Source organism: Theropithecus gelada, chromosome 20 (assembly GCF_003255815.1).
Source record: "Theropithecus gelada isolate Dixy chromosome 20, Tgel_1.0, whole genome shotgun sequence".
NCBI lineage: Eukaryota > Metazoa > Chordata > Mammalia > Primates > Cercopithecidae > Theropithecus > Theropithecus gelada.
The window spans coordinates 15277249-15344962 of NC_037688.1; the positions used below are offsets into that span (position 1 = coordinate 15277249).

General features: G+C 50.9%; 3 protein-coding genes across 5 annotated transcripts; all 3 read left to right on the top strand.

The window, feature by feature from the left end:
- Positions 1-8592: 8592 nt before the first annotated feature.
- On the top strand, positions 8593-16653 carry CCL22 (C-C motif chemokine ligand 22). The gene is made up of 3 exons (XM_025370877.1): positions 8593-8704; positions 10642-10765; positions 13958-16653. The coding sequence occupies exons 1-3, from the start codon at positions 8632-8634 to the stop codon at positions 14040-14042; spliced, it is 282 nt and encodes a 93-aa protein (XP_025226662.1). The 5' UTR covers positions 8593-8631; the 3' UTR covers positions 14043-16653.
- A 5017-nt stretch (positions 16654-21670) lies between these two features.
- CX3CL1 (C-X3-C motif chemokine ligand 1) lies at positions 21671-34370 on the top strand. 3 transcript variants are annotated; one of them, XM_025371128.1, is made up of 3 exons: positions 21671-21858; positions 28931-29051; positions 31350-34370. In XM_025371128.1, exons 1-3 carry the CDS (start codon positions 21789-21791, stop codon positions 32365-32367), a joined length of 1209 nt encoding a protein of 402 aa, XP_025226913.1. In that variant the 5' UTR covers positions 21671-21788; the 3' UTR covers positions 32368-34370. The 3 variants fall into 3 exon arrangements, with proteins under 3 accessions (XP_025226913.1, XP_025226914.1, XP_025226912.1); XM_025371127.1 differs by having other exon boundaries at positions 21720-21858; positions 28913-29051; XM_025371129.1 differs by lacking the exon at positions 28931-29051.
- A 14927-nt stretch (positions 34371-49297) lies between these two features.
- CCL17 (C-C motif chemokine ligand 17) lies at positions 49298-60336 on the top strand. The gene is made up of 4 exons (XM_025370762.1): positions 49298-49365; positions 58171-58299; positions 59334-59451; positions 60039-60336. The coding sequence occupies exons 1-4, from the start codon at positions 49341-49343 to the stop codon at positions 60133-60135; spliced, it is 369 nt and encodes a 122-aa protein (XP_025226547.1). The 5' UTR covers positions 49298-49340; the 3' UTR covers positions 60136-60336.
- Positions 60337-67714: the final 7378 nt, after the last annotated feature.

Below are 67714 nucleotides of genomic sequence, written 5' to 3' on the forward strand. Positions count from 1 at the left end.
GGTCTTGATCTCCTGACCTCGCGATCCGCCCATCTCGGCCTCCCAAAGTGCTGGGATTACAGGCTTGAGCCACCGCGCCCGGCCCCCTCCTTTCTTTCTTCCTTCCTTCTCTCGCTCTTCCATCCTTCCCTCCCTCCTTCCTTCCCTCTTTCCCTCCCTCCCTTCCTTTCTTCCTTCCTTTTTACCCTCCTGCATCCTTCCTTCCTTCCATCCCTTCCTGCCTCTCTTCCTCCTCACTTTCCATCTTCCTTCCTTTACATAGAAGCTTGCATATGCCTAGCCTATTTCTGAAGGACAAACAAGAAATCATTAAGCCTGTTTGCTTCTGAGGAAAGGAAATTAAACCTGGCATGGGGGTGAGGGGCATCTCAGAGGTGGGAAAACTGCTTTTCACTCTACCCCTTTTGGAATGCATGAGTTTAAAATTTTATCTTTTTGCATAGGTCAGTCATGCACATGGAAAAATGTTCAAACATACGAAAGGGTATTTGGTGGAAAGCAAGTCCACCCCTCTGAGCACCTGCCCCACCCACTACCCTGAGTCCATGCAGGCAACTAATAGAGATTATTTGTGTATCTTTCCACATATAAACTATACACTTGTGCAAATACACATTTATATGTTATTGTGTATTTTTATTGTGTTAAAATATACATAATATAAAATTTACCATCTTAACCATTTTAAGTATACAGTTCTGTGGTATTAAGTACATTCACATGGTTGTGTAACCATCACCACGTTCCACTTCCAGAATGTTTCATCTTCCCAAAATGAAATTCCACCTCCATTAAACAACAACTCCCCATTCCCCACCTCCCAGACCCACCCTAGCAGCCACCATTCTACTTTCTGTCTCTGTGAGTTTGACTGTTCTGGGTACCTTATATTAGTGAAATCATACCCTGTTGTCTTTTTGTGACTGGTTCTAGAATTTCTTTTCTTTTTAAAGTTGAATAATTTTCTTTCTTTTCTTTTCTTTTTCTTTTTTTTTTTTTTTTTTTTTGAGACAGGGTCTCACTCTGTCACCCAGGCTGGAGTGTAGTGGTGCCATCTCGGCTCACTGCAGCCTCCATCTCCTGGGTTCAAGCAATTCTCATGCCTCAGCCTCCCAAGTGGCTGGGATTACAGGTGTGCACCGTCATGCCTGGCTCAGTTTTTTGTAGTTTTAGTAGAGACAGGGTTTCACCACGTTGGCCAGACTGGTCTCGAACTCTGGACCTCAAGTGATCTGCCCACCTTGGCCTCCCAAAGTGCTGGGTAAGGCTGAATAATTTTCTATTGCATATATGTACCACATATATTTTATGTTTTAAATTGAGATTTCATAGTTGTATATATTTTGGGGGTGCATGTGATATTTTGATAACTGTATACAATATATAATGATCAAATCAAGGTAATTAGGATATCCATCACCTCAAACATTTATCATTTCTTTATGTTGGGACCATTATAAATCTTTTCCAGACCGGATGTGGTGGCTCATGCCTGTAATCCCAGCACTTTAGGAGGCCGAGGCGGGCCAATCACGAGGTCAGGAGATCGAGATCATCCTACACGGTGAAACTCCATCTCTACTATAATACAAAAAAAAAAAAAAAAAAGTAGCCTGGCGTGGTGGCAGGCGTCTGTAGTCCCAGTTACTCGGGAGGCTGAGGCAGGAGAATGGCATGAGCCTGGGAGGTGTTCATGCCATATATATTTTTTCCAGCTATTTTGAAATATATGATAAATTACTTTTAACTATAATCTCCCCACTGTACTATCAAATACTAGAACTTACTCCTTCTATCCAACTGTATTTTTTACTTCTTAGCCAATTACTGTTTATTCCCCCCATACCTCTCCCTTGCCTCTGGTAACCCACCATTGTACTCTCTAACTCCATGGGATCAACTTTTTAGCTCCCATATATGTGAGAATATATGATATTTGTCTTTCTGTGCCTGGTTTATTCCACTTTACATAAGGACCTCCAGTTCCATCCATGTTGCTACAAATGAGGGGATTTCATTCTTTTTTATGGCTAAATAATATTCCATTGTGTATCTATACCACATTCTTGTTATCCATTCCTCCACTGGTGGACACTTTGGTCGATTCCATGTCTTGGCTATTGTGAACAGTGCTGCAATAAACATGGGTGTAGGGACACTTCTGATATATGGATTTCCTTCCTTTTGGACAAATACCCTGCAGTGGGATTCCTGGATCATACATATATGACATTTTCTGTATCCACTCATCAGTTGATGGACATTTGGGTTGTTTCTCCCTTAATGTATTTTTAATAAACACATTAATTTAAACAAAAGAAGAAGGAAGGTTGAGGAAAAGAGGGTTAGATCTGGGAGCTTTCCACACGTCGCAGTGTGGACAGAAGGATAACAGCAGCATAAAACACCTGCCAGGAGGAGAGAAAGCACCCCCAGCAGCAACAGCTGCCCTCTGTGTCCCTGGTGATTCCCCACCTGCAGCCCCAAGAGGAACTCCCCTTTCCTTTCTTTGAAAGCTGGTTCCCCGTGTCCTGTTTGGCCATGGCATTGAATGCCACGCCTGCCTCTTCTCCAGCTCCCAGAAGGTCAAAGGCACTGGGGGTGCAAAGGCTGCTGGCCCCCAGGTGTGACTTACCTTCCTCGTAAGTCCAGGGAGAGGGGCGATGGGGAGGGTGGCTGCTGCAAAGGCTGAGCCAGCAGCAAGGACTTGGAGCCCTGCTGAGTCCCTGGGGACTCAGGGGCTCTCCAGGGGGGAGCCCCTGAGCCTACCTATGGAGGGGCCTCGGTCCTGGAGTGCCCCCTGTAAGAAAACCCCAGGTTCGGATGAAGAGCCACCAGGCCAATTCTCTGTCACTCACTTTCAGTCCTCCAACAGCCGCTCATAGGCCACAGGATGACTTCCACATTTAAAGAAGATTTCTTCTCCTCCGCCACCCCAAGTTTTATTATGACACATTTTATTCTTATTTATTTTGTTCTTTCTTCCCCCCCCCACCGAATACCTTCAGCTGCCTTTATATGATACATTTTAAATATTCAGGAAAGTCCTTAGAGTAGTTCAATGATCACCAGTATCTCCACTGCCAAGCTGCAACATTGTTGACGCTCAGTTTACCGCATATACTTAGTCTCTCCTTTCTCTCTCTGGGAGATATGCACACACACACACATATACACATACATCTACATGCACACATGCATATATATAAACACATACATACTACATATACATCCATATATACACACATATGCAGACACATATTACATAAATATTCATATATATACACATACATCTAGATATGATAGGCACATACATCTATAGTTATACATGCACATATATATACACAAACTACATACATATCCATATATACACTCATATATAGATAGGTACATCTGCAGCTATACATACATATGCACATATATTACATACATATTCATATATACACACATATGTAGATGTGCACATACATCTATAGTTATGCATACACATATGTATACACACATATTGCATACATATCCATATATGTATACACACATTTTTTTTTCTCCTGAACTCTTTGGGAGTGAGGTGATCACGACCTTTATCCCTAAATACTTCAGTGTTTTATGACCTTTATCCCTAAATACTTCATCTTCTAGGAATGAGGACATTTTCCTACATTACACTGAAGAAAATCAACAATAAAGCACTAATAATCTACTATACTATCCAGCCCATAGTCACATTTCCACATTTCCACACTGTCCCCAAAAGATCTTTTTAGAGCTGTTTTTTCTTTTCTTTTTTTCTTTTTTTTGAGATGGAATCTTGCACTGTTGCTCAGACTGGAGTGCAGTGGTGCCATCTTGGCTCACTGCAACTTCCACCTCTTGAGTTCAAGCAATTACTCTATCTCAGCTTCCTGAGTAGCTGGGATTACAGGTGCGCACCACCACACCAGGCTAATTTTTGTATTTTTAGTAGAGATTGGGTTTCACCATTTTGGCAGGCTGGTTTTGAACTCCAGACCTTGGGTGATCCACCTGCCTCGGCCTCCCAAAGTGCTGCGATTACAGGCGTGAGCTACTGCGCCTGGCCCCCTGTTTTTCCTTTTTCTTTTCTGAGATAGGGTCTTGCTCTGTCACCCAGGCTGGAGTGCAGTGGCGTGATCTTGGCTCACTGTAACCTCCACCTCCTGTGCTCAAGTGATCCTCCCATCTCAGCTTCCCAAGTAGCTGGAACTACAGGCACATGCCACTACACTCGGTTAATTTTTTTGTATTTTTTGTAGAGAGGGGTTTTCACCATATTGCCCAGACTGGTATAGATTTCTGGCCTCAAGTGAGCCTCAGACCCACAAACTGCTGGGATTACAGGCATGAGCTACTATGCCCTGACTGTTTTTGCAAAGCTAGGATTCAATCAAGGTCCATGAATTGCATTTGGCTGTTATGTCTCTTAAGCCTCTTTTAATCATAAATGTTCTATTCACTTTATTATTTTTCTAAAACAACATTAACTTTTTTTTAAATTTTGGAGACAGAGTCTCACTTTGTTGCCCAGGCTGGAGTGCAGTGACACAATCTTGGCTCACTGCAACCTCCTCTTCCCAGGTTCAGGTGATTCTCAAGCCTCTGCCATCCAAGTAGCTGGGACTACAGGCATGCACCACCACATCCAGCTAAATTTTTGTATTTTTAGTAGAGATGGGGTTTCACCACGTAGGCCAGGCTGGTCTCAAACTCCTGACCTCAAGTGGTCTGCCCACCAGGGCCTCCCAAAGTGCTCACAGGCTTGAGCCACCACACCAGACCGACATTAACTTCTTGATGATCTGAGTACAGTTATCCTGAAGAGCATCTGGAAGGTTCCACCTTCTGGCATTGTCTGATCGCTTCCTCATGGGGCCATTTATCTTCTTCCTCTAGCCCCTGTATTTCTTGTCAACTGGTAATTAATACTAGGGACTTGATTTGATTCTAGGGAAGCACCTTTTAAAAGAATGGTAAAAATATGAATAACATACATTTACCATTGTAGCCATTTTTAAATGTACAGTTCAGTGGAATTCAGTACATTTACACTGTTGTGCAACCATCACTACCATCCACCTCCAGAACTTTCATCTTGCAAAACGGAGACTGTGTCCCCTTGAAACTCTAACGCCCATTCCCCCACCTCCAGCCCCTGGCAACCACCATTCTGCCTTCTGTCTCTGTGAATGTGACTATTCCAGGTTCCCCAAAGCAGCAGAATCATACAGTATTTGTTCTTTTGTGACTGGTCCTGGGTCAGGGCTTTTGACAAGAGGTCCTCTGAGGTGATGCCGTGCACTTCAGTTTGCATCCTAGCAGGAGCTCACGGGAGCCCTGTGGTCCCTGCCTGCCAGCCTCTCCACTCAGCTGCGCTCTGCATCTCTACCCATTCTGTCTCTACCCACTCTGTCTCAGCTGTTCAGCCCTCTCAGTCTGTCTGGGCCTTTGCATCTGCTGTGTCTCTCCCTGGCAGGCTCCTTCCTATCTTTTTTTTTTTTTTTTTTTTTCGAGATGGAGTCTCGCTTTGCCACCCAGGCTGGAGTACAGTGGTGCAATCTTGGCTTACCCCAACCTCTGCCTGCCTCCTGGCTTCAAGCGATTCTCCTACCTCAGCCTCCCAAGTAGCTGGGATTACAGGTGTGCACCACCGCATATGGCTAATTTTTGTATTTTTGGTAGAGATGGGGTTTCACCATGTTGGCCAGGCTGGTCTTGAACTCCTGACCTCAAATGTTCTGCCTGCCTCAGCCTCCCAAAGTGCTGGGATTATAAGCATGAGCCACTGTGACTTGCCTCCCTTCTATCTTTGAATTTCAGCTGAAATGTCACCCCCTTCTAGAGGCCTTTCCCGACTGCCTATCCCAAAGCTGCTTCTCTGTTTCATTCGCTTCCTGGTGTTCCTCCCAGCCTGACATTACGTTGTTTGCCATGTTTGTCTGTTGTGGAAGACAAACTCCATCAGAGCAGGGGCCCCTGCTCTCCTGTTCAGGCTGCCTTCCCAGGCTCTGGCAGTGCACTTGGCACATAGTAGGTGCTTGTATGAGCTTCTTCTGGCTGCTGTAACAAATGACCATGAACTTGGTGGCTTAAAACATCACAAATTTATTATCCAATAGCCTGAGATGTCAGAAGTCCTAAATCAGTCTCAGTGGACTAAACTCAAGGTGTAGAGAGAGATAAGTTCTTTCTGGAGGCTCTAGGGGAGAATCTATTTCCCTACCTCTTCCAGCTTCTCCAACCTGCCTGCATCCCTGGGTTCAGAGTTCCACGTCCTTGGGACCTCTGCTCTGTCATCCATCATCTCTTCTGACTCTGACCCACTGCCTCCCTTTTGAAATAACCCTGTGATTGCCTTCGGCCTGTCCAGATAATCCAAGAAATCTCCCCCTTTAAAGATTCTAGGTCAGGTATGGTGGCTCACACCCATAATCCTAGCACTTCAAAAGGCCGAGGTAGGAGGATTGCTTGAGGCCAGGAGTTCGAGACCAGCCCTGCAACATAGTGAGACCCCCATCTCTAGAAGAAATAAAAATTAGCAGGGCATGGTGGCACATACCTGTATTCCCAGCTACTTAAGCGGCTGAGGCAGTAGGATCGCTTGAGCCCAGGAAGTCAAGGCTGCAGTGAGCTGTGATTGCACCACTGCACTCCAGCCTATGTGACAGAGTGAGATCCTGCCTCTAAAACAACAACAACAACAAAAATCCTAAACCCTAAACAGTCACATCTGCAAGGTCCTTTTTACCACATAAGGTAACATATTCATAGGTTTTGGGGATTAGAATGTGGACATTTAGGGGGGCCGTTATTCTGTCTATGACAGGGTTCAACAAATATTTGCTGAATGAAGGAACTGGATGAAGGGATGGCTCCCTTTATAACTGGAGTCCCAAGTTCTGAGTTCCAGGCCTGGCGTAGCCTCTGTGTGGCTGTGTGAGCTGGGCAAGTCCTCTTTTTCTCTGAACCTCAGTTTCCTCTTTCATTAGATGTGTTGTTTTTGTTTGTTTGTTTGAGATGGAGTCTCATTCTCTCACTCAGGCTAGAGCGCAGTGGTGCAATCTTGGCTCACTGCAACCTCTGCTTCTCACCGGATTCAAGCGATTCTCCTGTCTCAGCCGCCCGAGTAGCTGGGATAACAGGCGCATGCCATCATGTTCAGCCAATTTTTGTATTTTTGGTAGAGATGGGGTTTCTCCATGTTGGCCAGGCTGGTCTTGAACTCCTGACCTCAGGTGATCCACCTGCCTGGGCCTCCCAAAGTGCTGGGGTTACAGGATTACAGGAATGAGCCACCGTGCCCAGCCCATGTGTTCCAAGCACCTACCATGTACCTGATCCTCAGAAGGCCCTGGGAATGCCAGGAAAAATGAAGGGAGACCCCAGCCTCCTAGAACTTGGAGTCTGGCTTCTAGGGAGGGGCTTGAGAAAGAGAAAACCTGACACAGTCTGCCCAGGGCCACATTCCAGGTCCCCTAGAAGGCTTTGAAGTCCTGAGAGGGTGTGCTTACCAAGGACGTGACATTTCAAACAGCTTTGACGCATAAGTAGGAGTTTATGCGGTAGAGATGTGGAAAGTGACATTAAAGGCCAGGGACAGGCCGCAGTCCCTTTTGAGGAACTGTGAGGAGTGTGGTGTGATCCCTCAGGGGAGGGAGACCAGTGGGGAAAGGCCTGTCCGGAAACGGGGCCTTGAGGGCCACAGACAGGAGCCCAGGTCCTGCCCTTAGGTGAATGGGGAGCCACAGCAGGGTTTTGAAGCAGGAGAGAGAGTGTGTAGCTCGGGACCACCCACTCTAGCTGCTGCAGGGTAAGGATGGCATTGAGGGGGCCAGCATCCCAGCCTGAGGTGGAGGTGGCCCGGACTGGGCAAGGACAGTGGGGTTGGAGAGAAGAAGCAGATCTGAGAGAGATTTAGGAAGCAGAATCAACAGGACATGGACATGGTGAGGGACTGAGACGGGAGTAGGGGAGGGAGGGCCTGGCAGCCACTGGGAAGGAAAATCAGGCAGGATAGAAGTGTGGGTGCACGCTTTTCATAAACCGTTGAGAAATCTATGACCTGGCCCAAATGTGGACTTCGCGAGAAGCGCCAGAAGAGGCTGGTGATGGGTCAATGGGTCCATAGGCCTCTCCCATTGCAGAGAGATCAGTGATGCTGTCATTAAGGATACAAGACAGGCCTCAATTCCAGGTGAGGGTTGGTCCACATTCTCACTTGATTTACAACCAGTGAAGTCAACAGGGCTGTGAAACCATCTCCCTTACTTCCAGATGGGGAAACCAAGTCCCAGAGACAGCTAGACAAGGCCACACAGCGTGGAGACCCTGGGGAGCACGAGCCTCTAAGAGGGGGATTTTACAAGTCTCTCTGAAACCAGAGGAGAGGACAGATTTGGGGGTGGTCCCCTCTGAGTGGTTCCCCGCCAAAGAGAATTTCTCCACTTTGGAGGAAGTGGGAGGTAGTTCTCCTTTTGAGATGTGAATGTCAAGTGACTCCGGGCACCCCGGTGACTAAGAGGTAAGTAAGTGAGGCTTGTGGGTGGAGCCAGCATCTTAAATAGCAGGTCTTCCTATGTCCCTTTGCAGACACCTGGGCTGAGACATACAGGACAGAGCATGGCTCGCCTACAGACTGTGTTCCTGGGTGTCCTCATCCTCCTTGCTGTGGCGCTTCAAGCAACTGAGGCAGGTGAGGCTGGGGAGCAGGAAGGCCCCCTACAGAGGCCAGGGCGGACGCTGGGGTGTCTTCCTCATGTCTTGGACAAGCACTGGACTGAGAACAGAAGACCTCAGTCTGCGGTTGGCTCTTGCGGTCTTCGGCTAGTTACAGCGCTTCTCTGGGCCTCAGTTTACAAGTCTGTTGAATGGGTAGTCTTGAAGGCTTGGAGTCTAGGATCTGTCTCAGTTGGGTTGGGGGTTGTGGTGGGCATAGCCTCGGGATCTCCTGCTCCAGAAAACTCAAGCATAGGGCCGTAGGGGTGTGGGTGAGGAGCTTCTAAGGGGTCAGGTCTGAGTAGGGGAAGGCAGGTCTGGGGCAAGTGGTTCTCCCTTGGAAAGCTGGTGCTGCCCTCCTACCATCCATTTTTAAAAATTTTATTATTTTTTAAATTATTTTATTATATTATATTTTATTTTTTGAGACAGAGTTTTGCTCTTGTTGCCCAGGCTGGAGTATGGTGAAGCAATCTTGCCCCACTGCAAACTCCACCTCTCAGGTTCAAGCAATTCTCCTGCCTCAGCCTCCTGAGTAGCTGGGATTACAGGCATGTACCACCATGCCTGGCTAATTTTTGTATTTTTAGTGGAGACAGGGTTTCACCATGTTGGCCAGGCTGGTCTCAAACTCCTGACCTCAGATGATCCATCCACCTCCGCCTCCCAAAGAGCTGGGATTACAGGCGTGAGCCACTGCGCCTAGCCTAAATTTATTTTTTATTTCATTTTATTTATTTATTTTTTGAGATGGAGTCTCTGTCGCCCAGGTTGGAGTGCAGTGGCGCAATCTTGGCTCACTGCAACCTCCACCTCTGGGGTTAAAGTGATTCTCCTGCCTCAGCCTCGTGAGTAGTTGGGATTACAGGCACCCACCACCATGCCTGGCTAATTTTTGTATTTTTAGTAGAGATGGGGTTTCACCATGTTGACCAGGCTTGTCTGGAACTCCTGACTTTAAGTGATACTCCCATCTCAGCCTGCCTAAGTGCTAGGATTACAGGCGTGAGCCACTGCGCTGGGCTCCCTATCCATTTTTGTCCAGAACCTGTCTTCAGTATGGGTTCCTGACTCCTTCTCCACCCCACTCTATGCTTGTGCTGTGTTGGGTGGAGGAGTGAGCACTGGAGTGGGGTGGGGCAGCTATAAACAGGAATGGCTCCCAGCTGCTGGGCTTTCTGAGCGCTTTTCATGCATTAAACACCCTCTGAAGCTGGTACTGTTATTACCCCTTTGGTCAGATGAGGAAATTGGGCCTCAGAGGATTCAATGACTTGGTCAGGGTGGCCCAGTGAGTCAGGGAAAAGCGGGACTCGAACCCGGGTCTATGTGACTGTCCTCTGTTGAGCCTTCATCCTGACTCTGCTGCATCTTGCTGTGTGATCCTGGGCAAGTGCCTCTCCCTCTCTGGACCGCAGCCTTCCCACTGCACACATATGAGCAGAAGCTGACTTCTCAAGTGCCCATGTGCTGATGGATGACTGGGAGCTTGTCAGAAATGCTCAGCCCCCGGCGCCAGACCTGCTGAATCCGGTGTGCATTTTGACAAGCTCCCCAGGTGACGCTGATGCCATGGACCATGGACCTTACCTTGAACAGCAAGGATCTAAGGCACCTTGTGGCTCAGAGTCACTGAGTCCCATCTTGGGGTACAGCTGATGCTTAGTTGTTCTGAATCCCTGTTCCTAGAGCTGACTGTCCCAGAGTGTAGACATCAGACCGTAAGTGGCTTCTCAGAAGCTCCAAGGGTAGGATCTTGGAGGGCTCAGAATCCTCTGGTCACCATCCTTCCACATGAGAACAGAAAAACAGCATCTCTTTCCTGGAGCCTGGACAGGCCGAGATCAGGGGCTGGGGCCGAGGGTGACCTCTCTGGGCTCCAGCTTGTGCATTCACTGGGCACCCCTCCGCTAGGCCCCTACGGCGCCAACATGGAAGACAGCGTCTGCTGCCGTGATTACGTCCGTTACCGTATGCCCCTGCGTGTGGTGAAACACTTCTACTGGACCTCAGACTCCTGCCCGAGGCCTGGCGTGGTGTGAGTAGGAAGCTGGGGCCACAGGGTCTTGGTGGGTCTGACGGGTACAGCCTGGGATGGCCCAGGTGCTGCTGGATGGGACACACCCAGGGATGAGAGGGATGTGGCAGGGCTACCGGATGCCTGCCAGGATGGCTTGGCTGGAAGAGATGGCTCAGTTCAGGCTTGGGTGTACTACAAACAAAAATAATGTGATCATTTAGCAAATATCATCAGGTGCTTACTAGGCTCCAGGCAATGTGTCAGGTTCTGAGGATGCCGAGCTGAGTGAACAGGGTGCCGCCACAGTGTGGGCATGGCAGTGGGCCGTCAGTAGCTGTGGCATCTAGGGTATTTGGGTATAGCAGGTATAGGAGTATGCCTAGTGCCACTGAGTCAGCAAAGATGCTCCCAGGTTTTGGGCAAAAATGGATGGTGAACCAGGCGTGGTGGCTCATGCCTGTAATTCCAGCACTTTGGGAGGCCGAGGCAGGCAGATCACTTGAGGTCAGCCTAGTCAACATGGTGAAACCCCATCTCTACTAAAAATACAAAATTAGCTGAGTGTGGTGGTGCGTGCCTGTGGTCCCAGCTACTTGGGAGGCTGAGGCAGGAGAATCGTTTGAACCTGGAAGGTGGAGGTTGCAGTGAGCCGAGATCACTCCACCTCACTCCAGCCTGGGCAACAGAGCGAGACACTGTCTCAAAAAAAAAAAAAAAGCTCACACCAGAAGTGTCTTGGATCCTCTCCAGGCTTCCAGAAGTCCGAGGCAACCCATTTTGACTGGAAGAATATTAAGAGCTAAAATTTCCAAGGTGCCTCCCGAGTGCCAGGCACTGTTCTGATCATTACCTGTATTAATTGGTTTAATTCTCACAACAATCCTATGAGGAGGTTCAATGATTCCCATGGTAGGGACGGAGAAACAGGCTTAGCAAGGGACAGTGACCTGCTCAAGGCTGCGCAGGCTGGAGCCAGAACTCACTCCTGGTTCCTCGTTCAGGGCTTTCTCCTGAGTTTCTTGTTCTCCTTTGCTTCTTTCTCTGGCTTCTTTGCCTCCTTTTCCCTGGCCTGGAGCCTGCACCTGCACCTGCACCTGGCTGGGTGACAGGTCCTGCCCTCTCTGTGGCAGCCTCTCTGGCTGCTTCTTCAACTGCTCAGAGCCTGCTGTCCACCAAATCACACACTGGGGGAGGCTGGGTTTAGGGACTCATGACCTGCTTTGGGCCTCTATTATCTTCTTCTCGTCTTCCTCCTCCTTACTGCTGACACCATTTCTTAGAGGGATCTGCAGGTGAATAATAAAGAAGGCTGAAGCAGGAAGCCCCCCCAGAGTTCTTCTCTCTTTAACTCTGAGCCTCAGTTCCCCCAACAGTATAATGAAGTAATAACCTTTACTTATTTGACTTATTTGTATTTTCAAACACATAGAGAGTGCTTGCTAAGTGCTAGGCACTGTTGTAAGCACTTTATAAATATGAACTCATTTAATCCTTGAAACAATCCTACGCAGCAGGTGCCGTCATGATCCCCTTTTCACAGGTGAGGAAATGAGCACACAGAGGTTAGGGGGCCCCTTGAGCGTTTGTTACAGGGCACAGTAATGTAAGAGGAAGGTGAAGAGCTCAAAGTCTGGCGCATAATAGATGCTCAATTGCTGGACACGGTAGTGCCTCTCAGCTACTTGGGAGGCTGAGGCAGGAGGATTGCCTGAACCCTGGATTTTGAGGTCAACCTGGTAACTTAGTGAGACTCTGTCTTTTTTTTTTGAGACGGAGTCTCGCTCTGTCGCCCAGGCTGGAGTGCAGTGGCAAGATCTCAGCTCACTGCAAGCTCCGCCTCCCGGGTTTACGCCATTCTCCTGCCTCAGCCTCCCGAGTAGCTGGGACTACAGGCGCCGGCCACCTCACCCGGCTAGTTTTTTTGTATTTTTTAGTAGAGACGGGGTTTCACCGGGTTAGCCAGGATCGTCTCGATCTCCTGACTTCGTGATCCGCCCGTCTCGGCCTCCCAAAGTGCTGGGATTACAGGCTTGAGCCACCGCTCCCAGCCTTTTTTTTTTTAAATAAAAAAAGCTGAGTGCAGTGGCTTACACCTGTAATCTCAGCACTTTGGGAGGCCAAATTGGGAGGATCACTTGAGACCAGGAGTTCAAGACAAGTCTGGGCAATAGAGTGAGACCCTGTCTCTAAAATCAATCAATCAATCAATCAAATCATATGTGATCATTGGATTTTCAGCCAGAAGGGACCCTAGAAAGAATGTGTCTTGAGGCTCAGAGTAGTTAAGCGTATTATAAGACTCTTGGGGATTCTGGCTTGGCGAGGTGGCTCACTCCTGTAATCCCAGCACTTTGGGACGCCGAGACAGGCAGATCATTTGAAGTCAGGAGTTCAAGACCAGCCTGGCCAACATGGTGAAAACCCATCTGTACTAAAAATACAAAAATTAGCTGGGCGTTGTGGTGGGCACCTGTAATCCTGGCTACCTGGGCGGCTGAGGCAGGGGGATCTCCTGAACCCGGGAGGTGGAGGTTGCAGTGAGCCAAAATCGTACCACTACACTTCAGCCTGGGTGACAGAGACTCCATCTAAAAAAAAAAAAAAAAACACCCAACTCTTGGGGATTCTATTTCATGGCCTCACCTGGAACTCAAGGCCGGGACTAAAGAGCTGAGGGTCCTGGAAGTCCTTGCTGCTCCTCTTCCTTTTTTTTTTCTTGACACATGGTCTCATTCTGTTGCCTAGGCTGGAGTACAGTGGAGCAGAGACCTGGGCTCACTGCAGCCTCGATGTCCTGAGCTCAAGCAATCCTCCCACCTCAGCCTCCCAAATAGCTGAGATCACAGGCGCATGCCACCATGCCTGGCTGACTTGTACATTTTTGTAGAGACAGGGTTTTGCCATGTTGCCCAGGATGGTCTCAAACCCCTAGGCTCAAACAATCCTCCTGCCTCGGCCTCCCAAAGTGCTGCGTTTACAGGCATGAGCTCCTGGCCTTCTCTTCCTCTTGAGAAATATTCTTTTCACACCACAGGTGACTCGTAAATTTTGAACCACTCTATTTAGCAGGTAATGTCACGTGCAGTAGGTGACTCATAAATGCTGAGCCCTGCATAAAGTAGGTGGCTCATAAATGCTAAGTTCCTGAGGGTGTGGCCTCCTTGCTGCATGCTAATGTTGCTGCATTGTCTCTGGGGTCTCCCCTTCCAGGTTGCTAACCTCCAGGGATAAGGAGATCTGTGCCGATCCCAGAGTGCCCTGGGTGAAGATGATTCTCAATAAGCTGAGCCAATGAAGAGCCTACTCTGATGACCATGGCCTCGGCTCCTCCAGGAAGGCTCAGGAACCCTACCTCCCTGCCATTACAGCTGCTCCGGCCGGAAGCCTGTGCCAACTCTCTGCATTCCCTGATCTCCATCCCTGTGGCTGTCACCCTTTGTCACCTCCGTGCTGTCACTCCCATATCCCCCTGACCCCTCTAACCCATCCTCTGCCTCCCTGCAGCCAGAGTGTCCTGTTCCCATCAGCGATTCCCCTGCTCAAACCCTTCCATGACTCCCCACTGCCCTAAGCTGAGGTCAGGGCTCCCAAGCCTGGCATGCAGCCTTCTGGATCTGGGTTCCATCTCTGTCTCCAGCCTGCCCACTTCCCTTCATGCATGTTGGGTTCTAGCTCCCTGTTCTCCAAACCCGTACTACACATCCCACTTCTGGGGTCTTTGCCTGGGATGTTGCCGACACCCAGAAAGTCCCACCACCTGCACAGGTGTAGCCCCACCAGCCCTCCAAGGCATTGCTCACCCAAGCAACTGGTAATTCCATTTCATGTATTAGACGTCCCCTGGCCCTCTGTCCTCTCTTAATAACCCTAGTCACAGTCTCCCCAGATTCTTGGGATTTGGGGGTTGTCTCCCCCACCTCCCCACTAGTTGGACCAAGGTTTATATCTAAGTTACTGTGGTCTCCCGGCCTCTAGCATAGAGCACTGCAGACAGGCCCCAGCTCAGAATCAGAGCCAGAAAGTGGCTGCAGACAAAATCAATAAAACTAATGACCCTCCCCTCTCCCTGCCAAAAGGCAGTTACCTATCAATACAGAGACTCAAGGTCACTAGAAAGGGGCCAGCTGGGTCCATGTGAAGCTCCAAATTTGCCCAGATTCACCTTTCTTCCCCCACTCTCCCCCTTTTTTTTTTTTTGAGATGAGATGGAGTTTCGTTCTTGTCACCCAGGTTGGAGTGCAATGGTGCGGTCTTGGCTCATTGAAGCCTCCGCCTCCTGGGCTCAAGTGATTCTCTTGCCTCAGTCTCCTGAGTAGCTGGGATTACAGGTTCCCACTACCACGCCCGGCTAATTTTTGTATTTTTAGTAGAGACGAGGCTTCACCTTGTTGGCCAGGCTGGTCTCGAACTCCTGTCCTCAGGTAATCTGCCCACCTCAGCCTCCCAAAGTGCTGGGATTATAGGCGTGAGCCACAGCGCCTGACCTTTTCCCTCACCACTTTTTTTTTTTTTTTTTTTTTTTTTTTATGACAGAGTCTCACTCTGTTGCCCGGGCTGGAATGCAATGGCGTGATCTCAGCTCACTACAACCTCGACCTCCTGGGTTCAAGCGATTCTCCTGCCCCAGCCTCCCAAATAGCTGGGATTACACGTGTGTGCCACTACGGCTGGATAATTTTTGTATTTTTAGTAGAGACAGGGTTTCACTATGTTGGCCAGGCTGGTCTTGAACTCATGACCTCAAGTGATCCACCTTCCTTGGGCTCCCAAAATGCTAAGATTACAGGCATGAGCTACCACACCTGGCCTCCCCCTTTTTTCCTAATAGGAGACTCCTGTAGCTTTCTTCCCCGTTTTAGCTATGTGTCGTGTCTGCTTACACTTCCTTCTCCCCTCAGGCTTTTTTTTTGGATGGTCCTCCAACCTCCAATACCCAGGCCTGGCCTCTTCAGAGTACCCCCCATTCCACTTTCCCTGCCTCCTTCCTTAAATAGCTGACAGTCAAATTCATGCTATGGTGTGAATGAGTACCCTTGGCTTGGTATTATAAGCTGGAGTTATATATGTATTTGAAAACAGAGTAAATACTTAAGAGGTCAAATGGATGAATGGAAGAATTTTAGGAACTGTGTGAGAGGGGGACAAGGTGAAGCTTTCCTGGCCCTGGGAGGAAGCTGGCTGTGGTAGGGTAGCGCGCTCTCTCTCTCTCTCTCTGTGGCAGGAGGCAAAGAGTGGGGTGTAATTGAGTGAAGGAATCCTGGGTAGAAACCATTCTCAGGTGGTTGAGACAGGCTAAAGACTGGGATTTGGGTCTATCTATGCCTTTCTGGCTGATTTTTGTAGAGACGGGGTTTTGCCATGTTACCAGGCTGGTCTCAAACTCCTGGGCTCAAGCGATCCTCCTGGCTCAGCCTCCCAAAGTGCTGGGATTACAGGCATGAGCCACCACGCCTGGCTTCCTCTTCCTCTTGAGAAATATTCTTTTCATACTGCAGGTATGGGACAGCAGTGTCCCAGGTAAAGGACATACATGTTACAAGTGCCTGGTCCTTTCTGAGGGAGCCTGGTGCCGCTCTGCCGGGTATTTGAAGCTGCGGAACTGGAGGAGGCCATTTCACTCCCTGAACTCAGCCTGACAAATCACAGTGAGAATGTCCATCTTATAGGCTTGCTGTGGGGCTCAGGTTGAAAGTGTGGGGAGTGACACTGCCTAGGCATACAGCTCAGTGTCATCGAGGGCCTGTGTCCCTCCCAAGCCCAGGGTTAACCTGCCTGCCGCAGGCACTAGGAGGACTAATCTGCCTACTGCCCGTGAACGGGACCCTCAAGTGTCCTGGGATTTCCTTTCCCCTCCTGTCCTGCCCTTGCCCCTCAGGATTTCTGGAAAATAAATCCTTTAAAATAGTGTCTGCTTTGGTTTCCTGGCATTTGCTGTCCCTGTGAGATGGGGCAAGGGACACCACTGATCCCCTCTATCCCACTGGGGAAGTCTTCACGTTGAAATAGGCGGTGACTTGCCCAAGGTCACCCAGTGAGTGGTGGGAGTCTAGGCTGGACACAAGGGCCTGGGAGGTGGCTGCACAGGTGCTGACAGGGAAGCCCAGACATTTGTCCCAGAGTTCCCAGCCCACCTCGGGACCCGCTGTCAGGAGGATTTTATAAACCATTAAAGCAGTCCCCACGTCTCGAGCCTTCAGCAGCATAATCACTCAACTACTCAGCCTTCACCTTCCCGCCGCATGGGCAGACACTGGAGAAAGGGAGGGAGTAGTCAGGAAAGTCTACGTCCTGCAACAAACACCTCCAAATCTCAGTGGCTCAACTCAACAGAAGCTATTTCTTCTCACACGAAGTCTAATCAGGCATTCTCAGTCTTAGGCAACCTTCCACATGGTCATTTCAGGGACCCAGGCCCCTTCCTTCTGGTACAGCCAACGTGGTCACAGGCAGAGGAAATGCTCAGCACCCATGGGCAACCCTCCTTGCTGGCCAGAAAAGATAAGCTGGGAGAACTGGGAGGGGCGGGGCCCCAGGGGCCCTGGAGGTGGCGGCAGGGGTGGTCCCCGGTCATGCCCATCCCTTCTCCAACCCTGGTCCTGCAGGAGTGCCCTGATCTCCCCATCCTCCTCTCCAGAGCTGTTTCTGTGCTACTTCCGGGGCTGGGGGAGTCCCTCGTGTCCCCAGAGAACAGCATAGGCTCCCTGCTCCCTGGGGCACAGGGTCTTGGCCACCTGAGGGCTTGTGGAAGGTGAGGACAAGGACACCCCCATTCTCACCACCCCCACCCCACCCCAGAGGAAACTTTCTGCATCCAGTGCTACCCTTTTATTTTTTTTTTCTCGTCGTTACTCTGGTTATCCCTCAGCCCAAGACCTTCCCAGCTCTCTCCAGCCTGTGAACAGCATTCTCATTCTTCACTCCCGCTTCACAGTTCTCTGCAGTTGGGCCCAGCTGCAGCCTCCATTGGAGCCAATGGCATTGGGCCATTCCCCACCCCTGAATACGTCCTGTCCCTTCCACCTTGGTGAGGCTTTCACCTCTGCCTGGAATGGTCTGTCAAAATCCTGCCTAGGTTCATGTGACAGGGTGCCAGCCCAGCATGCCACACTGACTTGCAAATCACAAGGGGACTAATTCTTCTACAATAAAGATGTCTAACAATCACCCGTCGATCCATCAATCCCATCCATCCAAGGAAAAGTGGAGCAACTGGTGCTTGTGAAGTGTACGGTATTACTCATAATAGATTCTTGCCAAGAGTATGTAGCCTGGGTCTAATCAAGCCTTTAGATCTAACTCTCAGTTTACAGGAAATAAATAGGATAGAGGAACAAATTAGGTGACATCACAAGGAAATAACTAAATTAAGAATGAGAACATTGTATAAGACAATGGACTTGACTTTGCTCTTTTTTTTCTTTTCTTTTTTTTTTTGAGACGGAGTCTCACTCTGCCACCCAGGCTGGAGGGCAGCAACCTCCACCTCCAGGGTTCAAGCAGTTCCCTAGCCTCAGCCTTCCAAGTAGCTGGGATTATAGGCACATGCCACCATGCCCAGCTAATTTTTGTATTTTTAGTAGAGACGGAGTTTCACCATGTTGGCTAGGCTAGTTTCGAACTCCTGACCTCAAGTGATCTGCTCACCTTGGCCTCCCAAAGTGCTAGGATTACAGGCGTGAGACACTGAACCCGGCTGACTTGACTCTTAAGAAAGTTGAAGTCATTAAAAAGTGGTCTATGCAAGTGGTCTATGTAGACGCAAAAGAAATACCCATATGCAGTGCATGAACCTAGATCGGATCCTGGTTAAAAAAATAAAAGAAAGGCGGGAATAAAGGAAAGAAAGAAGGAAGGGAGGGAGGGAGGGAGGCGCCAGGTGTGGTAGCTCATGCTTATAATTCCAGCACTTTGGGAGGCCAAGGTGGACGGATTGCTGGAGGCCAGGAGTTTGAGACCAGCTTGTGCAACATGGGAAAACCCTGTCTCTACAACAACAACAACAACAAAAACACAGTAACTAGCCAGGCATGGTGGCATGAGCCTGTGGTCCCAGCTACTTGGGAAGTTGAGCTGGGAGGATCTCTTGTGCCTGGGAGGTCGAGGCTGTAGTGAGCTGAGATTATACCACTGCACGCTCACCTGGGTGACAGAGAGGGACCCTGTCTCAAAAAAATAAATAAAATAAAAAGAAAGGGTGTGAGGGAGAGAAGAAAGGAGGCAGAAAGAAGGAAAGAAGGAGAGAGGAGAAACTACGAAATACATTTTGGGACAATTAGAGAAATTTGGATATGAACTGGGTGTTAGATGACATATAGGAATTATTGTTAATTTTGTTAGATGGGATAATGATATTATATTTATGTAAGACAATAGCTTTATTCAGAGGAGATGCATGCTGGAATATTTAGGGGCAAAGTGTCAAGCATCTATAATTTACTTTGCAATGGTTTGGCTAAAAAATAAAAATAGAAAAGATAAAACAATTATTTAAAAATACCAATCATTGGTTGTAGAGGTTTTGTCTGTTTGTTTGTTTGAGGCAGAGTTTCACTCTTGTTGCCCAGGCTGGAGTGCAGTGTTGCAATCTCGGCTCACTGCAACCTCCGCTTCCCGGATTCAAGCAATTCTCCTGCCTCAGCCTCCCAAGTAGCTGGGATTACAGGCATCTGCCACCACACTTGACTAATTTTTTGTGTTTTTAGTAGAGACAGGGTTTCACCATGTTGGCCGGGCTGGTCTCAAACTCCTGAGCTCAGGTGATCCACCTGCCTCGGCCTCCCAAACTGCTGGGATTATAGGCGTGAGCCACCGTGCCCAGCCCCAAAGCCCTTGCTTTCTAAATACTTATTTGGAGCATAGTGGGGGGCCAGGGAATAAGGGCCTCTACTCCCCAGTACTTGCCCCACCTGGCTCCTGTCCTTCATGAGGTGTAGCACTTCCCAGGGTGGCTGCCTTCTTCCTCTCCGCCTTCTCCCTCCTCCCCTCTCTTCCTTTCACCCCTTCCTCCCTGCTTCTCTCTCTTCCCTTTTTTCTCCTCTTTCCCCTTCTCCCTCTCTTTTTCCTCCCACCCCTGCCCCTTCTTCCTCTTCTGTTCTTTTTTTCTTTTTTTTTTTTAGACAGAGTCTCACTCTGTCACCCAGGCTGGAGTGCAGTAGCATGATCTTGGCTCACTGCAACCTCTGCCTCCCAGGTTCAAGTGATTCTCCTGCCTCAGCCTCCCAAGTAGCTGGGATTACAGGTGTGCACCACACCCAGCTAGTTTTTGTATTTTTAGTACAGACGAGGTTTCACCATGTTGGCCAGGCTGGTCTCGAACTCCTGACCTCAGGTGATCCACCCACCTTGGCCTCCCAAAGTGCTGGGATTACAGGTGTGAGCCACTGCACTTGGCCTCCTCCTTTGTTCTTACATAAACAGAGCAGAAAGAACACAACCTCAGTTTTTATCCCTCCTTGTCCCTCTCTGGGCCTCAGTTTCCTCAGTTATAAAAAGACGGATTGGACATTGGGAATGAGAAGGCTACTCGCTTCGCATGTGCACAGGCCAGGACAGATTCTCTGAGCACGAGTGGACCTTGGCCCCTGCCAAGGGTGCTCTGCTACTTCAAGAAGACTCTAGCCTCCTAACCCCTAACCCCATGCCCCAGGCAGCCCATTGGGTAGGGGGTGGTTGAGGAGAGAGAGGTCCCTGGCCTTGGGATCTGTAGCCCCTCTGCCCAACCCAACTGGCTCATAGTGCGGGATGCTGGCTCCACAACCGGTTTCCCTCAGATTGGCAGCCCGGAGATACCAGTACAGCTCAGTTCTGGCCCAAGGCGGAGCTGCTGACTCTTCTAGAGTCTCAGGAATTGTTGCCATTGCCTTTAGGGAAGGCTGCCATGAAGGGAGACTGTGTTTTAATGTGCTCCCAAGGCTGGCAAGCCTCTGCACCCTTCAGTGAGAGCCTGTTGGCTGGCCCTGTGTGGTCCTGTTGCCACCTCTCATGGAGAATGACCTTGGAGGGCCAGTGCTGGGAAGCCCCCTCCACAGTGCACTAGCCCGATGTTCTCCTTGGGCAGATAGAGAACTCAGGCCCCACGAGAGGCAAGGCTTATCCAGGGCACGGCTGCAGAGCTGAGGAGCCAAGAGCCACAGAGTTATCAGGGATGGGTTGGCAGCCACATTGTTCTTTGTGCTAGCAGGGGCCAGAGCAGAGGTGGGAGTGGGTGCACAGCAGGGAGCAGGAGGCCAGGAGGTGGAGGCAGGGAGGCCAGGGCTCTCTCCTGGGTCCTGAGCTTTCCACATTCTACTCATCATGGTGGTGGGAGGGGGGTTCTCCACTCTGATGCTGTGGATGACCTAGGGTGGCTCTGGGCCTCAGTTTCCCCATCTATCCATATGAAGCTGGACTCAGTCCTTCTTTCAGCAGACCCTGCAGCAAGCCCCTGCCGACTTCAGGCTCCCTGCCAGACTCTGGAGATGCATAGATCAACAAGGTCCCCCAGGAGCCTGGGATTCTGAGAGGGGAAATTTGGGGGTCCATCCTGATGTGGGCAAGGCATTCCCTGGATCAAAGAAGAGCTTGTCAGACCCAGAATGGAGGGGCCCTGAGTCCCTCCCGGCCCCTTGGCGCCCCGCTCTCTATTCCACAGCCTGCTGGCCTTTTGTGTGTTGCCCACTTAGGAGCGAGGGCCCCAGGCCACATCCTAGGGCATGTTCCCAGCTCGTGGCAGGAGAGGAGGCCTTTGTACCCAGGCAGGCCCGGTACAGCCTCCCGGGGAAGGTCCCAGTATGACGAGCCTAGGATGATGAGAAGCCCAGGGCCACAGAGCCGGCTTGGTTCCTTGGCAACATCCCGAGGAATCCAGCGGCTGCACACTGGCTCCCTTCCTCTCTCCTCCCACCCTCCTGCCTGCGGGGGCTGGAGGCGGAGGCAGCCAGCACCATTATAAAAAGCCACAGAGCTCTGGCGGCGGCGGTGGCGAAGGGACAGCACTAAGCTCTGCCGCCTGGCTCTAGCCGCCTGCCCTGGCCCCCGCCCGGACTCTCGCCCACCCTCAGCCATGGCTCCGATATCTCTCTCGTGGCTGCTCCACTTGGCCACCCTCTGCCATCTGACTGTCCTGCTGGCTGGTAAGTGGGGCCTGGACTTGGGCATGAACAGGGTGGGGAGCCCCCGGTGGGGAGCCCCCAGCCCCTTGTCTGTCCCTCAAGCCTGACATCAGGGGCCCCAGACCCTGTCTGGGTAAAGCTCAAGGCCGGTGGCAGCCCCTATCCAGGGATGTGCAGTAGGGGGCTGGGCACCTTCCTTTCCCCAGATGCAGCACTGGACAGATTTCCACTTGCCAGCGACTGATCTGCCTGACCCAGCGAGCAAAGTGGCTGTGCCTGGAAGCACAGAGAGGTGGTGTGGGTGGCATAAGGGAGCCAGGTGTGGGTGTGCCAGGAGGGTGGGGGTAGAGGGAGCCTGCAGAGGCTCCTGGTGGGCACTGGGGTGGGAGGACCTGGCTGACAGTGGCTGGCTCTTTCCAACCAGCATTAATGTGTAACCCGCAGCCCTGGCCCTGGGCCAGGCCACAGTTGGGACTTTCTCCTGCCCTGTTTTCAAAGCCCCCAGGATTAGGGGGCCCAGGACCAGTGAAGGTCAAGGTCACTGCAGCTCATGGTTGGGGCTTGCCGCTGCTGTGCTGGTCTGTAGCCCCAGTTGCTCTGCCTGTCTACCCATCATGCTGTCTTCCTCCTCCAAGCACAGTGTAGAAAACGCGTTTGCCTCTAGTCACTTGCTTACTGACGCCCAGGACCTGGTAGGGGTACATAATTGACCATCCTACCTGATATGGATAAGATGGAGGCCCAGAGAGGTTTAGAAACTGGCCTGAGGATGCACAGCCAGCAAGTAGGGCAGGAGAGGGTAAGACTCATGGGACTGAATGCAGAAGAGAGCACAGATGCACGCTCACCACCTCTGTGGGCCACACCACCTCCATGAACCGCTAGCCAGCCCCCTCCTCAGGGATTGCCCTCACCATCCGGCAGGGTGACATTCAGAGAAGGTGAGACTTTGCCTGTGGGCACACAGCAAGTCCAGGAAAATGAGAAGTAGTCCCCAGCTTCCAGATATTTCCATGGAGCAAACTCACCCTGGGGCAGGGAGCAGGTGCGTGGGTGGGTGGGCACGTGGGGATGGTGGAGGCGAATTCCTGCTGGCTGCCTGCTTTCTGGGATTGGGCCCTGAAGCCTGAGGTGTCTGGGGACAGTGAGAACTGGAAAGTGGGGAGTCAGATGGCAGCTGCTTTGCCACAGTCTTGCTGTGTGACCCTGAGCAGGGTCTTGCCTCCTCTGGTCCCAGCTGCTGCATCTTTAAATATAGCTATTACCTCTCTGGTGGAGTGGGGGAGGGTGATGAGGCTCCAGTGCCTATGGGGGTGTTTTGAAGAGGGTGTTGAAGGAGGATTACTTTTACTAAGCTTAGAGGGGAAAGGGTCCTAGGCTAGGATGGAAAGAGACCCTGGGGGACTCTGGGTGCTCTGACTAGCAGCCTGAGGCTTTAGAACCAGGCTTCTGCCCTCATCTTGGTCATTGGCTTTACTGGAAGATCCTGGGGATTACTGGAACCTTTCTCAGCCTCAGTTTCTCCTCCTGTAAAACTGGGCATTTGACCAGGCTCACCTTGGAATGTATGGCTGACATGTGTGGCTGACATGTATGGCTCCGAGAGGCCCTTGGGAGCCCCTTTAGGATGAGGGGGTGGTTTGGAAGCCAGAGAGACCCCGAGGGGAGGCTGGGGGGTTCGTAGCTGCTGCCCTGACTAGTGTGGGGCAGCTGCGTCAGTCCCCAAATGTGGGTTTGTGGGGCTGTGTCAGGCAGGAGGCTTCTGTGCTTTATATAACGAACCTGCAGCTACAGTCAGTGCAGAGCATTGCCCCCCCACTCCAAAAGCTGACGCATTCACTCCCACTCAAGTCCTGGCAAGAAAGAGAAAAAAAACGAATCTGTTTTAAGCTCCTATAGCCTACCCCGCTCATTAGCAGTGGGGGTGGATGGAGAGGGCATGGGAGGATAAATTCAAGAGTGTCAGATCCAGGCCCCTGTCAAATTTAAATAAAAATTCCTCCATTTTTCTGTTGGTTAAGGTATTATGTCACAAAGCGCTTGCTTGGGCATTTTGTCCATTCATTCAACAAATACTTATTGGACACCTACTGTGTGACAAGCCTGGTACTAGGTACTGGGGCAGCATCAATAAATTAAACAGCCAAGGACAGCCCTCGGGGTGCTGTAATTCAACTAAAGAGGACAGATAATACACAAAGTAAATCAGTAAACAATGTGATCTGTTGGAAGGAGAAAAGGCACTGTGATCAAAAAATAGAGAGGGGTGGCTGGGCGCAGGGGCTCATGCCTGTAATCCCAGCATATTGGGAGGCCAAGGTGGGCAGATCACCTGAGGTCAGGAGTTCAAGACCAGACTGGCCAACATCGTGAAACCCTGTCTCTACTAAAAATACAAAATCAGCCGGGTGTGGTGGTGAATGCCTGTAGTCCCAGCTACTTGGGAGGCTGAGGCAGGAGAATCACTTGAACCTGGGAGGCAGAGGTTGGAGTGAGCTGAGATTGTGCCACTGCACTCCAGCCTAGGTGACAGAGCGAGAAGGAAGGAAGGAAGGAAGGAAGGAAGGAAGGAAGGAAGGAAGGAAGGAAGGAAGGAAGGAAGGGAGGGAGGGAGGGAGGGAGGGAGGGAGGGAGGGAAAGAGAAAAGAAAAATGGAGAACAGGAAAGAGAGGTGCTGACATTTTAAATAGGGGGTTAGGGAAGCCCACTCAGTAGGTGGCTTTGCACAGTTTGGAGGAGGCTGAGGGAGGGAGCTGTGTGGATATCTCTGGATATCTCTAGAGTAGTGGTCCTCAGTGAGTAATTTTGCTCTCCCAGGGGCCATTTGGCAATTTCTAGGGACATTTTTACTTGTTACAAATGTCCCAATGTTTTTGGTTCAGTTGAGCTACTTGCCTCTAATGTGTAGAGGCCAGAGATGCTGCTAAACATCCTCCAGTGCCCGGGACAGCCCCCAAAACAAAAAACTGTCCGGTCCAAAATGTCAGTAGTGTCACTGTTGAGAAACCCTGCCCTAAGGGAAAAATGCTCCAGATGTTAAAAAATGTTTATTCTCACAACCACACTGTGAAGCAGGTATTGTCACGTCCATTTTACAAGTAAGGAAACTGGAGCTCAGAGAGTCTGAGTGACTTGCTTAGGACACACAGCTGAGCAATGAATGGCTCAAGCCCTCTTTTTATCACCTCACCCAGTGACCCAGGACATTTCCTGAGTCTCCTTCTAAGACCCTGGAAGACTCTTAGAAGTCCTTGAGGTCCAGCCTAAAGGAGACTTCCTCCAGGAAGTCTCCCCTGATCATTTGAAGTTGGAAGTGGTTTCTCCCTCATGTAAACCCCAGTATATTTGTGGTATGTTCTGGAACGCTGTGTTTCCGCCTGGCATCTAGGGTAGCCTAGAACAGTGGGTGTTCAGGGGCTGGGTAGAAAACTAGCTCTGCCACCATGCCGCTGTGTGGCATTGGGCACATTTAACCTCTCTTATTCCCAGCTTCTGCATCTGTGAAGTGGGGATAATAATACTCCCTTTGCAGGATAATAATTCCCTTTGATGTTGAGAATTAAAGAGAGCAGATGTGTACATGCTGGACACAGGGTCTGATACACAGTAGGTGCTCAATTAAAAAAAAAAAAAAAAAGCTCTGATACTTTGTGTGCCTGTTTTACCTGTCCATCAGGCTGGGAGCCTTCTGAGGCCAGAGGCATTCCTTGTTCATCTCACTGTACCTCACAGCACCCGGCACAGGGTCTGGCAAGAGGAACAGCATTTGTTGGTTGACTGAATAAGCAGAGTGATCTGATGGCATTTATTGGGATGGAAGCACTCTCTCCAAGCTCAGCACCCGTGCCTATGGGAGAAAGAGCTCAAGGTTAAGGATAAGAGGGCCTGAGATTTTTGTATATACTCAAAAGTAATTCCAGCCAGTGTTGGCTGAATCAGGAAGTGGATGGATGGATGGATGGATGGATGGATGGATGGATGGAAGAAGGGATGGGGAGGGGACAATGAGGGATGGATGAGTGGGTGAGATAAAAGGGGGTGGAAGATTGACAGGTGGTAGGTAGGGGAGAGGGAGTGGGTAGATGGATGAATGGAGATGAGTAGGGGGTGGGTAGGAGGTGGCAGGTGGGTGAGGAATGGGTAGAAGGTTGATAAGAGTGGGTGGAAGGATGGATGGATAGGTAGATAGATGCATTAAAGAGAGATAAGTAAATTGAGACTAATTTCATTCAATGGATATTGATTGAGTATCCACCTTGTGCTTGATGCTGGGAAACTGTGATACCAAGACAGACGAGGTCCCTGCCTTCCTGACACTCCTATGACAGATAATAGATGACTGGCTGGGTGAGGCATTGTCTCCATTTACAGAAAGGAAAACTTCAGCTCTGAGAAGGGACAGGCTCCCCAGGTTAGTTAAACAATCTTCCTGGCAGAACCAAGAACTTAGCTGGGCCAGGACCATTCAGGGACTGTGGCAGAGAGTGGGGACTTTGGAGACAGGATGACTCTGTGGCTCTTTAAAGCCCTGAAGGTGGGTAATGGCTTTCCCCATGTTGGATTTGAGGTGCACAGAATGGACCTTCTTTGTTATCCATTGGGCAGCCTCCCTTGCCTCCTCCTGTCTCTGGTCACTGAGGGGCACCGTATTTTCTGGGGCTTCCTAAAGAAGACACCTGCAGGCCAGTTTAGGGGACTGCCACCTGGCTCCACTCAACAGGGCCTGGGGAGGCTGCAGGTGCGTCATTCTGAGGTCCCATTGCAGAAGGAGGGTGGCCAGCCCACGCAGTGACTTTTATATCCTGGTTACTCAGAGAGAAAGGACAGCCCTGTGACCTGGGGAGCCTCTCCTGCACACAGCCCCCAACCCCCTGAAGCTACTAATGCTGCTCCTTGATGACTCAACCCAGACCTGCCAGCCCTAAACCACCTTCCCACAAAGCAGGGTGGGCCAAAGCTAAGGGGGAGCGATGGAGAGAGGAAGCAGCAGACTCTACAAAGTCTCTGTGTGTGTGCGCACGTGCATGCGCCTGTATTTGGGAAAGTGGAGTATGTTTGCATGGCCGTATATATGTAAGTATTTATGCATGAGCAATTCGTGTTCTGGTGGAGCCCAGGGATGGGCTGGGGGTTTCCCAGGCTCTGAAGTGCTAGATAAGATCGGCTTGCTCTCTTGACTGCCCTGGCCTCCAGATGTTTGCAAAACCCTCTGGGGTCTTGCTTTTGCTGCACATAACCTTGACCCAGATCTGAAACTCCAACTCTTCCTTGATTTTTACACTCATCCTCCTTGAGCTCACGCTAAGCAGAAAAAAAAAATTGCTGGCGATTTTAGGCAAAGAGAAAAGGTGGAAATGCAGTGTAAACAACTTCAAATGTTTATATTAAATAGTTGGGTTTATTTGTCCTGTCCTGTGGTTTCTCTCTGGCTCCACGTGACACTCAGCTACTGCCTGCCCCTTCTGCCCCACTCTGCCCCTACCCTATTCATACCTTCCATCTCCAACCCTTCCTTCTCCTTACTCTTCTTGCTCCAGGAATTTCAAATGCCTCTTCCCTCCTAGGCAGGATGACTCAGTACCTTTCAGCAACTACTCTCAGGCTCATTCTGGCTCTTAACAGCAGAACAAAGGATCATCTATTCATCAGACCCCACTTTCTTACAAAGCAGTTGTACTTATACACTTTTAAAAAGTTTATTGGTGGATATGGTGGCTTGCATCTGTAATCCCAGCTACTCCGGAGGTTGAAGTGGGAGGATCGCTTGAGGTCAGGGTTTCAAGACCAGCCTGGGCAACATAGCAAGACCCTGTCTCTTAAAAAAAAATTAGCCAGGCATGGTAGCATGCACCTGTAGTCCCAGCTACTTGGGAGGCTGAGGCAAGAGATCTCTCTTTTTTTTTTTTTTTGAGACGGAGTCTTGCTCTGTCACCCAGGCTGGAGTGCAGTGGTACGATCTTGGCTCACTGCAACCTCTGCCTCCCAGATTCAAGCAATTCTCCTGTCTCAGCTTCCCTAGCAGCTGGGACTAAAGGCGCCCACCATCATTCCAGGCTAATTTTTGTATTTTTAGTAGAGACAAGGTTTCACCATACTGATCAGGCTGGTCTCAAACTCCTGACCTCAGGTGATCCACCTGCCTTGGCCTCCCAAAGTGCTGGGATTACAGGTGTAAGCCACCACACCCAGCCAGGAGAATCTCTTGAGCCCAGGATTTTGAGGTTGCAGTGAGCTAGGATTATACCACTGCACTCTAGCCTGGGCAACAGAGCAAGACCCTATTTCTTAATTAAAAAAAAAAAAAGGCAGCAGGAAGAAACAAGGCAGAGGTGAGGGGATAGGCAAGGCCACAGGCCCGGTGGAGACTGCAGCCATCTTGGTAGGAGAACCTGTTCCATCACTTGCTGGCTGTGTGACCTTAGCAGATCCCTGTCACTCTCAGATTCATCTCCCCTGCTGCACAATGGACCAGTTAATTTTAAAAATTAACCCGGGCATGGTGGCTCATGCCTGTCATCCCAGCACTTTGGAAGGCCAAGGAGGGCAGATCACCTGAGGTCGGGAGTTTGAGACCAGCCTGACCAATAAGGAGAAACCCCGTCTCTACTAAAAATACAAAATTAGCCAGGTGTCGTGGCAAATGCCTGTAATCCTAGCTACTCGGGAGGCTGAGGCAGGAGAATCACTTGAACCTGGGAGGCGGAGGTTGCGGTGAGCCGAGGTCGTGCCATTGCACTCCAGTCTGGGCGACAACAACGAGACTCCATCTCAAAACAAACAAACAAACAAACAAACAAACTTTTAATATGTGCCAGTGCCAGGCAAAAAGAACTCTGTAAATAAGAATTCACATTTCTTATTCTTACAACAAGCCTATGAGGTAGATACTATCTTTGTTCCTATTTTACAGGTGGTGAAACTGAGGCATAGAGAAGTTTGGCGGGGGAGGGAGGCTGAGTCAAAGGCCTTGAAGGCCAGGGTGTACAGGTGATCAGCTTTGGCTTGGGTGGTGTGGCCAGGACAATCTGGCACAGGGTTGGGAAGCCAGATGCCCACAGACATCCCTGCTGACCAGGAACCTCTTTGGACTCAGGACAGCACCACGGCGTGACGAAATGCAACATTACGTGCAGCAAGATGACATCAAAGATACCTGTGGCTTTGCTCATCCACTATCAACAGAACCAGGAATCATGCGGCAAACGTGCAATCGTGTAGGTATTGCCCCCGAGGCCTCTGAAATCCCCTTCAGGCCCTTGAACTATTCCCAGACCTCTGAGAATCTATGTCCACACCTCCCCTCCCAGACCTGGTCTCCTAGGCGAAGGCCTCAGCACACGCTTCTCTTGCCCCTGGCCTGCAGGCCACTTCACTGACCTTAATTTCTGTGCCACATGGCTAAGGAGGAGAGTGGTTTCCTGAATGGCCCAGTGTGGCTGGGGGGGGGCAGCCGCCCTGGCTTGTGGCCTGGAGCAGCCATGAACAGTGGTAATTCCTCCTGGACTGAAGCACATGTTACCCCACACTCGAACCCACTATATTTCATGGGGTGGTATGGGTAGGCGTAAAGCATGAGGGTCTTACTTAAAATGCAGGTTCCAGACTCTAACAGACCTGGTGCAAATCCTGCCTTCCCCTCTTACTGGCTGGCTGGCCCTGCTTCCATTGTTTACTTTTTCACCTTGGTTTCCTTGTCTGTAAAATGTGTGGCTAGGACAGGATGTAACTAAAGTGCTTGGCAAGGGCCGGTGGCTAATGCCTGTAATACCAGCACTTTTGAAGGCCGAGGCTGGTGAATCACTTGAGGCCAGGAGTTCAAGACCAGGCTGGCCAACATGGTGAAACTCCATCTCTACTAAAAATACAAAAACTAGCTGGGCGTGGTGGTGGGTGCCTGTAATCCCAGCTACACGGGAGGTTGAGGCAGGAGAATTGCTTGAACCCAGGAGGTGGAGATTGCAGTGAGCCAAGATGGCACCACTGCACTCTGGCCTGGGCAATATTGTGAGACTCCATCTCAAAAAAAAATAAAAAGAAAAAAAAGAAAAGAAAAAAAAATTAAATTAAAAATAAATAAAGTGCTTGGCAGGGTCTGTCAGTAGGAGCTGCAGAGATCACTATCTCCATCTGACAGAAGAGGAAACAGGGTCATTTCGAGACTCTGGGGAGGGATTGAGTCATTGCCCTCCTGGCTGTTAAGGACCCTGGCCATCTTGGTCACTTCCTTCTCCTGGGGGTTCTCTTGGGTACTGCCTAACCAGCCAGCCCTGAGGCCTTTCCCCAGGACTGACTTTTGAGCCCTAAAGCAGCCTCAGCCAGACTTAGGGGTCAGGCAGCAGGAAATGGCCAATGGCCCTTTGCTTTCTAGGCTCAGTTAAAGGAAGTCTGGCACTTCCTCTCCTCAATTATGCAGTTTCTAAGGTGGGCAAGGTACTGAGCGTTCTCCTGCCTGGCTTCTTTGCTGATCGGTCAAGGCTTACTTCCCCAAGACACCCCCAAGTATTTTTTGTTTTCTAGATGAAAGGGAAAAAGGAAGTGGGGGAGGGGATCGCTGTGCCCAGGGGGCCTGCAGGGTCATACTTGCTTCCTGGACTCCTCAAGCTTCCCGGCATCCTGGAGCCAGGTGCCTTTACTTCACCTCTCTGAGCCTTGGTTTCCTCATCTGTAAAATGGGGATGACCCTGGTAGCCACCTTGTGGGATGGATGTAAGATTTGAACATGGGCAAATGCCAAGCACAGGCCGTGGCATGGAGCCAGGGCGTCTGTCAGCTCTGAGCTGTGGGCTTGGCGGTGAACCAGTCACACACGGCTTCAGAGGAAGTTCAAGATTTGGAGGGCACTCAGGGTCCCAATGAGGCTGCCACATATTTGGCTCTAACCCCTTCTGCCCGTGAACACACATCGGGAGGGGAGGAGAGGGGCCTGGAGCACAGCCTGTAGCTGTGAAACCGAAGGAGAAGAGCAACAAGACTCACGAAGTCTCATAAGGCCTGTTCCAGAGTGAGGAGGCCCCATACAGAGCTCACCTGAAGTCCTCTCCCCAGCAGGAGACTCAAAGCCCAGAGCCCCCTGCCTTAATGGTAACAATATTATCAACATTGTTATTATTTTCAGCTATTACTGATCGGCTCTGAGCCATAATTTGGCTTTTTTTTTTTACAGTAACACAGAAGTAGGGTGATCAACTCGTCCCTGTTTGCCTGGGGACTTTCCCGGTTTTAAAATGGGAAGTCCCTCATCCTGAGCACCCCCTGCATCCCATTTTTTCTGGGATGGGTGGTCACGCTACAGATGGGAGGCTTTCCTATCTCCATTTCTCGGGTGAGGACCTGGGAGCCTAGGAGGGCGGGTTTCCCCAGCTGGTCAGTGGCCTCACAGCTGCTAAGTGGGAGGGCAGGGTTTCCAGCCAGGTGTGTTCACCTGCAGAGCACTGGTGCTGTGCCCCCACACCACGCTGGCCCGGGTTTCTGGCATCTGGACATCACTGGATCCCTGTCTTTCTCCCCTGTAGCTTGGAGACGAGACAGCACAGGCTGTTCTGTGCCGACCCGAAGGAACAATGGGTCAAGGACGCGATGCAGCATCTGGACCGCCAGGCTGCTGCTCTGACTCGAACTGGCGGCACCTTCGAGAAGCAGATCGGCCTGGTGAAGCCCAGGACCACCCTTGCTGCCCGGGGAATGGAGGAGTCTGCGGTACCGGATCCCGAAGCCACAGGCGAAAGCAGTAGCCTGAAGCCAACTACTTCTTCCCGGGAGGCACAGACGGCCCTGGGAACCTCCCCAGAGCAGTCGACGGGCGTGACTGGTTCCTCAGGGACCGGGCTCCCCCCGACGCCAAAGGCTCAGGATGGAGGGCCTGTGGGCACGGAGCTTTTCCGAGTGCCTCCCGTCTCCACTGCTGCCGCGTGGCAGAGTTCTGCTCCCCACCAACCTGGGCCCGGCCTCTGGGCTGAGGGAAAGACCTCTGAGGCCCCGTCCACCCAGGACCCTTCCACCCAGGCCTCCTCCACCCAGGCCTCCACTACTTCCTCCCCAGCCCCAGAGGAGAACACTCCGTCTGAAGGCCAGCCTGTGTGGGGTCAGGGACAGAGCCCCAGGCCAGAGAACTCTCTGGAGCGGGAGGAGATGGGTCCCGTGCCAGCACACACAGATGCCTTCCAGGACTGGGGGCCTGGCAGCATGGCCCACGTCTCTGTGGTCCCTGTCTCCTCGGAAGGAACCCCCAGCAGGGAGCCAGTGGTTTCAGGCAGCTGGACCCCTAAAGCTGAGGAACCCATCCATGCCACCATGGACCCCCAGAGGCTGGGCGTCCTTATCACTCCTGTCCCTGACGCCCAGGCTGCCACCCGGAGGCAGGCAGTGGGGCTGCTGGCCTTCCTTGGCCTCCTCTTCTGCCTGGGGGTGGCCATGTTCGCCTACCAGAGCCTCCAGGGCTGCCCTCGAAAAATGGCGGGAGAGATGGTGGAGGGCCTCCGCTACATCCCCCGGAGCTGTGGTAGTAACTCATATGTCCTGGTGCCCGTGTGAACTCCTCCGGCCTGTGTCTAGTTGTTTGATTCAGACAGCTGCCTGGGATCCCTCATCCTCATACCCACTCCCACCCAAGGGCCTGGACTGAGCTGGGATGATTGGAGCGGGGAGGTGGGATCCTCCAGGTGCACAAGCTCCAAGCTCCCAGGCACACCCCAGGAGGCCAGCCTTGACCATTCTCCACCTGCCAGGGACAGAGGGGGTGGTCTCCCAACTCACCCCAGCCCCAAAACTCTCCTCTGCTGCTGGCTGGTTAGAGGTTCCCTTTGACACCATCCCAGCCCCAATGAACAATTATTTATGCCCAGCCCCCTCTGACCCATGCTACCCTGTGAGTACTACAGTCCTCCCATCTCACACATGAGCATCAGGCCAGGCCCTCTGCCCACTCCCCGCAATCTCATTGTGTCTCTTGGTTCTGCTGCAGTTGCCAGTCACCCCGGCCACCTGCGGTGCTATCTCCCCCAGCCCCGTCCTCTGTACAGAGCCCACGCCCCCACTAGTGACGTGTCTTTTCTTGCATGAGGCTAGTGTGGTGTTTCCTGGCACTGCTCCCAGTGAGGCTCTGCCCTTGGTTAGGCATTGTGGGAAGGGGAGATAAGGATATCTGGTGGCTTTCTTCTTTGGTCTACACTGTGCTGAGTCTGAAGGCTGGGTTCTGATTCTAGTTCTACCATCAACCCCCCAAGGTACTCCCATCTGTGAAAGGAAAGAGGGAGGTAAGGAATATCTGTCCCCCTGACATCACTCATTGACCTGAGGCCCTTCTCTCCAGCCCCTGGATGCAGCCTCACAGTCCTTATGAGCAGAGCAGCTTAGACAGTCCTTGCCAATGGACTAGCTTGTCTTTGGACCCTGAGGCCCAGAGGGCCTGCGAGGGAGTGAGTTGATAGCACAGATCCTGCCCTGTGGGCCCCCAAATGGAGGTGGGCAGAACAGAGTCCATCCCTGAAGGCCCCGCCCAGGCTCAGTCACTGAGACACCCTGAGCTCTGCCTCCCCTCACCCCCTAAGAGGGAGGAGGGAGGGCTCCAGACACCTGTCTAAGAAGCCCAGGAAAGGCTCTGGGAGCAGCCACACACCTGATGCTTCTTCAGAGACTCCTGCAGGCAGCCAGGCCACAGACCCTTGTGGTCCCACTTCCCACACGCCGGATTCTTTCATGAGGCCTGGGTTCCCCTCCCACCTCTCTCACTCCTTGAAAACACTGTTCTCTGCCCTCCAAGACCTTCTCCTTCATCTTTGTCCCCATCGCAGACAGGACCAGGGATTTCCATGAGGCCCCTGTTTGTTTCTGAAAGGGACGCTACCCGGGAAGGGGGCTGGGACATGGGAAAGGGGAAGTTGCAGGCATAAAGTCAGGGGTTCCCTTTTTTGGCTGCTGAAGGCTCGAGCATGCCTGGATGAGGCCACACCAGCCGTCCTGGCCCCTCAGGGTCCCTGGGGGCAGCTCACCTCTCCCTTGGATTGTCCCCGAGGGTGACCCTTGCTCTACCTGAGGGGCCTCTTATGGGCTGGGTTCTACCCAGGTGCCAGGAACACTCCTTCACAGATGGGTGCTTGGAGGAAGGAAACCCAGCTCTGGTCCATAGAGAGCAAGACGCTGTGCGGCCCGGCCCGCCCGGCCTTTGCACTCCCTTGCTGGGCGTGGCACAGTATATTCAGGAAGTTCAGGGCCTGGCTCTGGTGGGGTCACTCTGGCAGCTCAGAGAGGGTGAGAGTGGAACTGATGCACTTTGTTCTGGCTCTTCCAGGCTGGGAGAGCCTTCCAGGGGTGGGGCACCCTGTGATGGGGCCCTGCCTTCTTTGTGAGGAAGCTGCTGGGGCCAGCTGGTCCCCCTTCCATGGACTTTGTTAGTTTCTCCAAGCAGGACATGGACAAGGATGATCTAGGAAGACTTTGGAAAGAGTAGGTTGATCCTTTTACTTTTCCAACCCTCATCACCAATGTCTGTGCCATTTTGTATTTTACTAATAAAATTTAAAAGTCTTGTGAATCAATACGGGTGATTTCTCTGGGGACAAATCCAGCAACCAGGGCTTCAGAGGGGAAGGAACAGGGCAGGGGTGGGCAGGCCAAGATCCCTTTCAGCCCTGGAGACCCCTATCTCCAGTTCATCTGGGGCAGAAGAGCAGACATTTTTACAGTCAGCAAGAGAAGAAGCACCAGGGATCGGAGTGAGGAGTGCTGAACCCTCGGCCTAGCTCTGTTCTGCCCAGCTGTGTGATGTTGGGCCAGGGCCTTCACCTCTCTGAGCCTGCATAACTGTGAGTATGGGGCCTCTCCTAGTCTGGCAGGACTCTCCCTAGTCTGGCAGGACTCAGAATCCCTCATGAAGCCCTACCCCATGCCTGCTGAACCACCGTCCCAGGGGCCCTGGGACCACTGTCAGTGAACTGGTGCCCCATATGGAAACTGGCCCATAGTTTCCTCTTTGCGGCCTTCCTAGTTCAGATGAAGATCAAAGAGGGATTACTTCTTAAGGGACTTGGAAGTTCATAGATGTGCCCCAAGTGTGAGCCTCCTGGTGGCCTAAGCTCTTCAGTGTCCTGGGAGGCTTCCTAAGAGCTGCTCTGTACAGTTGTGCAGGTTGGAAACTGCACAAGGCTGCCACAGACCAAGTCCAGCCTACTGGTATCCAATATTTCATGAATGTTAGGATGCATCCTTTCCACACTGTGATATGTTTGGAATTGAGACTTGTTTTGTAATCAATGGCTTGTCACCGCTTAATTGGCAGGCTTTTTTTCTTTTTTTTTTTTTTTTTGAGACGGAGTCTCGCTCTGCCGCCCGGGCTGGAGTGCAGTGGCCGGATCTCAGCTCACTGCAAGCTCCGCCTCCCAGGTTCACGCCATTCTCCTGCCTCAGCCTCCCAAGTAGTTGGGACTACAGGCGCCCGCCACCGCGCCCGGCTAGTTTTTTGTATTTTTTAGTAGAGACGGGGTTTCACCGTGTTAGCCAGGATGGTCTCGATCTCCTGACCTCGTGATCCGCCCGTCTCGGCCTCCCAAAGTGCTGGGATTACAGGCTTGAGCCACCGCGCCCGGCCGGCTTTTTTTCTTTATTAGTAATGTATTAAATATCAGAACATCTTACCATCAATCATATCTTAGATTCAATGTCTACATGAATGGTGTTTTTTTAGTAGGCAGGTCCAGGCAGCAGCTGCCATTTGAGATAGAGCAGGCTGGGGTCAGCAATCCCATTTCCTACAATCCCCTCCACCTCCTGGACCTCCTGGATCTTGTAGCCACATCAGTTACCATTTATCATTGCCTTTCTCTTGTTTTTCTTATAGTGAGGATATTTTTCTGTAAGACCAAGTCTCCATCAAAAGTAGGTCAAGGATCAGGCATGGTGCCTCACACCTGTGATCCCAGCACTTTGAGAGGCCGAGGTGGGCAGAGCACTTGAAGTCAGGAGTTCGAGACCAGCCTGGCCAACATGGTGAAATCCTGTCTCTACTAAAACTACAAAAATTAGCCAGGTGTCGTGGCACACCCCAGTAATCCCACCTACTTGGGAGGCTGAGGCAGGAGAATGGCTTGAATCTGTGAGACGGAGGATGCAGTGAGCTGAGATCGCCCCCCTGTACTCACTCCAGCCCAGGCGACAGCGAGACTCCATCTAAAAAGCAAGCAAACAAACAAAAAAAGTAGGTCAAGGAAAGCCAGACCATGATGGGCACATGGCTTCTCTCATACCCTGCTGGCTTCCCTTGTTTCACTCCTGCTAAACCTCATAGAGATTCGAGCTTGCAGGAATCAATCTGCCTCTGTGCAACGCCGTCAATTCCGGCTCTCCCCTCTGCAGTGAGCTTCCCCAGCTCTGCCCCAAACCCAAGCTTGTCTAGCTTTCGCCCCTTCCCACTCCGAGGAAGGAGCTCCACCGCAGGCCTGGTTCCAGCCCCCAAACTCTCCCTGCACACCACCCATCAGCCACACAAGACACCAACAGAGGCTTTAAATGAAAAGATGTGTCCCTGTCTTTTCATCACATTCTTAGGTAAGATTGCAGCCTTCTCAGCGGGCTCAGGATGAGAAGCAGGAGTGGGAGAGATTTGTATTCCGGCTCAGTCCAGAGCAGCTCCCCGGGAACCCTGGAGTGTTTGTGTAGTTTTATTTTCTTTCAGTTTCAGAGCTAAATGTGAGCTGAAGCCATTCCCACAATTAATGCAGAGTTTGGATGGGACCATTTTTTTTGTTTGTTTGTTTTTTGAGACAGAATCTCACTCTGCCAGCCAGGCTGGGGTGCAGTGGGTGATCTTGGCTCACTGCAACCTTTGGCTCACTGCAGCCTCCACCTCCCAGGTTCAAGGAATTCTGCTGCCTCAGCCTCCTATGTAGCTGGGACTACAGGCGCGTGCCACCATGCTCATTTTTTTTTTTTTTTTTTTTTTGTATTTTTAGTAGAGATGGGGTTTCACCATGTTAGCCAGGATGGTCTGGATCTCCTGACCTTGTGATCCTCCCACCTCAGCCTCTCAAAGTGCTGGGATTACAGGCATGAGCCATCGCGCCCAGCCCTTGACCTACTTTTGATGGAGACTTGGGCTCAGAGAGAAATATCCTCACTATAAGAAAAACAAGAGAAGGGCAATGATAAATGGTAACTGATGTGGGCACAAGGTCTGGGGGATCCAGGAGGTAGAGGGGATGGTAGGAAACGGAATTGCTGACCCAAGCCTGCTCTATCTCAAACGGCAGCTGCTGCCTGGACCTGCCCACTGTCACCCCGGGGGTGTACGGGTGTTGCTATATAACATTAGTTATAAAATAATAGTAGACATTGTTCATGTAATGTTTGCGATGTGCCAGGCAATGTGTGAAATTCTTTATATACAATGATCCTCATCTTACTAATGATGAAAGCAAGACTCTCAGGTTGGGTGTGGTGGCTCAAGCATATAGTCCCAGCACTTTGAGAGGCAGAGGTGGGCAGATCACTTAAGCCCTGAAATTAGAGACCAGCCTGGGCAACATGGTAAAACCCCATTTCTATAAAAATACAAAGTTAGCTGGGTATAGTGGCGTGCGCCGGTAGTCTCTGTTACTTGGGAGGCTGAGGTGGGAGAATCACCTGAGCCCCGGGAGGTCGAGGCTGCAGTGAGCCATGATCATGCCCGTGCATTCCAGCCTGGACAAAAGAGCAAGACCCTGCCTCAAAAAAAACAAAAAAAGAAACGAGAGAGGTAGAGAGAGAGAGAGGAAGGAAGGAAGGAAGGAAGGAAGGAAGGAAGGAAGGAAGGAAGGAAGGAAGGAAGGAAGGAAGGAAGGAAGGAAGGAAGGAAGGAAGGGGAAGGAAGGAAAGAGAGAGAGAAAGAAAGAAAGAGAGAAAGGAAGGAAGGAGAAGAGGAAGAGGAAAAGGAAAAGAAGAAAGTAGGAAAGAAAGAAAGAAAGAAAGAAAAAGAAAGAAAGAAAGAAAAGAAAGAAAGAAAGAAAGGAAGGAAGGAAGAAAGAAAGTAAAGAAAAGAAAAAGAGAAAGAGAAAGGCCGGGCTTGGTGGCTCAGGCCTGTAATCCCAGCACTTTGGGAGGCCGAGGTGGGTGGATCACAAGGTCAGGAGATCGAGACCATCCTGGCTAACACGGTGAAACCCCATCTCTACTAAAAATACAAAAAATTAGCCAGGTGTGGTGACAGGCACCTGTACTCCCAGCTACTCAGGAAGCTGAGGCAGGAGAATGGTGTGAACCTGGAAGACGGAGCTTGCAGTGAGCCGAGATCACACCATTGCACTCTAGCTTGGGCAACAGAGCAAGACTCCATCTCAAAAAAAAAAAAGAAAGAAAGAAAGAGAAAAGAAAGAGAAAGAGAGAAGGAAAGAGAAAGAAAGAGAAAGAAAGAAAAGAAAAAGAAAAGAGAGAGAAAGGCTCTGAAAGGACATGTGACTTGCTCAGGGTGACACAGCTTGTAAGCAGCAGAGCAGGGATAGAACTCAGGGTCTTTCTCCAGAACTCAGCCTGAGCATTACAGAGAAAAGTGTGAGACACAGAGTCTCAAAAGTGTAGGCTCCTGAGCCCCACTTCTGACCTGCTGAGTTCAGGCTTCAGACGTGGGGGTTGCCCCTTCAAGCTGCACCACCCTCCCACCCCCGCCCCAGCCTCCTTCTTGCTCCGCTTCCTCAGTCCACCCTACACTGCCTCCGAATTAGGGGATTTATTGCCTGGCCAGCGTTTTAGAGCCCACTGCACCGGACCACCGGCTCCCACCCCCCAAGTTTCTCAGGCCCTGAGCGTCTCACCCTCTGGTCTTTGCCTTTGAGTCCCCTGTGTCCTCTGTACATTCCCCAAAAGGGTGAGGCCAGACAGAAAAACACAGAAATGAATGGCCGGGAATTTCCAGCTTGAGGCTGAATAACAGGTGCCCGGAAGGCATGGTGTATGTGTGTGTATTGTGTGTATGTGTGTAGCGTGTGTGTGTGCATTATGTGTATGTGTGTAGTATGTGTGTATATGTGTAATATGTTTGTATATGTGTGTATGTGTATTGCATGTGTGTAGTATGTGTGTATATGTGTGTAGTGTATGTGTGTAGTGTGTGTGTGTGCATTGTATGTGTGTAGTATGTGTGTATATGTGTTTAGTGTATGTATGTGGTATGTTTGTATATGTGGGTATGTGTATTGTGTGAATGTGTGTAGTGTGTCTGTGCATTGTGTGTCTGTGTGTAGTATGTGTATATGTGTGTATGTGTATTGTCTGCATGTGTGTAGTGTATGTATGCATTTGTTTATGCATATGTGTATAAGTGTATGTGTGTGCTGTGCATATGTGTGCATTGTACATATGTGTAGTGTGTATATGTGTGTAGTGTATGTATGTATGTGTTTGTGTATGTGTGTATGTGTGTACTATGCATGTATGTGCATTGTGTGTATGTGTGTAGTGTGTGTATGCATGTTTATGTGTATGTGTGTACACATGTGTATGTGTGTACTGTACATGTGTGTGCATTATGTGTGTATGTAGTATATATGTGTGTATCCATGTAGTGTATGTGTGCATGTGTTACGTGTGTGTATGCATGTGTACGTGTGTATGGTGCATGTGTGTGCATTGTGCATATGTGTAGTGTATGTTTGTATGAGTGTGTGTAGTTTGTATATGCGTGTGTTTATGCATATGTGTGTATATGTGTGTTCTGTGTGTATATGTGTGTGTGCTCTGCGCGTGTGTGTCTGTGTGTGCACACATGCCCAGCTCCTCCCAGATGTACACAAGCACATAAGCCCTCAGGAGACCATCCATGCTCTGTTCTTTTCTGCTCAGTCATGTGCTTTCCTGGATAAATAATGATTCAGCTGCAAAGACTTAAGAAAAGATCTACTGCCAGGCTGGCTTTCCTGAACTGGCAGCAAAGTTCAACAGCTGAAACCCATGCAGGATCTCTTTAATCGTGCCAAATTGAGGGGGGGAGTGTGCCTCTGAACCCAGGAGAATTCCAGAGCAGCGCATGTTTTGAAGAGATGCTCCTCTCTTAACTTCAGGGGATCTTGTTGTCCCCAGAGGCAAGAATAGGATTATTTGCAATGAGTAATTTCTAGCAATGCAGGAGCAAAGCATAACATGGGACTCTCTGGCTGCGTGACTTTGGGCAGGTTACTTAACCTCTCTGGGTCTTGGTTTTCTCTGTTGTAAAATGGGAATAATAACAACTCATCTCAGGGGTGAAGATATCATGAGATGATCCTTAAACACGTAGAAAAATGACATTCCCATAGCGAGCTCTCAGTAAACAGACCTATGATCATGCAATAGATGCTTCCAAAGGGTTTGAAGTAGCCTATTTATATTTGCTTTTGTTATTGGGTACCCAAAGAAGACTATGGAATTATAAGATATCTATAAAGAAATGCAGTCTTCTTGGTTTTCAGTAAAGTAGGCTGAAGAAATATTATAGTGTCATTAAGGAGATCAGGATAATTTGTGACTGAGTGCAGTGGTTCACACCTCTAATCCTAGCACTTTGGGAGGCCGAGGCAGGAGGATTACTTGAGGTCGGGAGTTTGAGATCAGCCTGGGCAGCATAGTGATATCCTATATATACAAAAAATAAAAAATTAGCTGGGCATGGTGGCACACATCTGTATTCCCAACTATTCAGGATGCTGAGGCAGGAGGATTGCTTGAGCCAGGAGTTCGAGGTTACAGTGAGCTATGATTGCACCACTGCACTTCAGCCTGGGTGGCACAGCAAGACCCTGTTTCTAAAAATAAATACATAAATTGATTAATTAAAAATAATTGTCTGTAATTTGCATAATTTTTTCCTAAGCCCACAGATGCTCTTCAAGTTGATGTAACTTTTCTAAATTACTTTTGAACTTGGTGCTCTTGTTTGAATATGACTCCCAAAAGTTTGTGTGTTGGGAACTTCGTCTCCAACAGCGGCAGTGTTGAGAGGTGGGATCTTTCGAAGGTGATTGGATCATGAGAACTCTGCCCTCATTAGTGAATTAATCCATTCATGGATTAATGGGTTATTGAGGGAGTGGGTTAGTTATTACAAGAGTATGTCTATTATAAAAACCACTTTGGCTGTCTCTTGTGAGGCCCCTCACCATGTGATACCCTGCCCTACCTTGGGACTCTCTGCAGAGGCCCCATCAGCAAGATGGTTCTCACCGGATGCAGCCCCTTAACCTTGTGCTCTCTAGCCTGCAGAACTGTAAGAAACAAATTTCCTTTCTCCATAAATTGCCCAGTCTGTGGTATTAAATTAAGCAACAGAAAATAGGCTGAGCTACTTGGCAAGGTCAAAATGCACAAATCTCAACTAATTAATTGTTGACTAGCAAGCTGACTTGGGACAGAAAGGAAAGGCTGTTTGCTTTCAAGAACTTGGTGACTGGAGTACTCAGTTTCCTGAATATTTCTGGCTTGCTGCCTCCTGAGAGGGGACTGCTCTTCCTGAGCCTTTTGGGGTTTTGGTGGGGGTCAAATGACCAGTTCTGGCCAGTGAGCTGGGAGTGGAAGCAGCGTGTGTCACACAAGCTTCAAGCATTTAATTGCTGGTGGAGCTTTCAGTACCTCCAGCATGGCATCTGGCAACACTCCAGAAAATGTCTGGGTTCCAGAGTGAGTGTGACTCAGAGCCTCCAGCCACGAAAAGAGCCCCAGCTAATCTATGTCACGCAGTGTGAGGAAGAAATAAAACCTTTGCAGTTTAAGCCACAGACAGTTTGAGGATATTTGTTATTGCAGCATATCCTAGCCCATTCTGATGGATACAGCATCCAGGAAGAAAAAATATGATTGCTTGGACTCAATAGGCACGACTTGTCAGTAATCTGCATGATGCTATTAAAAACTTGAAAACACCAGGCGCAGTAGCTCACACCTGTAATCCCAGCACTTTGAGAGGCTGAGACAGGTGGATCGCTTGATCCCAGGAATTTGTAACCAGCGTGGGCAATGTGGGGAGACCCTGTCTCTACTACAAACACAAAAATTAGCTGGATGTGGCAGTGTGCATCTATAGTCCTGTTCCAGCTACAGGGATTTAAAAAAAAAATGAAAGGAAAAAAAATCTCGAAAACAAGTTCGGTGTAGGTGGCTCACACCCAGTGCTTTGGGAGACTGAGGCAGGAGGATCACTTGAGTCCATGAGTGGACAGTAGCCTGGGCAACAAAGGGAGAGCCTGTCTCTACAAGAAAACAAAAAACAAACAAACAAAACAAACAAACAAAACGAGTGTGGTGGCATGCACCTGTAGCTCCAGCTACTGAGGTAAGAGGATCGCTTGAGCTTGGGAGGTTGAGGCTACAATGAGCCATGATCATGCTGCTGCACTCCAGCCTGGGCATCAGAGCAATTCCTTGCCTCAAAAAAAAAAAAAAAAAAAAAAAAAGCTTGAAAATACGCTTTTAGCTGGCTCTCCTCTTCATCTCTTCATTCACCCTTTTTGCAGATGCGGGGAGGTCACCCTCAGCACGGGCCACTGTCTATGGTGTCTATGGATTTATCTGAAATTCTCACTGAGTGGAGTTGGAAAGAGGAAACTCTTTACAGTTTCTCTGAAATACATTGGTGCTCGAGAGTTTTAATGTCTCGGATGTTGTGATGGTTAATGATGAGTGTCAACTTGATTGGATTGAAGGATGCAAAGTATTATTCCTAGGTGTGTCCCTGAGGGTGTTGCCAAAGGAGATCAACAATTGAGTCAGTGGACTGGAAGAGGCAGACCCACCCTCAGTCTGGGTGGACACAATCTAATCAGCTGCCAGCACAGCTAGAATAAAAGCAGGCAGAAGAACATGGAAAGACTAGACTGGCTTAGCCTCCCAGCCTACATCTTTCTCCCTTGCTGGATGCTTCCTGCCCTCGAACATCGGACTCCAAGTTCTTCAGCTTTGGGACTCAGGATGGCTTCCTCCTCCTCAGCTTGCAGACAGTTTATTGTGGAATGTCACCTTGTGATCATGTGAGTCAATACTCCTTAATAAATTTCCCTTTATATATATACATCTATCTTACTAGTTCTGTCCCTCTAGAGAACCCTGACTAATACAGATATGCTTCAGCAGACAAGGAAGTAGATAGGGAAAAGAATAGTAACATTATCCAGCCTCACCTCGTCGCCAGTTGATCTGGGTCTGCCAGTTTTGAAAGCACTCCTAAGCCCAGAAGCCAAACCAGGGTAACCTGGGCCTGCAGGCACAGGAATCAGGTGCTCTAGGGACCAGCAAGGGCAGTTTCTTTGTCTTGGGTTCCCTGGAGGATTTCCACAGGTCAGCTGGCTTTACCCTCATCCTCCTACTGCCAGCTCCCATCCTTCTCACCCTCTCCCAGCACTTTTGTCCACAGATTTTTTTTTTTTTTTTGAGATGGAGTCTCGCTCTATCACCCAGGATGGAGTGCAGTGGCACAATCTTAGCTCACTGCAACCTCCGCCTCCTAGGTTCAAGCGATTTTTCTGCCTCAGCCTCCTGAGTAGCTGAGTTTACAGGCACACACCACCACACTCACCTAATTTTTTTTGTGTTTTTTGTTTGTTTGCTTGTTTGTATTTTTAGTAGAGATGGGGTTTCACCATGTTGGCCAGGCTGGTCTCGAACTCCTGATCTCGGGTGATCCACTTGTCTCCCAAAGTGCAGATTCTTAAAGTTTTTTTTTTTTTTTTTGAAACAGTTTTTGCTCTTGTTGCACAGGCTGGAGTGCAATGGCACAATCTTGGCTCACTGCAACCTCTGCCTTCTGGGTTCAAACAATTCTCCTGCCTCAGCCTTCCAAGTAACTGGGACTACAGGCGTGTGCCACCACACCTGGCTAATTTTTTGTATTTAGTAGAGACAGGGTTTCACCATATTGGTCAGGCTGATCTCAAACTCCTGACCTCAGGTGATCTACCCACCTTGGCCTCCCAAAGTGCTGGGATTGCAGGTACCAGCCACAGCACCCAGCTGATTTTCTTTATATTTCAAGTCAGTCTTCTCTCTGTCTGAGAGAACTTACCTCTTCACTATTCCCCTGGCCAACTTCTATTCGTCCTTTCTCTCAGCTTGGATGTCACCTCTTCCAGGAGACCTTCCCTGACTTCTGAGTTTAAGGAAGGTTTCCTGCTAGGGGGACTCATGGTCCCTGGGGTCTTCCCTCCTAACCCTCACGTGACCTGGCTATATCTGCCTGCCCTGCTGTGTTTCTGTAAGATCCGTGAGGGAAGGCATGGATGTGTCCTATTCCCCTTTGTGTCCCAGTGACCACTGCAGGTCCTGGAAAGGGTAAAGAGGGGAAAGGCCAGAGCCCACCCATCTGTGTCCTTTGACACTCCTTATGCCATGCCCCTTTCCAACTGATGGAAAGCCCACCTTGTCCTTGTGGGGCGCTGCATTTCAAGGAATTTCCCGGTGGGAAATATTTAACTCCCTCAAAGGACTGTCAGAGACTGAAAGTGATCATCTGTGATGTGTTCAAGTCACTCCCGAGCCCCTTGAATCCTCCAAATGCTACCGAGTAATGGACTTGCTGCTTGGCATGAGTAGAAGCCAATATTATAGCACCACTTTTGTGAAAAGAAAAAGCTTTATTCCAAGTCACCTGGCAAGACAGAAGACAACACTCAAATCTGCCTCCCTGATTCCTGGGTAGGTCAAGTTTTTAGGGCACTGCTAACTAGTCCCAGGGATGCCGATGCAGCCGGTTGCCACACTGGTGGTGCTAACGATCAGGAGGTAGAAGTTTTCTCTGCACCCAGCCAGGCTACATGACACGCAGTTTTGGCTCCATGCTATCTGTAACAACTTAAGCAATGGTTAATTGGTTTGAGCTGGTCCCGTGGTTATGCAATCACCAGCACATCCTGGCCAAGACATTGTCCCCAGGCATGGCCAGAATCCCCAGGAAGCCTGGACTGGGTCACACCCTGCTTGTCACTGAATCTCCCCAGAGGAGCAAGGAGGCGAGGGAGAATCTAGAAGTTCTGGACTCTCAGTGTGTCTAGACAACTCCGGCTCCTGTCGGTGGGTTCATGGTCTCACTGACTTCAAGAATGAAGCCGCCAACCTTCGCGGTGAGCGCTACAGCTCTTAAAGATGGCAGGCCCGCCTTGGCCTCCCCAAATGTTGGGATTACAGGCGTGAGCCACTGTGCCTGACCCGACACAGACCTTCTTCTCACGAGGTTCACTGTCCCCATGACATCCCTGTGAGCCTTTGGATGGGTTTTCTCACTGTCATCCCTGTCACAGCTCAAAGATGAGCTCATGCTCATAGTGTTACCAAAACACCAGGTGTGCGGTAGGTCCTGCTGCTCCCTGCCCAGAAAGCCAATCGCTGAGACACCAAGTATTGCCAAGGAAGACTTTAATCAAATGCTGCAACCAGCAGATGGGAACTCAGTCTGAAATCCATCTCCCTGACGGACTAAAACCAGGGGTTTATACAGCAGAGAACAAATGTAACAATGTGTAAGAGAACAGGAACTAGACAGGGGCAAGGAAGCAATCATGGTGAATGAGGGAGTCTGGTATCTGGTAGAGTGATCTGGTGGGTTTCAGTTCTTTGATCCTTTTTTTTTTTTGAGAGGCCCAACGGGTCATTACTTGAGGAAGGAACTCAGATAAAACAAATATAAATTTCAAGCTTTAAGACCAGAAGGGTCAATTTCTATATTTGTCCAAAGAACAGTATATGGGAGTATTGGGCTGGTTTCCATCTGAGCCCCATTTTCCAGATGGGAGTGCAAAGGCATAGAGAGATTCAGAAATTTACCCAGGCCGGGCACCATGGCTCACGCCTGTAATCCCAGCACTTTGGGAGGCTGAGGCAGGTGGATCACCTGAGGCCAAGAGTTCCAGACCAGCCTGGCCAACATGGGGACACCCTGTCTCTACTAAAAATACAAAAATCAGCCATGTGTGGTGGCATGTTCCTGTAATCCCAGCTACTTGGGAGGCTGAGGCAGGAGAATCACTTGATCTTGGAGGCAGAGGTTGCAGTGAGTCGAGAACGCACCATTGCACTCCAGCCTGGGCGACAAGAGTGAGACCCCATCTCAAAAAAAAAAGAAACCCAAAGTCACACACTTAGTAACTAAGCCAGCAGGCAACCTCACTTCAGAGATCCTTCTTCTTCTTCTTTTTTTTTGTAAATTGTGGTATAGTTGGTGTGTAGAATAGCATACAATGATGAAAAGAAAGAACTATACATTTGGCCTGTATCAACACAAATGACACTGTCAGGTGTAATGCCGCAAGATGTGGAAATATAGATGTAAGATGATGATGTCGATATAAAGCTTAGAAATGAGCATGAACAGGCCCGGCGTGGTGGCTCATGCCTATAATCCCAACACTTTGGGAGGCTAAGGCAGGAGGATCACCTGAGGTCAGCAGTTTGAGACCAGCCTGGCCAACATGATGGAACCCTATCTCTACTAAAAATACAAAAATTAGCTGGGCATGGCAGTGTGCCCCTGTAATCCCAGCTACTCAGGAGGCTGAGGTGGGAGAGTCGCTTGAACCCTAGAGGTAGAGGTTGTAGTGAGCCAAGATTGCGCCACTGCAGTCCAGCCTGGGAAACAGTGCGAGACTCCGTCTGTAAAAAAAAAAAAAAAAAAAAAAAAAAAGAAGGAAGGAAATGTGCATGAACAATGGTATATATTTTGCTTAAGGACATACACACTTGAGTTAGTGAGATGTGAAGAAATGCGTGGGACTAATGGCTGCCAAATTCTGTTCCTCTAGTGCGTAGAGGCTGTGATTAGGGGAGGAAAGCGGGGCTCAGTGACGTGGTAATACATCTGTTAACCTGTTGGTGGGTACAGGGGTGTGGTTAGCAACGCTGGTGCCCTACCCAGGCCCCACTCCTTTTGGTTGATTTTACTTTCAATCACTCTCCCGGGCCCCTCCGAGGAATCTGGCTGAAGCTGCCCGCCGGGGACGTCACCTGAGGTCACACCCTTGCTGGGCTTTCACCCCTTCTCTGTCTTTACTCCTCCACTTTCCCACTACTTCCCCAGGCAGCACATCCTTAATGAACTCAACCTGAGACAATGGAGAGAGCCCAGTCGCCCATAAGCTGAGAGGGCAGAGCCCAGGCAAGGCAGAAAGGAAGGCAGACCCTGTCGTTAGCCAAGTGTGGTTAAGGTGAAAGCCCCACTATGTGGAGGGACAGACACAGCTCAGAGGGCAGCTGAGGTGTTTGTTCCTCCCTGCAAAGGACTCTCTAGGGACTCCTGCTTCCCAGGTCTGGGGCCTGCTCAGAAGTGGCCACATCCCTTCCCGATACCCTCAGCCCCCACTGGGGAGAGCCATGACCCAGGTGGCACTGTGCCATATGTCAAATCCCCAAATACTATTGAGACGTGACCTCGTTCCCTGCTGCCTTTTGCAGTGGTTGAGACTCCCAAGGCCTTTCAAAGAGGCCAGATCCACCAGGCTTTTTGGAAAGGGTGCGGGGCTTCTTCTCAGGATGCTGGGTGCTTGTCACTGACCCTGGTGCTGAACAGATCTTCCTCGGGTGCCCAGACGGTCGAGTCTGGCAGGACAATCCTCCACCCCCACTGCAGGCAGGCTGCCAGGATAGAAGCAGAGGACTTCTGAGTTCTCAGTGACTTCTGTGACTGTACCCTGAGGGGTGAACCTCGAATTTTCCCAATGTCGTCAGGGGACCATAGACCTACCTTTGAAGCAGCTTGGAAACAGGGACAGATGTTCCTTGGAAAGAGAGTCAGACTCTAGCAATGAATAGAATGCACTTATTTACAAGGCTTGAGTTGAAGCCCAGAAGTCCTGGAGCCCAGGCATCAGAGAGACATTGAGACAAGTCCGTTGGTAAGAGTGAGTACTCTCTTACCAATGGGTTTCTGCATTCTGCTTCAGGAACAACACCAGCCATTTATCCATTCACTCACTTAATCCAATATATTGACGGCCTACCATGTGCCGAGATATACTCCACTAAAGAAAAGAAACAGAGGCCTCTGTCCCATGCAATTTACATCCCAGTAGGACGGGGGTGGGGGTACAGGTGGGAGACAGACAGCAAATAGCAGACATAAGTAAGCGAATGGTCTAGCATGTCAGAGGATATAAGCATTTCAGCAAAAAAGAAAAAAAAAGAGCAGAGGAAGAGATGGGGGTGGCATGCAATTTGAAATAGGGTAGACTTCACTGAAAGATGTAATCTAAACAAATATATATATATATATATATATATTTTTTTTTTTTTTTTTTGAGACAGAGTCTTGCTCTGTTGCTCAGGCTAGAGTGTGGTGGCCTCTGTCTCCTGGGCTCAAGCGATTCTCCTGCCTCAACCTCCCAAGTACCTGGGACTACAGGCACCTGCCACCATACTCAGCTAATTTTTGTATTTTTAGTAGAGATGGGATTTCACCATGTTGGCCAGGCTGGTCTCGAACTCCTGACTTCAAGTTATCCACCTACCTCTGTGTCCCAAAGTGCTGGGATTACAGGCGTGAGCCACCACGCCCAGCCTAAACAAAGATTTGAAAAAGATGAAGGAGTGAGTCCTGCAGGTATCTGGGGACAGAACATTCCAGGCAGTGGAGGGTCAGAACATTCCAGGCTGTCAGAGGGTCTTGGACTTGTCCTCTGGGTGAGGTGGAGAGCCTTGGGGACGTTCTGAACACAGGAGATTCATGGTCCCTCTGCTGCTGTGCTGAGAATACACTGTAGGGGGAGAGAGGGAGAGCACCAAGAAGGCAGTTGTAGGAAGCCAGGCAGAGATGCTGGTTTCTGGGTGTATTTGGAAAGCAGAGACATGAGCTCACCCAGCAGATGGGAAGCTGGGGGCGAGAGGAAGAGGCGTCAGGGATAGCGTCCAGGTTTCTGGCCCTAGTAACCGGAAGGAAGGGGCTGGCAGAGAAGGAGGAGAGAGCAGGTGTAGGGGTGGGTGGGAATCAGGAATTCAGCTTCGGACTTAGGGGGTTGGAGCTGCCTCTTTGGCATGGCGAGTAGGCAGCTGGACGTAGAAGGAGGCTGGAGTTTGCGAGAGAGACTTGGGAGTGGTTAGCATATAGATGATATTTAAAGTCAGAAACGTGTACTATTTGCCAGATATATGCAGTAAGGCAGTTGATGCAAACCAAAGCCTTCTAATGTAATTATTGTTATTATTTTCTTTTTTTTTTTTTTTTTTTTTTGAGACGGAGTCTCGCTCTGTCTCCCAGGCTGGAGTGCAGTGGCCGGATCTCAGCTCACTGCAAGCTCCGCCTCCCGGGTTCACGCCATTCTCCGGCCTCAGCCTCCCGAGTAGCTGGGACTACAGGCGCCCGCCACCTCGCCCGGCTAGTTTTTTGTATTTCTTAATAGAGACGGGGTTTCACCGTGTTAGCCAGGATGGTCTCGATCTCCTGACCTCGTGATCCGCCCGTCTCGGCCTCCCAAAGTGCTGGGATTACAGGCTTGAGCCACCGCGCCCGGCCAATTATTGTTATTATTTTCATTTTGCAGCTGTAGAAACTGAGGCTCAGAGAGAAGTGACTTTGAGCTCAGTGTCACCACCTGCTGATGGGAGAGCGGAATTCAAAACCAGGTGTCCTGACCTAGAGTCTTTGCTCCTAACCCCTCCACTGTGAGGTGGCCCCCTCACTGGATCTTTCATGGCATGCCTTAGATGAGAGGTGGATGGTCTTTGGATCAAGGGAAGATAATCCATACAAGAAGGGGACAGGTGTTTGGAAGCAGCAAATCAAGTCACAAAGTGAGGGGACGCACTGGCCCTCAAGGAAGCTGAATGTTGGGGAGCAGTGAGATGAGACTGAATAGGAAGGAGGGGCTAGATGGAAGGTACAGCTTCAAGATTGGCCTGAAAAGTTTTGACTGGATGGGGAAGGAAGCAGGGAGCCATTGATGGTTTTGGAGGAAGGGGACATTATATGGTTAGGGCAGCCCTTGTGAAAGATCCATCACATATGGGCATACAGCTGATGAGGGAGGTGTCAGGAGAGACCAGAGAGGAGGAAACAGTCCCAGAAGTTGTTGAGACTCTCTGGGTGTGAAGGATGAGGGCTGAGCCAGTGGAGATGAGAAGGAAGCGAGGAAGCCAAGCTCCCACTGAAGACAGCGCTGAGCGGAGTCTCTGCCTGATGTAATGTGGGGGATGGAGGCGAGGAATGAGTCAAGGGCAAAGTTTCATACTGGGGGCAGACGGGGAGGTGGGAAACAATGCTGGCTTGAACAGATAAAAGGGAGGCTGGTGTGAGAGGGAACTCGGTTTTACACTTCTGGTACTTGGGGCTGAATGAACCGTAGCGGGACAGATTTCTGCTTCCCAGCAGCCCACAGGTTAGTGTGGGGGACAGACTGCACAGAGCTGGCCAGGCTGCAAGGCAGAGAGAGCTGAGGGGTGCCACAGAAAGATGGGCAGGAATGGGCAGCGTCCAGGTGGGCGTGTCTGATTGGTTACTGGTCAGGGCTGGAGACAGATGAACAAGTATTTATCCAGATGTAAGAGATCTGGGGTAGATGATGTCAGGGAGGAAGAGAAGGTTGCTTGAGGCAAAAACAAAGTCTAGGACAGAGGCCCAGGCTTGCTCCTGCCACCAGCTAGCTCTGTGCTCATGAAGTAGATTTTTTTTTTTTTTTTTTTGGAAATGGAATCTTGCTCTTTTGCCCAGGCTGGAGCACAGTGCCACAGTCATGGCTCAGTCATGCACCACCGTAATGGGCTAATTTTCATTTTTTGTGTGTGTGGAGACAGAGTCTTACTATGTTGCCCATGCTGGTCTCAAGCTCCTGGGCTCAAGCGATCCTCCCACCTCAGCCTCCCAAAGTGCTGGGATTACAGTGGACCAGTTGTTTAAACTACTCTGGTCAGTTCCTAATTTTCTCATCTGTAAAAAATAATAGTTCTTACCCCTGAAGCTGTTGTGAGGACAAAGTAAACTAATAGACTTAACTGCTGAGACCACCCCTGCCACCCACCCCAGCCTGTAGTGAGAGCTCAGGGACATTTCTGAGAAGAGGAGCTCACGGGGAGCCCAGGGAAGAACGTGTCCCAAATCCCAGTGGGAGGAGCATCAAGAAGGGAGATAGGTTCCCAGGGATGACAAGGTGATTCCCTGAGCCAGCTGGAGACCAGGAACTTTACAGACTTCATCTCAGTCAGTTTTCCAGGCCATACCATGAGGGAGTGTCTATCATCACACCCATTTCACAGATGAGAAAAGTGAGGTTCATAAAATTGCTGTTGGTCACACAACCAGGAACAAGTAGCAGAGGGACTGGGACCCAGGGCTGTCGGTAATGATTCCAGAGCCTCTGCTGGTAACCACTGCCCCACACTGCCCAATGCAAGGCGATGGGAGGTTCAGGGGGTGGCTGGAGGGGATCGAGAGGCTCAGAGAGAGCACCCTTTCCTAGAGCATCAGAGCTGGAAGCCACATTGCTGAGGATTAATTAAATCACAAGTGGGCAGAGAGGAAATGGTAGAGGGAAGTACAGACCACACATCGGAGCAGTTTGGTCATGAATGAAAGGAGAAATGGGAGGGCAACATGCGGGGGTGTTGAGGTCAAGGGGAGATCTTTATGGAAGTGGAGAGACAGGATCATGTTGTCAGCAGAGGGAAAGGGTGTCATGGGATGGGAGACAGTAAAGAGCTAGAAGATGGCGGCTCAACTGAGGGAAGGAGGCCCCTCTGGGATGATTAAGGTTGAGATCCAAGCCACAGTTGAAGCAATGTAGGTTTGGCAGAAAATGGCCACAACCATAAGGAAGTTGTAAACTAGATGGAGGAGGAATCAGGGTATCCTTGGTTAGATTCCTCTGCTTTATCCATGACAGAAGGATTTGGGTGTGTCTCATGAAATGACAGGACACACTGGTTTAAAAACAATTTGCCCTGGGATGAAGGAGGCACTGGGATAGAATGTAAGTTGGGCCCATGTTGTAGTTCAGGATCTCTAAGTGACCATCCATCTATCCATGCATCCATGCATGTATATATCCATTCATCATCTATCAAGCCATGTACCCATCCTTCTATTCACCCATCCAACCACACATCCATCTATCTGTACATCTATGCATACACCCACCTATCCATCAGTCCATCCGTCTGCTTACCCATCCAGTTTCATGCATCCATCCATCATCTGTCAGTTCATTCATCCATCCTTCCATCTGTCCATCGATCCATCATCCATCCATCCATCCATCCATCCATCCATCCATCCACCCATTCATTCATCCATTCATCTATCCATCCATTCATCCATCCATCTATCCATCCATCCATTTACCCATCCATCCATCTATTTATTCTTTTACCATCCATCCACACATCCATCTGCCATCCATCCATCTACCCATCCATTTATCCATTCATCTACCCTTCCATCTATCCATCCATTCATCTACCCATCCATCTATTTATTCTTTCACCATCCATCCACCCATCCATCTATCCATCATCCATCCACACATCCACCCATCCATTTATCTACCATCCATCCATCCATCCATTCTTTCATCCACCTTCCAGCCACTCATCCACCCATCACCCATCCACACATCCATCCATCATCTATCCACCATCCATCCGTTCACTCATTTTTCCCTTCTATATCCATTCACCCATTCATTCATTCACCCATCCATACAACCACTCACCTATTTATACATTCAGTAAACATATATATATATATTTTGAGACAGGGTCTCACTCTGCCTCCCAGGCTGGAATGCAGTGGTGCAATCATGGCTCACTGCAGCCTCAACCTTCCTGATGTAGGTGATCCTCCCTACTCAGCCTCCAGAGTAGCTGGGACAGGTGCACACTGTAACACCTGGCTAATTTTTTTTTTTTTTTTTGAGACAGAGTCTCGCTGTGTTGCCCAGGATGGAGTGCAGTGGTGTGATCTTGGTTCACTGCAATCTCCACCTCCTGGGTTCAAGCAATTCTCCTGCCTCAGCCTTCCGAGTAGCTGGGACTACAGGCACACTCCACCACACCCAGCTAATTTTTTTTTTTTGTATATTTAGTAGAGACGGGGTTTCACCATGTTGGCCAGGAAGGTCTCGATCTCCTGACCTCGTGATCCACCTGCCTTGGCCTCCCAAAGTGCTGGGATTACAGGCGTGAGCCACTGTGCCCTGTCATTTTTTTGTATTTTTTTGTAGAGACAGGGTTTCACCATGTTGCCCAGGCTTGTCTTGAACTCCTGGGCTCAAGTGATCCAGCTGCCTCTGCCTCCCAAAGTATTGGATTACAGGTGTGAGCCACCACACTGGCCTAATAAACATATTTTATTGAGCACCCACTAAGGTGCTAAGTCCTGGAGGGATAAGTTGGAACATAAAAGAGATCCTTCAAAGATTTTACAGTCTTTTGTGTGAGTCCCAACGAATAAATTAGCAATCACAATAAAATATGAAGACAGCCATGAAGAGGGAAGTCAATGAACTCTGGGGACATAGAGGAAGGAAGGGAGTGAGGGTTCAAGCTGCCCTCTGAAATGAGTAAAAGGAAGTGAGATGGGGGAGCAGGAGAGAATGTTCCAGACAGGAAGAACAGTCTGTACAAAGGCTTGGGCATCAGTAAGGGCCTGGCATTTTCAAGGAACTGAAAGAAGGTCCATGTGGCTGGGACAAAGTGATGTGGTGGGTGGTGGAGCTGGAGGAAAAAGCTGAGCCTGGAGAAGTAGGCAGAAATGTGGGCTTTGTCCTGAGGGTAATGGGGAGGCATTGAAGAATTTCGAGAGGGGAGAGCCTTGCTCAGACTCGTGTTTTGGAGATCACTGGGCTTTTGAGAGGAAGATGGACTGGACCAGGAAGGCCTGGAAGCTGGGGCATGAGTTCACGGCTGCGGTCCAGCAGAGAGATGGAGGAGGAGCAGGAGACGAATTCAGGACACATCCAGGTAGCCAACTAACACACTTTGCTGATGGACTGGATGTGGGCAGTGAGGGAGAGCCCAGGGACAGAGATGACCCTTGGATTTCCGACCTGAGGAACCAAGAGGACACCCCGTCAGGAACGACAGACACATCAACGGGCACGTCAAGTCTTTGGGACAGGGGAATGGGGCCTATTTTGGGGCCAGGGGTGGAAATACCATTTGGGACCCTTACATCTCAGCTGGACTGGCCCTGATCCCTGATTCCCGGCCCCCTGGGTAGGGCAGGATGAATCCAGTTTCAGCTGTCAGTGATGGAGATGAGTAAACAAATGCTCAATCCTTACTGAGCTGCTCCAGGAGACCCTAGGCAAGTCACTGCCCTGATGAGCCTCAGGTGACACTGGTGTGACGGGGATGACACTTCTGCCTAGCTGCCCAACCCCGGTCAGCCACAGCTGTCAAATGCAATTGAAGATGATGAAGAGCTGCCGCCCCAGCTGCTTGGATGCTCTGTGACTGAGAGCATCCTCGTTCCACCCACTGCCTTGGGGACAGGCTTCTGCAGGAGCCTGGGCAGAGCCTGGGGCAGGAACGTTCCTTCCCTGTCTTTCAGGGAGAAGGACCACATATCTGCCTGTTCCAGTGCCCTCTGGCCAAAGCGGAGTGGGCTGTTGCAGCAGCCCCTGGGGCAAGCACGGCAGATTCCTGGGTGGTGTGCCTGCCCACTTTAGTCAGAGGCGTTGAGACAAGGAGTTACCATGGCCGTTCCTCCCACTCAGATCCAATTCCCCTTCACACTCTCCTAACAGGCCTAACAGTGTCTGGCCTGCTTTCCTGCCATGACCCTTTCCCTTCCCCTGGCCACAGCACTGTCTCCCCTGCTGCCCCTCCACAAAGCTCTGCCTCACTGCCACCTCCTCCAGGGAGCATTCCTGATTGCCCTGACAGACCTCCAGGTCCTAGAGTCCTCACAGCAGCATAAAGATCTCTCAAGATGCTTCGCATAGGCCCAGATTCGGGATATTTTGTCTGGAAGGTCCCTTGGCATCCATCTCACAGCCTGGGAGAACTGAGGAGGAATAAGCTCGGTTAACCCCTGGTGAGGAAACCACCTCAAAAATGTCCCTGGTCCCAGCCACCTCCCAAAGAAGACTGAGGCACACTGGGCCCTTTGCGTCCATCTCACCTGCCCTTCCTTCAGTCCTGTGTTTACTCGGTCAGTCCTGTGTTTACTCGAACGCTGAAGGTTCACTGCATGCCAGGCACCATGCTTGGCCCTGGGGATGCCCACAGCGCGGGGCAAGGCAGACACAGCCTGTCCTCGTGTGACTGGCTCTCAGTCTTGCATTTAGGCTGTGCCCCGTGCCGGGGTTTCATGCTGTTGCCCTCTTTTTTTTTTTTTTTTTTTTTTTTTGAGACGGAGTCTTGCTCTGTCACCCAGGCTGGAGCGCAATGGCGTGATCTCGGCTCACTGCAAGCTCCACCTCCCAGGTTCACGCCATTCTCCTGCCTCAGCCTCCCCAGCAGCTGGGACTACAGGCGCCCGCCACCAAGTCCAGCTAATTTTTTGTATTTTTAGTAGAGATGGGGTTTCACCATGTTAGCCAGGATGGTCTCGATCTCCTGACCTCATGATCTGCCCGCCTCGGCCTCCCAAAGTGCTGGGATTACAGGCATGAGCCACCATGCCCAGCTGTTATTGCCCTAATTTATATCTGCACATTTCCCTCTCTGCACCTTTGCCTAAACCGTGCACCCTGTGCAATGCCCTTTCTTCCAATCTCAGTATGAATCTTTTTTTTTTTTTTAAACGGAGTCTTGCTCTGTCGCCCAGGCTGGAGTGCAGTGGTGCAATCTCGGCTCACTGCAAGCTCCGCCTCCCAGGTTCACGCCATTCCCCTGCCTCAGCCTCCTGAGTAGCTGGGACTACAGGTGCCCGCCACCATGCCTGGCTAATTTTTTTGTATTTTTTAGTAGAGATGGGGTTTCACCCTGTTAGCCAGGATGGTCTCGATCTCCTGACCTCGTGATCCGCCCGCCTCGGCCTGCCAGCCAGGCAGCCTGCACCAGCCTTGAGCTGAACCAGAACCTTCCTAGTCCAGAACCTTCCACTGCTACTTTCATGATCTGTTCCCCAGAACAAACAGGGGAATTTGGGTCCTTCTGGAGAAAGCTCTGAGTCTGCGGGAAAGCGAAGAAAACTCAGAACCCACCAGGGAGTTTCCCCAGCAGCAGGGACTGCAGTCACTTCATCATTAATCAGGCTGCTCGCTGGGTCACAGCTGTCCCTTGCAGTTGTGTAGCACAGAAGAGCATGTAGTGGCTTCTGTGGCAGGTGGAGTTCCCACAATAGGGCAGGCAGAAGCCACAGGGCAGAGCACACAGAGGGCAGCGAGGGCGGGAGGGGTGGTCAGCAGAGGTGCCCCTTCCTGCCTGTTCCCAGGACCCAGGCCCGGCCCTACACCTCTGGGCTCAGGCTCTGTCGCCAGGTCAGGGCTGCCCTGTGCCTGCACACCTTCCCCTGCCCAGCGCGGCCTCCTTTGCAGGGGGACTCTGCAGGGAGCTACTCTGAGGCTGCTCCTCCCCTTCTCTGGGATGTTGGCACCAAGGAGGTGCCCAGGCAGGAAAAGCAGCCTCCCCTCCCGCTCCTCTGCATGTGCAAGTGGAAGCCAGCCCTGGGCGCAGGAGGCGTGGCTGGGGGCAAAGAACCCATCTGGGCTGTGGCTTGAGGAGGGGGCAGGGTCAGGGTCTCTGGTAGCTGATGCGACCTCCAGAGAAGCAGGGAAATGTTGGTGCGAGGCCCGCCAAGGGGGTCTCCATCTTCCTGAGATCTACCGTTTTGGCAGGGCTCTGTGGGACAGACCAAACTTCCTTCTACAGGTGATGAGATTGAGGTCCAGAGAGGGTCTGAGAGCCGCCCAAGGTCACACAGAGGATCCCGCCCACAGAAAGATTCCTCCATGAGCAGGGCAGCCCCCCTCCCAGGTGCGGAAGCAGCCAGGCCTCCCTGTTGAGGGGTGGGGAGAGGAGCGCCTGGGGCTCCTCCGAGGTTGAGGGTCTCGGTCTAGTTTCCTCTCAAAGGATCCCCGCCCTTCCACCTGAGGACTGATGAGGTTAGCTCTGAGCGATGCTCCTGGAGCGTGGGGTTTCCACAGGTCCCCAGAATCTAAAACCAAGAAACAAAAAACCTCACGACAAATAGCGGCTGTTGCTGTTATCATGACAGTTAGTGAAAATCTTTGTAAAGATACAGTGATTAACACAGGGTGGACTGTGAGAGGGTGGAAGGCACCTGTGTCTTGTTTTGGAGGGGCAGTGCTATCATTTTGAGTTGGCCCTGGTCATGCAGGGACAGGGTGAAGCCAGGCTGAGGTCCCCCATGTCACAGTCAGAGTCCAGGTGCTGCCCTGCCTGGAGCCGCCCTTCCCTGGTGCTGCCCACCTGAAGGCCATGGGACTCTCATCCTACTGAAGGGATGCCCGTGCTCGGGCTCCTACGAGCCCCAACAGGGTGACTGGCAATTTCCTCGGGTGGTCAGGGGACTGACCCACTTGCAGGGATGCTGTGACCTGGGGCTGAGACCCTAGAGTCACAGAGAAGCCAGTTCACCAACTTTATCAACCTCCTTATGATTGCAATTCTTGTTTTATTACTGACCCTACTGGAAAGTGGACTCGTGTTCTGTCATCTGCCCTGCAATGAGCTGGGGTGCCTGGAAAGTCAGCTCAGGGCCTGACTCAGGCTGGACCCTGACCAGGCGTCTAGTACTGACTCCGGGACACAGCTCTGCTAGAAGTGAGAAGCAGCATCTCCCACTGAGCCCTTCGTTCTGTTCTGTATCTTAGGGTAAGGCATCCCATTTAGGGGAACGTGGTTTCCTGAGCTATTTGGACCGAATGGTGATCGAAGCGCCACCGGGCTCTTGCCTCCTGCGGTCAGGGCCTTGCCTGGGATGGGACACCAGCCAAAGCTGCTCTGTACCCTGGCTGGGCCTCAGCCTCTCGGAGGCAGATGGACCTCCCTGCACAGTGATGCCCATGTGCCCATGCCTGGCAGCCGCGGTGGCCCCGACAGCACCCTGAAGCTCACTCATGGTCCAGAAGAGCTCTGCTCGGTTTCTGCCTGGTTGACTCCGCAACACCCCCGTCTGCCCCCCCACTCAAGCCACCATGCATGAAGGACGCTCTCCAGCCAGAGAGATGAACCCAGCTGTGCATGGAGGCTTTTCAATTCTAATAGAGGAACCAAGAAATGTCCCCTTTGAAAGGAGAAGTATGTCACTGCCATGGGCTCCAGATACATGTACCCCACCTCCATCTGCAGTTGAGTGCCCCTTCTCTGGAAATCCACAAATATTCTAAGAGCTGGACTTCTCCTGAATCATCTCAAATTCTTCGAACTTCGCTGGTCTAGGGAAGGATGTGAGGGGGTGACAGAAGGCGGGGCAAGACCCTCAAAGAGGTTAAATAGGTCACTGCCACCCTCGACTCTCACCAGGGTGTCTCCCTAAGCAGAGGGACCCGCACGCAGAGACTCCCTCCTGGGCTCCTGGCACCATGGCCCCACTGAAGATGCTGGCCCTGGTCATCCTCCTCCTAGGGGCTTCTCTGCAGCACATCCATGCAGGTGAGAGCAGGAGACAGGTGGCCAGGGGTGGGCACTGGGAGAACAGGAGTTAGGGGCATGAAGCAACACACACATTTGCGTATTATTTACACCCCACCTACTCCCACCAAAGACATGAGAAGCCCACAGCACTAGGATTTTGAGGGAAATAAGCAGAGAAAAATGTTGATGATGACCCAGCTCTTGTGGGTGGGCTTGGTGAGGTCCAAAGCGAGCACAGTTCGGGATGCAATGGCTGCGAGGTGAGGGCTGTGGCTGTAGTTGTGCAATGGAAAATGAACAATTCTCAAAATTATTTATTAGCCTCTGTTTTATTAACAGGTTTTATGCACAATGAGGGAATCAGCATAAAGATAGGATAATTGGTTCCAAAAGCATGTAAAAAAAGATTCTTTTTTTTTGAGATGGAGTCTCGCTATGTTGTCCAAGCTGGAGTGCAATGGTGCAATCTCAGCTCACTGCAACCTCTGCCTCCCGGGTTCAAGCAATAATCCTACCTCAGCCTCCCGAGTAGCTGGTAATTCAGGGGCCCAGCCACCACGCCACCAATGGATTTTCACCATGTTGGTCAGGCTGGTCTCGAACTCCTGACCTCAGGCAATGCACCCACTTCGGCCTCCCAAAGTGCTGGGATTACAGGCATGAGCCTCAGCGCTCAGCCTGAAAAATAGATTCTTATATTAGGTTGGCAAAGGGAAGATGAAATAAGGTTGCCAGGTATAGACATACAGGGACGCACACAGACACACACCCGTAGGCACTCACAGGACACACAGGATCCCCTAAAGACACACACAGACATGCATACCCACAAACACACAGGACCCCCACAGCATACACAGAGGCCTCACACACACTTGTGCACGGTAACACACAGACACACATACACATAGGCAGCGATGCACACGCAGTCACCACACACAGGTGCACACATGAACATGCACATTCAGATCTTCCATGAACAGCCTCCAGGAGACCCCGCAACCCACACCCAGATACTCACAGACACCCCTGCCCTGCTCCTCTCCCTGCAGCTCGAGGGGCCAACGTGGGCCGGGAGTGCTGCCTGAAGTACTTCAAGGGAGCCATTCCCCTTAGAAAGCTGAAGACGTGGTACCAGACACCCGAGGACTGTTCCAGGGATGCCATTGTGTAAGTCTCCCCCGGCCCTACCCCTGCTCCTCGGGGCCAAGCTTGGGGACAAGTGCTCCCAGGAGCTCCCAAGACGGCCACTGGGAAGCAGGGAAGAGACAGTGGGGCCTTCCTCCCTGACCTCTGCAGGCTCCTTGGGGCAGTTCATGTTCCCCATGCTGTGGGACCCAAAACGGCTGCAGGCCATGAGGTCCAACATGTTCCTTGATTTGTGGTGAAATCGAGGCCCCGGAAGCGATGAACACCCCCAGGTCACACAGCTGGTCAGGGGCAATGTGGTTACCTCCCCTGGCCTGGGCCTAAGCCCTGCCTGCAGTCTCCACGTCCCAGGCTCTAGGCCGTCTGGGGGCATGGGCAGGCTGAGGGGTGGGCACAAGGTCCTGCAGCCCTGGCTGCCTGGGAGGGTTGAGGTCACTCAGGACAGAGCCTGAAGTCCCAGATCTGCCACCAATGCCCTGTGTGACTGCAGCAACTTCTTGCCCCTCTTGGAGCCTTGGAATCCTGGTCAGCACAGGGCGGGGCCGTTCCAGGGACTCTGGGGGCCCTTCCCCCTCTGGCACCCCTGGTAACGTCCTCCTTCTGTGTAGTTTTGTAACTGTCCAGAACAAGGCCATCTGTTCGGACCCCAACGACAAGAAAGTGAAGAAGGCACTTAAATACCTGCAAAGCCTCCAGAGGTCTTGAAGCCTCCTCACCTCAGACCCCTGACTGTCTCCCGGGACCACCTGGGACCTCCACCGTTGGTGTTCACCGCCCCAACCCTGAGCACTTGGGTCCAGGGGAGGCCTTCCAAGGACAAAGAAGCGCCACAGTGAGGGAGATCCCATCCCCTTGTCTGAACTGGAGCCATGGGCACAAAGGGCCCAGATTAAATTCTTTCTCCTCAGTCTATGTCAGCGTGTTCGTCCCCACAGTGCAAGACGCGCTTCCACTCCAGCCTGTCACTCTGGGAGGGTCCTCAGAGAACATCTGGTTCTGCCCTGTGCAGGTTGGAAAGGGAGACTGAGGCTGAGAGGGGCACGTGGCTTCCGCAGACCACGCACCAGTGAGGGGAGGCCCTGGTGAGAGGCCCGGCCAGGGGCGGGGCTGGCGGGGTCCTGGGAGCTGGTGGCTGAATTCTGTCCCCACCTACCCCGAGGTCTCCCGGTTTCCCCCTAGCCCAGCTCCTGTTCTTGCCCCACGTGGAGTTGAGGACAAGCTTCCCCAAGGTGCTGGAGTCAATTTCACAGACTGGCCAGGAGCCTGCCGCAGGCCACAGCTCTGCCCAGTGCTGGGGAGCCCCCTGGCCAAGGGGGGCGGGACCTTGCAGCCCTGTCTCTGCCTCCCCCTGCACTCACTGCAGGCCAGCTGGCCGGGCTCCTCCTGGCCCTGGCTCCCTCTCCCCGCTCAAACTCCAGACCAGCTTCAGAGCGAGGGGGATCTGTGGGTCCTGGGTCCTTGCGGGGGCCCTGGGTCCTCCGCCTGCAGCTACCTTCCTAGCCCCCTCCAGCCCCAGGCAGGCGGGCACCACGCGGCCCTGTGGTTCCTCCTGACTGAAGTGTGATCCCCACCGGCCCGGCCTGACCTCCCCACTAGCTCAGCTGCGCCCAGCCTGCAGGAAGCCGGCCCAGCACAGCTGCCCACCGACTCGCTCCCCCAGTTCTTAGGGACTGCCCGGAAGCCGACCCCCTGCTCCGCGTGGTTCTCTCATTGGTTCGTGTGTGTGTGTGTGTGTGTGTGTGTGTGTGTGTGTGTGTGTGTGTGTCAGTCCCAGCTCCTCCATTAGGTTGAGAGCCCCGTGAGCCACTCCGGGGACCCCGCACCCCTGTGCTCAAAAAGATGGGGACTAGAGGCTCAGGACACCCCACCCCCAGACCCCTGCCCCTGTCCAGCTACGGGCTGAGCACAGAGGAGTCGGGGCCTTCCCTTCTACTTCTCTCTCACTCTCCCAACCAGCGATGGGGCCGTGGCTTCTCTCTGAACACAATTTGGCGGCAGGGGCATGGGTCCTTCTCTTCCGAGGACCTCGTGGCCGGCATTGTTTGGCAGGGCTGCGGTTAGAAGGGCAATTTCCGGGCCCGACTGTTGCCTCCTTCTGCCCCCTTGTGGCCAGTCAACTCATTGCAGGGCAGATGATAGAACGCAAGTCTACTTTCCAGTAGAGGCAGGATTAAAACAAGAACAGCGATAAAAAGGTTGATAAAACCAGTGAACTGGCTTCCCTGTGACTCTAGGGTCTCTTCGGTCGCAAATGGGCTCATATCCTGTCCTGATGCCAAAGAGGATCCCTTGAACAACTGCCTAAGACCCAGAGTCCTAAGGGTGGCCCAGTCTGAGTTCTTCACGGAAAATTGTCCTCTGAATCCACCCGGTGGAGGATGATCTAAAAAGGGAGGGAGGCAAGGAGAAGCTCCTAAGGTAGCAAAGGCCAGCGACGGTCGGGGTCTGGACCCCTGCGCCCTGCAGGCCAGAGCTGGAAGGACTCTCAGAGTGCAATGGCTGGATTTCGGTTCACTGCAACCTCCACCTCCCAGGTTCAAGCGATTCTCCTGCCTCAGCCTCCTAAGTAGCTAGGATTACAGGCGCCTGCCACCACACCCGGCTAATTTTTTTGCATTTTTAGTAGAGACAGGGTTTCACCATGTCAATCAGGCTGGTCTTGAACTCTTGGCCTCATGTGATCCACTCGCCTTGGCCTCCCAAAGTGTTGAAATCCCAGGCATGAGCCACTGCGCCTGGCCTCCAGCAAACTGCATTTAAAAAAGCAAGACCTTTTTTTTTTCCCCCCCTACTGAAATCCTACTCAGAAGCCCATATTATAAGCTGAGATAAGTAGAGCTGCCGTGGAGGCCTGTGAGGAGGTGGGGAGTTGCCAGAGGGTCCCTGAAAGCGAGATAGGGTGGGGGCGTTGCATAAAGGCACAGAAGAGGTGGATCCAGGACTGGCGACAAAATGCACGATTCAGAATCCAAATATTCACGAGCAGCATCCGGTGCAAGCTGGGGGATGGTGAGATGCAAGAGCTAGGACAACTGCCATGTGACCTCAGGGCATTTTAAGGAGGTGTGACTTGGAGGCTGCCATGATTGGAAAGCTGGGAGGGAAAAAGAGGAATGGGCAGGTTCAGGGTGAAAAGTGAGGAGGAGTGCCAGACTTACGTTGCTTCTTTCAACTGATAGGTGCCTCCCCTCCTCCCCCAGCCCACCCCTGCTTTTTTTTCTTTTCAGATGGAGTCTGGCTGTGTCCCCAGGCTGGAGTGCAGTGGTGTGATCTCAGCTCACTGCAACCTCTGTCTCCCGGGTTCAAGGGATACTCATGCCTCAGCTTCCTGAGTAGCTGGGATTATAGGTGTATGCCACCATACCCGGCTGATTTTTGTATTTTTAGAAAAGACAGGGTTTTACCATGTTGGCCAGGCTGGTCTCGAACTCCTGAGCTCAAGTGATCTGCCTGCCTCAGCCTCCTAAAGTACTGGGATTACAGGCGTGAGCCACTCTTCTGAAATCCAGTTTCTCTTCAACGTTCAACTCAGTGTTGCCTCCCCGGCAGCCAGACAACCAGCCCTGGTCTCTCTGGTTGCATCTGAACCTGGGCTGTGTGTCCTCCACCTGCTGCCAGCGCTCACCTCAGTCTAATCCTGACCACACTCTGTCCCTTGTAATTGGAGCTGCTTGGGTGATTTACCCGGTAAACGCACTGAGCAGGTATTTGGGTCAGGAAACAGTACCAGACTCATTTATGAGGAGGGAAAAAAGCTTTGTGCATAGTGTATATTTGATTTATAGATTTTCATCAGTGCTGCTTGGGTGAATTCCACAAGGGGCACTAGTGGGGAAAGAGAAATTTCCTGGGGAGCCCTAACAACCGGGCCTGAAACACATCTCATCTCCAAATGTGGAAATTAGAATTGGTTTGTTCTCCAACGGCCCACCAGAGGGCACTCTGCTCTTAGGAGGAAGTTCTGAGGCTGATGCACCAGAGGCCCTGACCCCACCAGCTGGACTCCAACCCCATCTCTGTCCCCAGGGGCTGGGATCAGCCACATCTGTTTGTAGCTGCACTAGGCCTTGAGGCAGGGGTGTCTGTAGCTGGCCAGCTCTCCTCTTGGGGGAACAGAAGCTAAGAAACCACCAATTACACTGCCTGGGGTTTGCTGGATGAAGAGGAAGAAGGAAGGAACGCTGCTGGGACTAGCAGGGCCACTAACTCCAGACGCAACCTGGGCAGTGCCGAGAGCTGTGGGCCGGGGTGTTTCCCTGTATTTTCTTAGAGGCTGTATTTGTTCTATCTGGCATCCATTTATCACAGGGCCAAATCACAGGGCCAAAGGCATTTACACCTCCCCTGCAAGCCGGATTTTGCAAGTTTTTGAAAGTAGTAATAGTTACAAACCCTCCGACCAATCCCGATCACAGACCCCCCAACCATCTATATTTAACTCTCACACCAAGCCAAGATTTCCCCTGCCCTAAATCACCCAGAGCCGGGTAGAGACAACTAGGGGCAGCCCCTATGCCCAAGGCCCTCTGGAATTATTCCAACTAGCCAGACCTGGGCTGCTTCCCCTGGCCTGCCTTGCCCTTCAAGTGGAAACCCCATGAAAGGCTGTGGCCTGTGCTGTTCTGAACCTTCCTTTCAGCCTCCTGACCAAACTTGGTGCTCCCTCTGTGGCCCCTGTGTGTGGTCCTGCGTGTGTGCCATGCCCTGTTCTCCTGGGAGATGCAAGTAATAAATTCTTCTTTCAGTGGCCTTGGTTGCTCTGTGTTTTCACTCAGCCACCTCCATCAATTCAAATCCTGTGGGTACATTTAAAAATTTTTTAATTGACACATAGTAATTGTACACATTTATGGGGCACATGTGATACTTTGACACAGGTGTCCAATGCGTAATGATCAGATCAAGGTAATCAGGATATCCATCACCTTGAACATTTACCATTTCACTATGTTGGGAATGTTTCAAATCTTCTAGCCATTTTGAAATATACAGGCCGGGCGCGGTGGCTCAAGCCTGTAATCCCAGCACTTTGGGAGGCCGAGACGGGTGGATCACGAGGTCAGGAGATCGAGACCATCCTGGCTAACCCGGTGAAACCCTGTCTCTACTAAAAAATACAAAAAAAAAACTAGCCGGGCGAGGTGGCGGGCGCCTGTAGTCCCAGCTACTCGGGAGGCTGAGGCAGGAGAATGGCGTAAACCCGGGAGGTGGAGCTTGCAGTGAGCTGAGATCCGGCCACTGCACTCCAGCCTGGGCGACAGAGCGAGACTCCGTCTCAAAAAAAAAAAAAAAAAAAAAAAAAAAGCTTATCTTCGAAAGTACATTTTAACACAAAGGATCAGGGACCTGTTTGGAGTCTCTGCTTTGCCACTGACTGGCCATTGGACCTGGACACATGTGCCTCACCTGCCTCAGCCTATTTCTCCTTGAAGCAATGGAACTGGACCCGCTCTCACCTGTTTCAGGATGTGCCAATATGGCTACTTCTCTACCTCTCACATTGCCCTTAGGGCACCACAGTCTTAGAAAACCTGCCATTTCCAGTCGGGCGCAGTGGCTCACGATCATGAGGTCAAGAGATCGAGACCAGCCTGACCAATACGGTGAAACCTCGTCTCTACTAAAAACACAAAAATTAGCCAGGCATGGTGGTGCATGCCTGTAATACCAGCTACTCGGGAGGCTGAGGCAGGAGAATCGCTTGAACTCGGGAGGCAGAGATTGCAGTGAGCTGAGATCGAGCCATTGCACTCCAGCCTGGGCAACAGAGTGCGACTCTGTCTCAAAAAACAAAAAACAAAAAGAAAAGAAAAGAAAACCTGCCATTTCCTCATAATTGAACTGCCATCACCTGAATATTCCCTGTGCCCTTTTCCAAAGCCAGCATGGCAACCACAGGGGTGAAATACTCAGACAAGCAAAGGGATCAGGGCTTTAAGAAGTCAGCCTTCAGCTAAGCATGGTGGCTCACACCTGTAATCCCAGCACTTTGGGAGGCTGAGGCAGGCAGATCACTTGAGGTCAGGAGTTTGAGACCAGCCTGGTCAACAGGGTGAAACTCTGACAGTACTAAAAATACAAAAATTAGTTGGGCATGGTGGTGCATGCCTGTAATCCCAGCTACTTGGGAGGCTGAGGTGGGGGGATTGCTTGAACCTGGGAGGTAGAGGTTGCAGTGAGCCAAGATCAGTCCACTGCACTCCAGCCTGGGCAACAGAGTGAGACTCTGTCTCAAAACAAACAAACCAACCCTGACCGGTCCTCCTCAAAATGATCAAGCTTATCCAAAACAAGGAAAGTCTGAGAAACTGTCACAGCCAAAAAGTCAGCCTTCAAAGGACTTTTTTTTTTTTTTTTTTGGAGATGGAGTCTTGCTCATCGCCGAGGCTGGAGTGCAGTGGGGCGATCTTGGCTCTCTGCAAGCTCCGCCTCCTGGGTTCACGCCATTCTCCTCTCTCAGCCTCTCGAGTAGCTGGGACTACAGGCGCCTGCCACCACGCCTGGCTAATTTTTTGTATTTTTAGCAGAGACGGGGTTTCACCGTGTTAGCCAGGATGGTTTAGATCTCCTGACCTCGTGATCCGCCCACCTCGGCCTCCCAAAGTGCTGGGATTACAGGCGTGAGCCACCGTGCCTGGCCCAAAGGACTTGTTTAGTCCTTGCACATACATGTTCATGGTGGGATATCTACTACAGCACAAAGCTGGAAACAGCCCAAGGCCTATCAACAGATGAATGGATAAACAAAAGTGGTCTAACCATACAAGGAAGATTTTTCTGCATGGATACGCCCTGTGTTATGCGTGAAGCTTGAAACACTGTGCTGAGCTAAAGCAGCCAACTGCAGAAGGTCACACAGTGTATAATTTCATTCATATGAAATGTTGGAAGTAACTCCATGGAGTCAGAACACCCGCTGGTGGTGACCAGAGATGGTGAGAGAAGAAGACGGGAAGGGACTGCTTACTGGGGATGGGGTTTCCTTTTAGGGTAATGAAAACATTTTGGAACTAGATCGGGGCAGTGGTTGCACCACACTGTGAATGTACCAAATGCTGCTGAATTGTTTAAATCGTTCATTTTATGTTATGCGAATTTCATAAAAAAGACATATTCAATATTCACTTTTCTGTAGAGTAGCAGGCTTGGATGAGACATACATCAGCTCAGGACAAAGGAGTCCTCTAGGAGGGCAGCGAAGGGATTTCACCACTGCTGTAAAACTTGTGTATGAAAAAAGGAGCGATCGGAATCACACACAGCAAAGTTAGTTGTCTACTGGAAATTCTCTGTATTTGAAATCTTTCATGATTTAAGAGAAAAAATGTTTAAGTAATTATGGAAAATCAAAAAGGAAGGGAAGGGGAGGGGAGGGGAATGGAGGGGAGGGGAATGGAGGGGAGGGGAGGAGAAGGGAGGAAAGAAGGAAGGAAAGGAGGGAGCATTCTAACCCAGCTGAGTCTAAATGCAGTCTCCAGATCATCACAGTGCTTTGCAGAGGTGAAAGCCTCAATGCTGGACGGTGGGCCATGGGTAACCAATGACCAGACCACCAGCTGACCACCAGGAGTGACCACTGAAGGTGAGACCTGAAGTCACTAAGGGCTGAGTGGGGGCTTCTGTCCCTGCTTTTCCCCAGAGGGGTGAAGTAAGAGCCACCCAGAGCTGCCCCATCCCCACCCCCACTCAGCACAAAGCTATTTTATACATTTGTGTAACTTGTAGCAAAAAATTTGGTCACAAACAGTATTCACCTGCTCTGTGGCAACCTTCTCCCACTGTTATTATTATTCTGAGGCAGCTTTATATAGATGCCTTACTAGTTCTACTTTAAAATTTTTGCATGAGATAACAGTGTCAAGTGTTCCACGGAGGTTCAGGTTCGTGTTGGGGAGATGCAGGACTTTGTCCTGGGCTAGCAGTATTCTCCTTAAGACCCAGGGTTTTATGTGAGGGGTTTTCAGGTTTTTTTCAATGAAGTTTCTTAGAAACAACAAATCCATCAGTTGGGCACGGTGGCTCACGCCTGCTAATCTCAGCACTGTGGAAGGCTGAGGCGAGTGAATCACCTGAGGTCAGGAGATTGAGACCAGCCCAGCCAACAAGGTGAAACCCTGTCTCTACTAAAAATACAAAAATCAGCTTAGCATGGTGGCACACGCCTGTAATTCCAGCTACCTGGGAGGCTGAGGCAGGAGAATCGCTTGAACCTGGGAGGCAGAGGTTCCACCACTGCACTCCAGCCTGGTTGACAGAGCGAGACTCCGTCACACACACAAAAAAG

Coding starts and splice junctions, on each gene's coding strand:
- CCL17 (XM_025370762.1), top strand. CDS start 49,341: ATGGGAGAGCGGAATTCAAAACCAG. Junction 49,366..58,170: donor AGAGCGGAATTCAAAACCAG/GTGTCCTGACCT, acceptor GACTCTCACCAG/GGTGTCTCCCTAAGCAGAGG. Junction 59,452..60,038: donor TGTTCCAGGGATGCCATTGT/GTAAGTCTCCCC, acceptor CCTTCTGTGTAG/TTTTGTAACTGTCCAGAACA.
- CX3CL1 (XM_025371127.1), top strand. CDS start 21,789: ATGGCTCCGATATCTCTCTCGTGGCTGCTCCACTTGGCCACCCTCTGC. Junction 21,859..28,912: donor TCTGACTGTCCTGCTGGCTG/GTAAGTGGGGCC, acceptor CCTGCTGACCAG/GAACCTCTTTGGACTCAGGA. Junction 29,052..31,349: donor TGCGGCAAACGTGCAATCGT/GTAGGTATTGCC, acceptor TCTCCCCTGTAG/CTTGGAGACGAGACAGCACA.
- CCL22 (XM_025370877.1), top strand. CDS start 8,632: ATGGCTCGCCTACAGACTGTGTTCCTGGGTGTCCTCATCCTCCTTGCT. Junction 8,705..10,641: donor GCTTCAAGCAACTGAGGCAG/GTGAGGCTGGGG, acceptor CCCCTCCGCTAG/GCCCCTACGGCGCCAACATG. Junction 10,766..13,957: donor TGCCCGAGGCCTGGCGTGGT/GTGAGTAGGAAG, acceptor CTCCCCTTCCAG/GTTGCTAACCTCCAGGGATA.